The 72,089-nt window shown below is 28.2% G+C and overlaps 5 protein-coding genes and 1 long non-coding RNA gene across 6 annotated transcripts; 4 read left to right on the forward strand and 2 right to left on the reverse strand.

Annotated features, from left to right (window-relative positions):
- Positions 1-12,193: 12,193 nt before the first annotated feature.
- LOC149059955 (uncharacterized) lies at positions 12,194-13,526 on the reverse strand. The gene is made up of 2 exons (XM_089227064.1): positions 13,513-13,526; positions 12,194-12,869 (listed from the first exon to the last, which is right to left on the reverse strand). Exons 1-2 carry the CDS (start codon positions 13,524-13,526, stop codon positions 12,194-12,196), a joined length of 690 nt encoding a protein of 229 aa, XP_089083190.1.
- A 5,412-nt stretch (positions 13,527-18,938) lies between these two features.
- Positions 18,939-19,667, forward strand: LOC149059956 (SCAN domain-containing protein 3-like). The gene has a single exon (XM_089227070.1). It carries the CDS (start codon positions 18,939-18,941, stop codon positions 19,665-19,667), a length of 729 nt encoding a protein of 242 aa, XP_089083196.1.
- Positions 19,668-20,674: 1,007 nt separating this feature from the next.
- LOC149059957 (uncharacterized) lies at positions 20,675-23,809 on the forward strand. The gene is made up of 2 exons (XM_089216133.1): positions 20,675-20,830; positions 22,967-23,809. The coding sequence occupies exons 1-2, from the start codon at positions 20,695-20,697 to the stop codon at positions 23,740-23,742; spliced, it is 912 nt and encodes a 303-aa protein (XP_089072259.1). The 5' UTR covers positions 20,675-20,694; the 3' UTR covers positions 23,743-23,809.
- A 6,879-nt stretch (positions 23,810-30,688) lies between these two features.
- On the forward strand, positions 30,689-32,105 carry LOC149059958 (uncharacterized). Its single transcript, XR_016189393.1, has 2 exons — positions 30,689-31,833; positions 31,895-32,105. It is a non-coding gene; the product is annotated as an uncharacterized LOC149059958 (long non-coding RNA).
- Positions 32,106-36,116: 4,011 nt separating this feature from the next.
- On the forward strand, positions 36,117-38,745 carry LOC149059959 (uncharacterized). The gene is made up of 4 exons (XM_089217949.1): positions 36,117-36,222; positions 36,994-37,203; positions 38,195-38,420; positions 38,493-38,745. The coding sequence occupies exons 2-4, from the start codon at positions 37,152-37,154 to the stop codon at positions 38,623-38,625; spliced, it is 411 nt and encodes a 136-aa protein (XP_089074075.1). The 5' UTR covers positions 36,117-36,222; positions 36,994-37,151; the 3' UTR covers positions 38,626-38,745.
- Positions 38,746-66,878: 28,133 nt separating this feature from the next.
- Positions 66,879-68,156, reverse strand: LOC107170771 (uncharacterized). The gene has a single exon (XM_015520965.2). It carries the CDS (start codon positions 68,154-68,156, stop codon positions 66,879-66,881), a length of 1,278 nt encoding a protein of 425 aa, XP_015376451.2.
- Positions 68,157-72,089: the final 3,933 nt, after the last annotated feature.

The following is a 72,089-nucleotide window of genomic DNA, read 5'->3' on the forward strand; positions in this document are numbered from 1 at the left end:
ATTTATACTCTGAACTTAAACCAACTTTTTGAATTCGTCTCCACCAGGCCTGTGTTAAGTGAAATCGGCATCCTACAATTATGACTTCAAGCCAAACGTTTAGGCAAGCAGAATGAATAGCTTTTTCAAAGTCAATAACTATAGATTTGGGTTTCAACATGTACCCGTTTTCAGTACATTTTTCTTTCAAAGCTTGAAAAAAATGTATATACGTGTTACCTAGTTGATTTATTTTTTAATAAACCAAATACCAATGGTATATAGTGCCCGTTAAAATATCCATGTACACTAAAAAGTTGAAGGAAGTGCTTAGGACAATACTCAAAAGTTCCATCTGCATATAACATTTCTGCCTTACATAATACTTCTAAATTTGATACACAACATATAATTACGAGTTCACTATTTAAATCATTATAGAGAAGCATATCCTCTCCTTTCGAGCTTTTATATTGCATAGAGTGTAAGGCTTCCTGAACAGACTGAGTTGTATTTGGTAATGGAGGTAGTAAATTTCTTCTCGCATTATACATATTTCTTTTAATATATTTAACATCACTAACCTTGATTAGAGTCGTATCTTGAACGGTTGATATTCTATGAAGTATTTTTGCTGGTCTCTCTCAGATATCATCAGTTGCTTTCCGCTTTGCACTAGCGGACACAACTTGTCGTTGTAATTTTTGTAAATCAATTTGATGATTATGATTTACATTTTTTTCAGTAATATTTTTATTTTCTGTCATAGTTTTCAAAAATGCTTTACAGCTTTTCACAGAACATCGCCACTTTGTTTCACCCGAAGACAATTCACGTTTTAATTTTGAAAATTTATAATTGTCGTATATTATAATTTCATTTTCTTTTTGGCTAAATGCAGTTCGTATTTCCATGTTGTCGTGTGGTGCGAAAAACATACTAAAGTATTAGTAGTCGTAACCTGTAGTATACGTAGTCATTTCGATATCGCTAATATCATATACATGTATAATATAATATAATTTAAATATAAATATAATGATTAACATTTGGTTTTTACACCAGTAGATGTACAAAAGTGTTTAAAACGGTTGAATTCAAGGTCACTTAGATTAGATACTATGGGCGCATTTTACTACATAAATATTTATACCTGAAAAATACCGGGCGCAATTTACTATACCCATTTTACAAATCAAAAAATGCTGGGCGCAATTTACTATACTATTTTCACTACCTGCTCACTATGGGCGCAATTTACAATCGCCCGTTTTTTTTTACTAAGTTAATTTCATTGAAATTACTTAGGTACATATAAATATAAAACAAAAGTTGAAATTATTTTTATAAGCATATTATACAATCGGTATTTAACTACAATTTATGACAAAATTAAAAATAATTTTTCAACCTCACAACATTTTCATTATTAGGCAATGTGTAAATATGAATAGGGGGGCTATTGAACTCATTAATATTTTTTAAAATATAATTGGCATTATTAGCAGATGCATTTATTTTGTAAGAAGCAAAATGTCTTCTGTATGATATTATTTCTATATGTGTACACAATAAATAAATAGTTGTATCGTTCACACAAACAATTTGTTTGATAAAAAAAATTTGTGGTATATTAACATCATAGGTTGTTATTAAATTATCAGTTTTATACTCAGTACCACAGAAAGATATTTTATCGAAATATAAAGAATTCTTGAGTAATAATTCATTAGAAAATAAATGTTTAATTTCCTGATAATATTGACATGTAGAAAGTGAATACCCTTTGGATAATGGTTTGTATTTTTTTAAATCCATAACATTGAAGTTGGTTATAAACTCAGTGAAGTTTAAACAGAACTTAATACCTATGGACAGAGGAGTGTTAATTCTTGAGTTAATATTTTTAGTATATGATTTAAGTTCACGATGTTTGGATTCAAAGTTATAAGTCCACAAATATTTTAAAGGACCGCTTTGTCTAATTATATTGCAATAGTGTGTAAGGAAATGATGCTTTGGTTTTAAACAGTCGTTAAATAGTTCTACATATTTAGTATTGTGGTAAGCAATGCACTTTTCGAGTTTAATAATATCTTCATCATCAAAAGCTGGTTGTAAAATAAGATCTGTTATATCAATAAAATGTAATAAAAATAACCACACTTCATTATTTTCAGGTACCATATCACCAATAATTAAAGGAATAAAATGAATGAAAGTTTGCATTTCCCTAGCAGACATTTTAATCAATAACTTTTTTGAATTCAATATTGTAATAGGCCCTGATAAATTACCAATTTCAGAGCTTCCATAATTAAAATGTTGTTTTCTATTATTTAATGTTTCTAAATTAAAAAACTTTAAATTAATTAATTGTAATATAATATGACACATATTATAATTCCCTATGCCTTCATAAATATCATGCATGATATCAACAGAATAGTTTTCAACAACATGGAATAAATTAACTGTGTTAAATATGGATTCTTCATAAATTCCAGTTAATTTACTATTTTTTTTTTGCTACATCTTCAATATAGTTTCTTTTATTTCGTAGAGATTCAATAACTTCATTTGGAAGAATCTGGGTTTTTTTTTATCATTTTGACAAAACCTACAAAAGTGAGTGGCCGAAAATGATTTAGAAAAACCAAGTGTAGTATTTACCCCCAAATTATCACCAACAATTAATCCTAGCTGAAAAAAAATTTGAATGGTTTGAGATGGGAATTCGAGAAGTACACCATTTTTTTGCATATGATTAATATCTTCAATTAATTTTAAAAAAGTTCTATCATTTCCTATTTGTTTAACCTCTCTTATATTAAAAATAGCAGCTATAAAAATGTGTTTTAAATTTGATTTCAAATTATGAGGAGCTGTAGGAAAAGAATAATAGACACCTAATAATGATGACGAATGTGATCCAAGTGGAATTGGGGGAATTGGATACAACAATGATCATTACATAGCCTACGTTAAAAGAGCAAGTGGATGGGAAACCCACAATGATTTAGTAGCCAAGATAAAAATTAATTCATCAACTATAAAAATTCGACCTCATGTATTGATGTATGTTAAGTTATAATCGTACGTCATTGTTATAATTATATTATTAAAGTAGTATAGTATAAGGTATATACTATAAGGTACTATAAGGAAAAAAAATGATATTCTTACTTTATTTTAGTTTAGTTTTAGCATTGATTTTGAAATTTTATATCTGCTGATCAGCAACATTAAATATTGAGTTTATATAGTTGTTTTATATTAAAAATTGTTGATTAGTTATTGAACATTGAATATTGTAATTACGATTTTTATTCTTTTTACTATATAATTTGCTTAATCTATTTAAACATAAAACGAAATTTTGTTACTTATTACATAAATATTTTACATATACCTACTACGTAATATTAAACATATTATTATTCATAACCTTACCGAATGTAACCTAACTGTATTATTCGCAGCATAATTTCAGTGAGTTATTAAGTCGTTTAATTTCTCAATAAATGTATACAGTAGTAGAATATTTTATTTTCCATATGAATACATATTTAAATGTCAAACAAAATTTAATACATTTTGAAAAATTTCATTTATGAGAAATTAAAATATAATATATATATCAAAGGATATGCAATTTTTTAATATTATTTAACATTTTTTTACATAATACTTATAATAAGAAACATCACGTGTATTATTCAGTCTTAATTTCTGTAAAAAACATGAACTAACAAATTTCGAAAACTAGGTTCAAATTAGTTTCAAATTAGTTCCAAATTATTGTTGAAGTTTCGAGGTCGATACGAAAATATGGGGGTCTGCCCCCTCCCAAAAAATAAATATTTCCTGGGGAAAGTTAGAAGTTCCAAATTCCGAAAACTAGGTTTCAACTAGTTCCAAATTAGTTCCAAAATATTGATGAAGGTTCGAGGTCGATACTACAATGTTTGGGGTGCGCCCCCAACTGAAAACAATTTTTCCCGGGAAAAGTATGAGGTTCCAAATTTCGAAAACTAGGTTCCAATTAGTTCCAAATTAGTTCCAAAATATTGGTTAAGGTTCGTTGTTGATACGACAATGTGGGGGGGCCAACTTCACGGACGTGTATTTATTAATATTTTATAGCCGCTTGCCGCTTGCCGCTATAGCACTATAGCAGCACTGGCGCTGGACCTGGTGTGCGGCAACTGACTGTAGAACGTAATTTTTAGTGGAGGGGTGTTGTATCTCACTATCAACTTTTTATCAATAAATAATAATTTAAACCAGGAATTAAGATATCTTAATGTTAAACTTAAAATGTCTATGTTTAAACTATAATGGCAGACAATAATTGTTATGTCTATGTGGTTTACTGGTTTACTCACACTGACACTCTATAGTAAATAGTTAATACTTAATATTATTATATATATTATTTATAAATTTATTAAAAGTTTAATGTGGGTATTTTGTTATTTAATTTATCGTTTGTCAGAATGTCTGATAACCCTCGTCAATCGCGCTTGTCGCATTACTTTGTATTTTGTGTCTACGTAGTACGTATTGTGGTTCATTTTATTCTGTAGGTATGAGTGCGTCCTGGAAGTGTACGGTATACGAATTCAAGATATTAAGATCAGCCTCACACTAAAATTTAAATTGATTTTGTAAGTATGCCTAATAATCCTTATAAAGATTTTAAACACTTAGGTCGAGCTCAACGTTATAGACGATTAAATGGTATAAATCAACTAAACGGCCCTGAAATCATCAAAAGTTCTGCAACTCCAGCACATTTAGTTGAAAATAGTTTAGACGATTTTAACATTACCCCATATGAAAGTGATATTGAAACTACTTCATCTGAAAGTGAAAATGGGTTGGAAAGTGAAATTGAAATGGAGGGTAGTAGTAAAATGTATGAAGAAAATGCTCTTTGTTGTAAACTAGCACATTGGGTTTCAATTAACTGTGTCCCTCTTAATATAGTTACCAAATTACTTAAAATTCTAAATGAATGTAATCTATCTGATGTGATTAAACTTCCTAAAGATGCGAGAACTCTTATGAAAACCCCTAAAATACCACTTGTGACAAGAGTTGTTGGTGACTTTGGAAAGTATATTCATTTTGGCTTGGAGGACGGTTTGTATAAAGCTTGGTTAAAATATAATGAAGGATTGTTAAAAAATGTTAATAATTGCGATGTACTTATTAATTTTGATGGGGTGCCAGTAAATAAGGGAAACTATGGATGTCTTTGGCCAATATCGTGCTGTGTTGTTCAAATAAAATCTGAACCTTTTATGATAGGTGCTTATTATGGTAGTAAAGAACCTAACAGTATTAATAGTTATCTAATGGAATATGTTCAAGAAGTACAAATATTAATACAACGAGGAATTTTGATTAATGGAAATTATAAGCCATTCCGAGTGATTGGTTACATCTGTGATGCCCCGGCTCGAGCTTTAATCAAACAAATTAAAGGACATACGGGTTACTTTTCTTGTGAAAAATATGCGGTTGAAGGTGAATATATAAAAAATAGAATGTGTTTTATTGATTTGAATGCAGCACCACGAAATAATGAAAATTTTGCTGATGGTATTTATAAAGATCACTGTAAAAGTCAATCACCCATGCTTAAAATTCCAGGGATATGTATGATAACAGACTTCCCTTTAGAGTATATGCATTTAGTGTGTTTAGGAGTTGTGAGAAAAGTTCTTAATTTATGGAAATCTGGTCCAACTTCATTAGGCCGCCCTAACACACTAGGAAATATTAATGTTAGATTTTCAAGTATCACAGTTAGAAATGTTTCTAGCAATTTATGTGCAATTTAAGCAATTTAATTCCTTGTGAGTTTTCCAGGAAACCTAGGTCATTACATGAGCTTCCTTATTGGAAAGCAACAGAGTTCAGACTTTTCCTTTTATATCTTATACCAGTTGTTTTGCAAAACGTAGGAATGTCTTTAACTCAAGACATATTTTTACATTTTATGATGTTGCATGTGGCTATGAGAATCCTAGCTTCTTCTTTATACATGCCATCTATGATTAATTATGCTGAAGATTTATTGAAATTGTATGTGGAACAATTCAGTGATTTATACGGAGAGGAACACGTTTCTTACAATGTCCATAGTTTAATACACTTAGTAGATGATTGTCGTGTTTATGGTGTATTAGATAACTTCAGTGCTTTTACTTTTGAAAACAGCTTTCAATCATTTAAACATAAATTAAAAAAAAAAATTTTGTTCTTACTCAACTACATAATCGTGAATTTGAAAATCGTTTAGCAAGTGTTGACTGTTGTGGGTATAAATTTAAACAATAAATGTTATCCTAAGGTTAGCAAAAAAACTAGTGAAATTTTATTGAATAGCATAATATGTGGACAACAGTTTAAAAAAGTAGAAACTGAAAAATTTGTTTTAAAAACAGACCTAGCCAACAGTTGCTGCATAAGCTTTGATGGCTCAGTTTTAGTAATCAAATCAGAAGACAGTACAGAATGACTCAGAAATCAGTTTAATTTGTTATAAATTTGAAACAGTAAATGATTTATATTTAAGTCCCATACCATCTAATAGTATTGGAACTTATTTGTGTAGAAATTTATTAGTTGAACTTAAGGTTATTTCACTTAACTCCATTTCACACAAGGCAATAAAGTTTCCTTTAAATAGTTTAGGCAAATTTGCAGTAACTTCAATTTTACATTGATAAAACTGTATTTTATATTGTGAATTATTAGTATTAATTATTGTTTTTAGGTTTTAGTCATTATGTCAAACGCAAAAGAAAATGTTTTTTTTTTATATTTGTAAGATACAGTTTGATAAAAAAAATACACCCATGATTGCTATTGTGCCTAACATATGGGTACAAAATTGCAGCAACATGTACTTTTGTTTATGGCCGCCACAAAAATTTCAAGTGACAAAAATGATAAAGTGTGCTGTTTTACCAGATGAAGAAACATGGTTACAATATCCTTGTGAGATATTAAAAACATTTGGTTTGTTAATATAAACTACATTTTATTTATCAGTACCTAATATATTTTAATTATAGGAACATATGAAGAAGCTAGAAGTAAACTACCAAAATATGAAAATAATGATGATGCTGAAAGCTCGAATATTGAAGACCGGGATCGTGGAAAATGTAAGAAGAAACCAAACACTTGGAAAATGAATTCAGATTCAGAATCAGATAGCTATTCACCAGCAATGATAACTATGCCAGAACCTCCTACTTGGATAAGATCCTTTGGTATGGATTTTTTTTTGTGCTAGGTTACTTATTACTTGTTTCATTTAACATAAAATATATGTTTTTATTAGATGATTCTTATAATAGAACAAACAAATTAAAACAGTATAATATCATCACAACTCCAGTTTCACAAAATCAAATAAGAGAATCTACAAAATCTACGACTAGTCTTACGACTCCAGTATTCAAAAAAGTCACACCAATTTTTACTACTCCAGTTCCACGGAAATATAATATCGATAATTCAATTTGACACAAATGAATTTACTTGTTCAAGGTAATTAAATAATTTATATTACACAGTTATTGCTTACTGACTTGTCAATTATTAATATCAAATGTATTGTAGATCAGCTACCAACAGAAACAAATTCTGACAATTGTTTATCACCACCAATGTTTGAAAATTATAATGAATTTCATAATGAAGGTAAATATTTTCTTAAATGTCATTCTTATTATAGGTAGGTATGTGTTATATATTTTTATTTTATTTTATAGAAAATCAACAGATCAGCCTTCATCATCCAGATCCGCGGACTTGTCTCATGCTACAATACATTTATTACAACAGCAAATTTTGTTAGTTCAACAAATTGTAAGAGGTCAACAGATAACCAATAAATTACTAACAAAATTAATCATGAGCAATGGAGAATCTAAACCCCAATCAACAAACAGACAAAAATGTTCTGTACATTTCATTCTACCTGCTAAATCTGTAGCTGAAGTTTGTGATATCGAAGAAAAATTGCAATTGTCTCCTTCACGACAACTAATGGTATTAATTAATTTACTCACCCAATTATTATTAAAAACTACCATAATAAAATAGTAATTCAAATTTAATTTTAGATCAGTAGATTACAGCAATGTGGGGGAAGATCGCAAAATGACACTACTACATTGATACTAAGAACATTATTAACAGACCATTGCACATCTAAATACAACTTTGAAGGTCGAAACTCTGGAAAACATGCTTTCAAAGATTTGATAATGTTTGGTATTGTACTTGGTAAGACTATTTTCAACTAAAAAGTGTGTCTTACTCAAATTAAAGTTATCAAATTAATTATACTATTATTTTAACCTTTTAAGATGTAACTATGATGAAACATCCAACAGGATCCGAAGATGTGGTTAGATGCAGAATAAAAAACTGGTTACGCTTAGCACCAACTCGGGACAAATATAAAAACAATAAATAATAATATTAAGTGGTATTGTGGTTGGTGGGTAGAGTATAGTATTATAGTGTATTTTAATTTATAACGGTTTTTTTTTTAATTTGACTAAGTATATATGTAAATTTTATTAAATTTTACTATAAACATCATTAAATTTTGGCTTAACATGTTTTATTGTTATGTTTTATTATAATATCATTTACATATTATATATTGTATTTTATGGAAGTGCGCGCTTTTCCAATTATTTAATTATTGTTTATTTATACATTTAAAATTAATTAATTTTGTGGAGGTATTCATTTTTGTTTTTGAATATATTAATTACATTTAATGCCGATCCAACTGTAAATATTTACATTTACATCTAAATGTATAATAATAAATAAGTGGACTTATTAGTTAATAATGGTTAACTAAAAGATTATAGTTTAAGACAAAGGACTATATTAAATTAAATTATATTAATTAGTCATGTATCTCATATCCTATACAAATAATAGATAGTTAGTTTATTTACATCTAAAATGCTTGTTTGTATACTAATAAAAGACAGTCTTAAATACGTATATTAACAAATAACAATATTCACTTAGACTTTAAATAGTTGTCTCATTTAGACTTATTTTAGAACATAAAAAGGGCATCTATTATACATCAAAAATAGATATTTTGATCTAAATTATTGTATACAATAGATGAAATTTTTAAGTACATACCTATTCTTTATAATATTTTTTATTTTAGTATGATAAATTAATAATAAGGGACTTATTGCTTGTAAAAATTACTGTCAATATTGTCATTAGTATAGTCTAAAATAATATAAATATTATACCTGTTAAAATAGGTTGTAACGGGTGCTCCATTCGAAATTCTGCCAAACACAAGCACTCACGTGTAAACCCCCACCACTACAAAAACCCTACCACCACTACCTTACAACCTACTAACAGCTAATGGCCGTAGATGCCGGGCCACTTAAGGACCAATTAAAAAAATTTAATAAATTAAAGTACCTATTAACCTTTTAGTATTTACATATAAATTATGAACTATATTTTAATGGAAGATAAAACTTTTAAGTTCATACATATTAAACATTCTGTATATACCTACTCACAGTTTTATATTTAAACTTACATGTTGTTTTGTGATACTGCTTTTAAAAGAAGTCAATGTCATTTGTTTATGGGTAACTGTTTCATTATTTTGTTTACTGTTCTTAAACAATCTTTTACTTTCTTGTACTTTGGATAGTATTGATGGATGTTTGAACTATAAATAATAGGTATACAAAATATTAATATTAATAATAATTATAATACCTTTAATATTAAGTAGATGTGTATAGGGTAATTGGGTTAAGGGTATTTATTAAGTATAAAAAAGAAAAAAGAATTTATATAATATTATATATGTAAAATATAAAACATAAAAAATGTCATTATATTTTTCTTTGAAAATCTTCTACACTACCTACTGTTTAATAACTTTAATATGGTTTTGATACTAAATTTAAATTAAAATAAATTCAGCTAAAACCAAAGAAAAAAAAAATTATGATTCAGCTAGCTAATATTTATATTACATAATATTATAATATATAGCTAAGTATGAGTCATATTCACATAGTGAAATGAAATCACTATTTTCATGTAGAATATTTTACCATAATTATTGTTTTAATACAGTTATTATATTATAAAAAACAAATATTTGTATGCATATTTAATGCAACATAAACATTACGTGAAAAGATTAAGTACTTCACTCAAATCGAAATTGGAAACATTACACATATTTACATACATTATTATACATTATTATGCACAATGCAGGTATAAATAATTTCAGATATAAATTAAACATTTTTAAATGAAGTACCTAATTAATCTACACAAAGTAGGTAGTAAGTAGTAACCATCAAGGTATTTGTCTTTAAACATTTAAAAGTTAAAATAATATTTAAAAAACATACCTTAATATGACTTAGAAAATTTCCAGTAGAATTAACCTGGCCTTGTATGGGTTTCAAACAATTAACACATTTCGCAATTAATTTTTTGCCATCTTTGGATATGATACTGTAGAATTCGCCATTAAATAAATAATTTGGGGATACATTTATTTGATTAGCTTCTGTTGGTAAAACTTCATCTTCAACTTCTGAGTCAGGATCGTCAATAGCTTTTTCCACACACAATGTTGAATTATTTTTTGTTTTTTTTTGAAACACTGTTGTCTGTCGAAGACGTAGCCACCAAAAAACGTTTCATATTTTATGAAAGGACCCATAAAAAAAATATAAATTATCAGCTATTATTTTATATTTCACACTTCGCCGTAGGTAATAACTAACTGATAATTAAAAACAAACTATACACTAAATGTCCCGCTTGGAGCAGCATGTGTTGTACACTTGAACCCATGTAATTTACGTAATCCAGGGATTTATTTTCAATGAAATAATTATTTTTAATCATTTATAATTTCTAGGGAGTTTAGACTTCCACGTTTCGACCTGACATCATTTAATTTATTTTAATTACCCACATATCTGCTAGTATTTGAAATTTCGTGGTACGAATGTGTCTTTAAGCAGATAACACACTAGGCGATTCGAACGCGCGTTTCGAACGTCGCGATTTTAAGACGCGAACGCGCGTTCCTTACACATTAGAAGCGTGTCGACGCGTTCGTCAGCGTTTTAAATTCGCGCTGCGCATTCACACTGGATGATTTGTGAGCGTTTTTCAAAAATAAAAAGCGCGCCAAATGTTATTTGAACCATTCAATTACTTGTAGGTACTTAGACAGTATGTAGGCTAGGTTAGTACTGTTGTTACCGTTCACCGTGTATGACTGCAGTTAATTTCGTATTTAACTTTTCATTGAATTTCTTTTAATATGGAAGTGTTAGACGATATAGAAGCTGCATGCGTTATGTTTGCATTATATGAGGAACATGAAAGTAAAAAACAGAAATCAACTAAAATTAAAAGACGACATTGAGTCCATCCACTTAATCTGAAAAGACCAGAAAATGGCCAGTTTTAGGTTACATTTATGACTCTGCGTACCTTTCCAGAAGAGTTCATGAAGTATTATCGTATGTCGATAACCTCGTTTGATGAGTTGGTAAGTATAAATAAATCATTATTAAGTAAAAGCAAAAATAAAATTAATTTAATGTTTTATGATATTATGTTACAAATACTCATTATTAACATTACTTACCACTTTTGAATACCTTGTGTTTCGTCTATCTATAGTAGGCTATAATAATATAATATTTGTTCAAAATGTATACAGTACCTATTACTAAAGTATGATATTAAAAGTGATATATGATGTACAGTGTTTAATAAAAACTAAATATTCTTTAGTTAATTATATATTTACATTTAAGAGGACGCCACACAGATATTGGTTGTCCCCGTCATACAAATGCGTAACATATAGTAAAATGACGGAGACAACAAATATCTGTGTAGCGTCCTCAACAAAATATAATAATAATTAAATTGTTATTTAAGATATTTCTGGTAGGACCGAAACTGTCAAAACAGCATACTGGTTTGCGTGTGCCAATATCACTGGAAGAGCGATTGACCGTGACACTGAGGTACATAATTTTTAAATAAATATTAAGAATGTAGACATAAGTATTTTTCAATTTATTAAATTATGTCTTAAATAGGTACTAGGTACAGGAACACTTTATTTTTAATAATTATGGTAATAGTTTTGTTTTTGAGCAGAATGAATTTCAGTAGGGGGTGACTGTGGAAAATAGTTTGATTCATCATTAACACTTTGTGGAGAAGTAATAGTAGATTTGTTTATCATAGTTGTGGGCACATTTTGGGAAGCATATTGTTGAGGAGTAACATTAAAATGTGGCATGTATGATATTGGTGTTTGATGGGAAATAGATGAAGATACACTTTGAGGATTATGATTTGTGGTGTAATGAAGCTGAGGGAGGAATGGGGAGTAAGGTTGATAATTTGGTGTATTATTAGGATAAGTAGGGGTTACAGAACAGTTTTTTACTCGTTGTATGGCATTTAGTAATTCAACATATAGCCGAGTTTTTTGGTATTTGTCCAACGATTTAATTTGAGGTAGTAATGACATCAAAAAAGATTTTTCCGGATCTTCTGGTACTTTTTGGCTGTTTTCTAAAAATTTTAATAAAGAGGATCCAAAATTTGATGTCGCAATCTTCTTTGGATTTTTTAAAAAATTTTGATTTGGCTGTTTTGGCTCCTCTGCATCGGAGTCGTCCATGATCTCTTCTGCAGTAATATTTTTCCCAACAACTAAATCCACATCTTCAGTCTCCCCGCCTTCACCCACAGATACCTCGTCATCGCTTGACTGTACATTACTTTCAGTCCTATACAAATATAATTTTATAAAATTCATAATTTAGTTAATTAGATTGTGTTTAATACTAATATATATAAATATACAGTGCTATATTTTTTAAACGTCACGTCATGGTGATTTAAATATAAAATAAAAACTCAAAAATATTCCTTTTAATATTAAAAAAAATAAACGTTATATTAAAATTCTGATACTTGTATTATCTTAAGCACATAAAACCACACATTTAGACGTAAATTAAATTTCAAAAATTAAATGTTTAGGGGTTGGTAAATCGATGTGTAAGGCAAGAAACTTTTACACGTATAAGATAGGCAATTACAATGAAATGTGCCCAATGACGCCTCGCGCTCTTGTGTCTTGTTTCAATTACTCATAGTCATAAATTATTATCAATTATCATAAAAAAACCATACATTTAATTTTAATATCTTGTTAAATAAAAAATTATTCTTTGGGTCAAAAAGCTTAAAATTTAATATAAGACTTTTAATTTATTGTTACAACAGTAGCTGAAAAATATTAAAAATACAAACGCACAATTTTTTTTACAAGCATTTAAAGTTTGAATTTTGACAACAATTATCAAATTTAAAATTTAAAAATGATTTGGAGTTAAAAATGTATTTATTTTTTCTGATATTACTTACGTTCGATTTTGCATAGTTGGTCTTAAAAATTCTAGTACACTCTAAAAGAAATTACCGTATATACATTACATTTTAACTGAATATACAAAAGGATTTTCTATACATTAAACATTTTCAAAAAATTTCAAATCTTTTTAAGTTATTTATAGACATTTGAAATTTTCAATCTTTTTTAGTTTTTTTTTTTTTTATAAATGGCAATAAAATCTAAGGTTTAAAAATTCTATACAAGATTCTTCATGAGTTTGTCAATTTTTATAAAAAAAAATTATTTTTATTTATATTATTATTTTTATTAATATTTATATTATTATTAAAAAAAATCCGGAAATTCAAATTAAATTTTTATGAGCATTTGAATTACAATAATAGATACAATTTCTGTTATAGCGATATGCTTGTTTTGTTGTTATATAAAAACGAATAATTGTAGAGATTTGAAATTTACGCCAAATATTTATCCCTATACTTAATAAAATGTTCAAAAATATTTCAACAATTTTTAAGTTATTTATAGACTTTTGAAATTTTACGTTTTTTTAGTTTTTTTATTCGATAAATGTCAATAAAATTTTATTCGTTGGGTCAAAAAACTTGAAAATTTAATACAAGGTTCCTCATAAGTTAATATAATAGCAGGTAGAAAATATTAAAAATACATAGGCACGACTTTTTTTTATAACCATTTAAAGTTCAAATTTTGACAAAACTTGTTAAATTGAAAATTTACAGATTCTTTTTGTTGTTAAAAATTTATTAAATGTTGAACTTTTATAGCTAAGAATTGAAAATTTGAAACAAGGTTCCACGTAAAATAATGAATCTAATTTTATTAGTTTGAAATTTATTTTATAGGTAGTAGGTACCTACATTTTTTTTAAAAGTAATATTATTAATATATTATAAAATATCCTAGACTGAAAACTCGTCACCGATCAGAATAGTTTTTCGTATAAAACGATATTATATCACTGAATTCAAATTTAATACTATACATTACAGTAACCCACTTGTAAACTACTGTCTCCCTCTGCTGACATCCACTTACCAGCTTTTTTAGTTTTTTTTCTATAAATATCAATAAAATTATATTTGTTGGGTTTTTTACCTTGGAATATTCATCTTGGCAGATGGAAAATGTTAAAAATCAGTAGTCGCAATTTTATTTTATAATCATTTAAAGTTAAAATATTGGCAAAATACGTAAAAATTACGAACATTTGCAAATTATTTTAGGTTAGAAATTCATACAAATTTTTCTTTTTAAATCTAAGATCTGAAAATGTAATACATGATCCCTCGTATTATGTTTGTTTACCTAATCAAAAAAATAATATCTACAAGACGATCAAATTAAATTTTTTGAGCATTTGAAGTTCATAATTTTACATCATTGGATATTCATTAGATTTCTCATGTAACGATTTTCTTATTTTGATATAATTCAAAAACGAATAACTGTAAATACATAAAAATTTCACTGACTGTTTATATTCTCATTTTCTATACACCATACAATTTTGAAAATATTTTGATTCGTTTTAAGCTTTTTAGTTTTTACGGATATATTAAAATTTCAATTTTAAAAATTTTTTTTTCTTCACTCAGAATCGTTTTTTGTATACAAATATACAATGATATAATATCATTGAATTCAAATTTAATACTATCCATTACAATGACTCACTCTTGTAATCTACTGTACAGTAGAGCCACATCCACTAGCCCGCCTTTTTATGATTTATAGTTATACAATCATATTTTAATATATAAATGTAGTTAAAAAATAAAAAATGCTCACTTTTACTCATTTTGACGGTTTCTTCATAATCTTCAAAGTCTTTGAAAATTTTTTTTGCCACATTTGTCCAACTTACATGCTTGACATTTTTGTCATGATATAGTTTGCTTCCTGTAAATGTTTTATTTAATAATAATTATAATATTATGTTATTGTGTAATAATTTGATGTATAAATGATTACTTACCTATATTCCATATTGCCTCTTCATTCGACACTTCAACAATAAACTCTTCAGTGTCAAACATTTTTTAGAGATTTTTGTTTAGTTATAATTTGTGCGGCAGTTACTACAAACTACTATGTTGACGGCACTATTAATTATGAATGAACGTGAACATTTTTTATGAATTTCTAGGATAAAATAATTTACGAATTTTCATGATTTTTACGTATGTTGTCAAAATTAAAATTTGAATGCTTGTAAAAAAAAATTGTGGATATATATTTTTAATATTTTTCAACTGCTATTGTAAAAATATGACAGGAGCCTTGTATTAAATTTTCAAATCTTAGATTTAAAAAGAAAAACTTTTATGAATTTCTATCTAAGATAATTTGAACATTGCCGTAATTTTTACGTATTAAGTCAATATTTGAACTTCAAATGCTAACAAAAAAAATTGTGCGTATGTTTTCTTATAATTTTTTAATAACTATAAGAATAACTTATGAGGAACTTTGAATTAAATTTTCAAGTATTTTGATGGGGCCAAAAAAAATTTATCGACACTTCAAAAAAAAATTTTCAGAAAATTGAAAATTTCAGTTGTCTATAAATATCTAAAAAAAGTCAAAATATTTCGAAAACTAAATCGTGTAAAGAAAATGCCAATCTAAATAACTGGTGAAATTTTCGAGTATCTACGACTTATACTTTTTGAATAATAACAAATATTTAAAATCGTTTGAGGATAAATCGTCATCGTTACGCTATTTCGTAAAAATTTTAAATTCAAACGCACTTAAAATTTTTCCTATAATTATGTTTCGGGTTTTCTCTATAGCTACTTGAAGGAAAACTTATGGAAAACTTCGTGTTGTATTTTTAATCCTTAGTTGTAAACACAAACAATTTTATGATTTTTCAACTTCAAAATTACTTGCAAATTTTCGCGTTTTCTACAGATTTCGTAGAAATTTGAACTATAAACGCTTATAAAAAAAACTGTGCTTATGTATTTTTATAACTTTTTAATCACTATAAGAATAACTTATGAGGAACTTTGTATTAAATTTTCAAGTATTTTGATAGTGCCAAAAAAATTTTATGGACATTTCAAAAAGAAATTCTCATAAAAATCAAAAATTTCAGTGGTCTATAAATAACTCAAAACAAGTCAAATATTTTTGAAAATTAAACTGTAAGATAACACTAACACAAGCATTGGGTGAAAACTTTAAGTATTTTCAGTGATTAGTTTTTGAATTACAATCATATAAAAAAATCGATTTGGTCGAAAACTGATTTTGCATAAAAAATTCCGTTTTTCTGTCACTTATAAATTCTGAACGAAGTGATGAATGTATTGATTTTACAATGATGTGTGTTTTTATTTTTATTTTTTTTGTGTGTCTGTGTACAGCATAACTAGTCGAAATAATGCTTCGATTTCAAACTTTGGGGGTGGTTTCCGATGTAATAGTGAAGATCCTTGGTGCATTATAGAGGTCAAAAGTAAACATTTTCCAACATTTTTCAAAAAAATCGAGAAAAACAAAAAAAAAATGACAGAAAAACGGGAATTTTTACGCAAAATCAGTTTTCGACCAAGATTTTTTTATATAGTTGTAATTCAAAAACTAATTACTGTAAATACTTGAAATTTTCACCAAATATTTATGGTAGTGCTATCTATATACAGTTGAATTTTCGAAAATTGTTGACTTTTTTTGAGTTATTTATAGACCACTGAAATTTTCGACTTTTTTGAGAATTTTTTTTTGAAGTGTCGGTAAAAAAATGTTGGACGACCAAACAAACTTGAACATTTAATACAAGGTTCCTTATGAGTTGTTCTTATTGTAGCTAAAAAAAATTAAAAATCGCAAGTCACAATTTTTTTTTAATAAGCGTTTACAGTTCAAAATTTTACGAAATCTGTCGAAAACGCGAAAATTTGCAAGTAATTTTGAAGTTGAAAAATCATAAAATTTTTTGCGTTTATAACTAAGGATTAAAAATACAACACTAAGTTTTCCATAAGTTTTCCTTCATGTATGAATTTATATTTATAAATAAATAAGAATAATAAAGATAAATAATAAGAATATTTATCTTAAAAAATAGCTGGTCTGCCGTCTGCGTTAAGGCGAAATGCCTTTATACCCGCATAATAAAAGTAATAGTAATATGTTTGGGAGAATTTCTTATATAATGATAATATAATAATAATATTTCTTAAATTATAATATAATGTGTTTGAGTGAAACAATATAAAAGATAAAATTATAAAAATTAATAATAAAAAATAATAAAACCTAACTTATGCTTATGGGGGGGGGGGGGGGCAAGGCCCTTCGGGCCCCCCTTAAATCCGCCACTGTTTAACTAACAATTTGTTAGATACCCGTAAATTAAAATTCTGATAATATGGTTATCTAATTTATATTGTATATCAAAAACTTTTTTAAAGTGCCAATAAAATTTTTTTGCCCAGTCAAACTACTTGAAAATTTAATACAAAGTTCCTCATAAGTTATTCTTATAGCGATTAAAAAAATATAAGAATAAATAGGCACAACTTTTTTTATAAGCATTTAAAGTTTGAATTTTGACAAATTACGTAAAAACCACTAAAATTCGCCAATTATTTTAAGTGGATAACACTAGGTGATTCGAACGTCTCCGCGCGTTTCGAACGTCGCGATTAATCGCCCAAAATTAAACATATATACTTTTATATAAGTAATAAATAATAATTCCAGACCTTATCTATATAATTATATATAAATACAATTTATAAATTATATTGTAAACATTTTATTGATTATTTATTATATAATATATCCTATTGTTTCCGTAAGTTCGATTAAATTGAAAATTAATTATTTTTGAATATTGAGCATAATAAGTTTTAACATTATTGATATAAATAAATTTAATGTTCAAATTTTAAAGAATAGGTGGTATTATGTTAATCATAATTAATGTTAAGGAAAATTAAAAATTACACTGACAATTCAAAATCAATTACATAGATTTTAGTGGTAATAAATTGTACTAGAACAACGGTTCTTAACGGGGGCGGTACCGCCCCCTTGGGGGCATTTCGGTCTCTCTGGGGGGCGATAGTTTTGAAGGGGGCGTTGAGGGGGCGGTGATCTTTTTCAAACTCGGAGATGAAAAATAATACAATAATTAAAAGTGAAATCAGAATAGTTGTAATTGCAACAATTGCGTACGCTATCGCAACGGCATACGGCATGTTATCTAATCACATTTTACGTATCGGGAACGTCCTGTTTATAATAGATTTATTTTTACATTCCATAACTGGACTATTGTATACTGTACCTTGGCACCTTGCACTCTTGCAGTACGTGATTGATATCGTTACAGTGAACGTCGCGTTTTCGAATAAACTAGTGCGTTTTTCTGACAACACTAATAAATATTTTTATAATGAGTGATCATAGTGCAAAAAAGAAGTGCCGTCAGTATTTAGTAGAGTACCTAAAGTTTGGTTTTATCGCATCACCGCTTAATGTACAGTTACCGTTGTGCCTTATATGTGAAAAAACATTTTCGAATGAGGCAATGAAGCCATCAAGAATGAAAGATAATTTATCAAAAATTCATTCCGATAAACTGGAGAAACCACTTTCGTTTTTTCAGGCTCTTAAAGCAAAAATTGAAAAACGGTCTACTGTGAATAGTTTATTTAAAAAACAAACATCTGATCTTGAGAAAGGACTTGTCGCTTCGTACAAGGTGTCTTTATTGATATCAAAAAACAGTAAACCTCATTCAATCGGTGAAACTCTTATTTTACCGGCTCTCAAGGAAATAATCGATACTATGCAAGGAGAGGGTACTAGCAATAAGATGATTAAGTCAATTCCTTTGAGCAATGACACTGTCTCCAAGAGAATTGATGAAATGGCAGATGACATCGAAAACAAACTTATAAATTATTTAAGAGAAAATAATTTTGCACTACAGATTGACGAATCAACTGTGACAGATAATAAAGCTATATTACTAGGTTATGTGAGGTTCATTAATGAACGTAAAGAAATCGTCGAGGAATTATTGTTTGCTACAAGTTTGATCACTGATACCATAAGTCATTATAATGTGATGGATGTTATATTCTATTTTTACATTCATAATATAATTTTACCAAATTGATAATACTACTGAATTAATAAAACTGATTAGTGAATATAGGTAAACAGAATAAATAGGTACTTATTGTAATATTGAACTTAATATTTTAGAAACCAAACTTTGAAGGTTTTGGTATTATATTTATTTAGTTTTAACCATAGGTACCTACTACCTATCGTATAATGATCTAATACTATCTTAGCTCTTAGATCAAGATTATTAGGTACCTATATATTATATGAAACTAGTAGGTAACTTCTCTATTGAGGTACTGAAATCCCAGCCATAATATTATGTATTATTGTATTATTGTGTATTATGAATAATAATAATTTAAATAAATAATAATAATTAATAATTTCAATAATAATAATACTGATTAGTGATAACAAAAAATATTTCGCGGCATTTTCAAATCAACCAATCGTAGAGGATGATTTTAATACAGGTGCCGAGCTCATATATGGAATGCTTATATGTCTCCGGGTTTTTGACGACCGTTATTATCGTACCAATACGAACTGATCGTCGCCCGCAGTCGAATTATATAAAGCCGGTATTAGGGTATGGTCAGACTAGACCCGACATCGGCCGAATTAACGTTCTGCCGAATACGGACGAAAACGTCCGAATAAAATAAAAGCATGAAATTAAATTGCACCGGTCACATTATATCCGATAAATACGGCCGTATACTGCCGACGCCGAACGAAAACAAAATATTTTGTTTTTTCCGGCCGAATCGGCCAGAAATAGTTTATTTAATTAAAATGAAAATATATAAATGTAGGTATATTATTTAATTATGGAAGTTTTAAAAATAAAAATAAATTGTATTGGATTTATTTTTATAAAAACATTGAATTATAATTTTTGTCATTTGCCTTTCGACATTTTCCTTGATCAGTAGTACGATTACATATTAATATAATACTATAAACTCAATACTGTCTACTCAACTACCTACGACATTATTAAGTTAAGTAACTTGTCATAGTTTGTTAATACTATTTTGAATTATTTTAAATTTCATTATTCTGCCGTAAATATGGTTGACTGTGAAAAATTAATCAATTTAGTATTTGAAAAAGAGCCTTTGTGGAACATCAAATCAAAATGTTACCACAACAGAGACGTTTGTAGAAAGTTGTGGAATGAAATTTCTGTAGAAATGGGAGTCAAAAGTACGTATTAAATCAATATTTATTTATACAATTACAATTTATATACATGACAAATGTATTTAATTCATAATAATATAATACATTTAATATTATGATTATTAATTATTATACAGTATTTTGTTATACAATTTGTAAAATGTAAATACATAGGTAATTTAGTTAAGGTTTGAATAAGTTGAATGAGTATTGAATAAGTGATAGAATATATAATCTACAAAAATACATAACTAAAATTAACATTTTTTTTTATTTTCTGTAATCCTGAAAACTGACAGCACCAATATCATTAAAATATTCTTTAAATTTATCTCGTATAGTATACGCTTCTTGTTTTGAACGATTGTTACGTCTTGATGTATTATTGTGAACTAAATCTGGATTTGTTAAGTTCTAGTTTATTTTTGAAATTAATGTTTCGTCTACACCTTCTTGGTCTATAATAATATTATGAATCAAACAAATGGTCTTTAAGATTGTGTCAACATGTTTTGGATCAATTTGTATTTCAGTTTTTAAACACCTCCATTTTGATACTAAAATACCAAAAGTACATTCGATCATTCGTCTAGCACGACTTAAGCGGTAGTTGAAAATTTCTTTTGTTTTGTCCAAATTATTATCAAAAGGATAAGGTCTCATTAGGTATTCTTTTAATGGGTATCCTTGATCACCCAATAATACAAATGGCATAAGAAAAGTTGAATGAGGTAGTGTTTTAATATTACATGCTGTGAAAACTCCACTATCGCTTTGTCTTCCGTATGCTCCAACATCTATAGCAATGAATTTATATTTAGCATCGCATATTCCCTGTAGATGGATAGAAAAATAGTGCTTATAATTATAGAACATGGAACCAGTGTTCTTTGGGCATTTTATACGAATATGCTTGCCGTCAATACAGCCCACACAATTAGGAAAGTTCCATAGCATCTCAAAGTCTTGAGCAATTTTGTAAAACATATCTGTAGTGGGGAATGGCATGTGAATGTTAGCAAAAAGTTTCCAAATAATATTGCACGTATCATAAATAATTTCTCCAATTGTATTATGAGCCATACGAAAAGAAAATGCTAAGGACCTATATGACATTCCAGTTGAAAGAAACCTAAAAATAATTGAAAAAGTCCGTAAACAGCAAATGTCAAAATACTTTGAAAATTTGTATTGTGTATAGAAAGTTATAATGTAAATACAGTTAGTGAAAATGTCATGTATCTACAACAGTCATCTGTTAAGAGTTATACCAAAAACTATATAGGAACAAATTTTTTACTTATAAAGTTTAAATGTCGAGAAAATTTGAAAAAAAATTTAATAATAATTTTAATTTATTTATAAATCTCATTATATTAGTATTCTTTAAAAGTTTAAAGTTTCTACGTTTATAACTAGTTAACATACAATTTGCAAAAAAAAAAAAATTATATCTTATCATCTTACGAAAATTCTTAAAAATATCATATATTGACAAAATAATATATCAAAAATTTGAATCTTTGATAAAATTGTAAAACAATAAGTTGTGCTATTTTGTTTTTGATATTCTAGTATATTAATTTAGAATAATGTATATGAGGAACATTGTATTAAATTTCAAAGATTTCTTTACTCTGAAAAAAGTTATTATTGATATTTTTTTTCCACTTAACTTAAACTTAAACTTATTTTGATAGTCTTAAACTCTCTTAACTGTAATCTTTCTTTCCTGTTAATTGATTTTTCATATTTAAAATTGAGATTGTCAAAAGCTAACTCTCTACTTTAACACAAGCTATACAACTTAAAGAAGTAAATATATTATTATATTTAATATATTATAATATTATATTTTTGTACATAATACATATTATACTTAAAAACTTAAGGCTAATAACCTCGTTGTTGATGCCTAAACGATAATAAAAAAAAAATACGTATTATATAAATAAATAAAAAAGCAAAAAAAAATATGTCACTTTTCAAAAAAATAAACAACTTAAAAATTCCAAAAAAATAAACCATTTTTCCTTACTTCTAAATTACAACACGAAAATGTGATGTAGTTATTTTTTTATTATATTTTTAGCATTATTTTTAGGTATTATAATTATTATTATTACTTTTTTTTTGGCATTATCATTATTATAATTTTAGGCGAAACTTTAAAAGCTAAATGGCAAAATTTAAGAGACACTTTTCGAAAAGAGTGCAACAAAGAAAAACGTAATACTGGCGATGGGACACCTGACGTTTTATCATCACAATGGAAATTTTACGAAAATATGACCTTTTTAAAAGACACTATAATGCCCAGAAAAACGGTTTGTAACATTCAAAAAGAAACACACGAAGAAGGGCTATCATCACCTGAAATAAGTTTGTTCAACAATATAGTATCTGAAGAAGAACAGATTGATCAAGATCAAGATCGTCTCGAAGAATCAGTTGTAAATCCCGATCTGTCTTCTGCAGTCTATTCAAATTCACAAACATCAATGAAGAGAAAAAAAATAAAAAATGATCCGATAGCAGATTTAATAGAAATTGAAAAACAAAAACTTAAACGGTTCGATACTATTAAAAATAATTCAAAAAATAGTGATAATTACAAGGACGATGAAGATTTTCATTTTTTAATGAGTTTGTTACCACATCTCAAAGATATACCAAAACAGAGAAAATTATCAGTAAGAATTAAGTTGCAACAAGTACTTATGGAAGAAGAGGAACGCCGTGATATTTATGAAAACTCTACAAGACCATCTACTTGCACGTCAAAGCCATTCAATCCTTATGTTCAAAGTCAGTCTGACACACTAACAAACTTAAATGAAACCTACAACATGCAGTATGTATCTAGCGGACAGCACAGTACGGGCTCACAGACAGCTACTGATCTTAGTTCATTTACACCATGGACACAACAATAAATATATTATTAAAATACATTCAAGATGTACTTATAATGTTTTAGTAGATTTAATTAGTCTAACAAAGTTTCACACCTTATACTAGTTGTAAAATTTCTTTTTTATTATTTCAACATATTTTACTTAAGATTTTTTTTAAAGGATTTTCAATCCATTAACAGTGGAATATTTTTAATGTATTTTAATTTTTTACAAAAAGGTTGATAGCCAGTTTTTTATTTTTTATTAATTTTTCTAAAATACAAAACATACTTAACATATAAGTTTTAATTACATAAACATTAAAAAAAAAAGAATAAAACATATTATTTAATGTATTTAAAGGTTATAATATTTTATTTTATTTGTAGCACTTACCTCAAAGTAACTGTTAATTTTTCCGCAGGTGTAATGCATTTCCTAAAATTTGATTGTTTTTCTAAAAAAGGTTGAATTTTTTCTAAAATATAATAAAAAGTACTAGGAGACATTCGCATGTACTCGAAAAATTTAATCGGTTGAACTAAAAGCTTGGGGAAAAGTGTGTGAAATTCTCCAAATTTTTCCCTCTCTTCAAAAATATCATTAACCCAAAACTGTTTTTCTTTTTTTTTAGTCAATAACAAATACTTTATAACTGGATTAGTGTCTAATAAATACATTTCATCAGTGACGTCCATAGTGACTGAGTGTTGAATTGTAACTAGTTAAATTAGAACTTTAACCATATATTGACTATTTCATAATTCTGGTGAATTCAACCGAAATTCTGTTGTAGTCTGACCATTTTCATCGGACGAATTTTTTCCCCGATAATTCGGCAGATGGTGCCCGAAAAATATTCGGCCGATGTCGGGTCTAGTCTGACCATTGACTTACACTGGATCGACACGTTGATTCGACATCTGCTACCGAATTACGTTCGACTTTCATGTCGATTTGACTTGTCGATCGACAAAAATCCTGATCGACAAAAAGTCGGTAAACATCAAAGGAAACTGAATCGACAACCGCACGGTAGCGCATTGCGTAGGTGGTAAAATTATTATTTAGGTATTATAACTGTTATTTATTATTGGTAAATAAAAAATTTCCGTGGCTAGAATTTCTAACAGGGGGCATCCAAGTGTGTTTTTGAATTTTTGCCCCAATTTTAAATTTGGTTTGTCCTCCCCCCACTTTGGATACGCCGTTAGTAAATAATAAATTGTGTCCAGCTACAATGTGATCGGGCTTTATAAAAAGCTGTTGATGGTTTATTGATTTTTTGGAAAATAGTGCCTTTTGAAATGTATCATTTAATTTTAGATTCTGACTCTAGAGCATACCTACCTACTTTATATTCTAATATTAATAGTTGTCGCTTATGACTTATAATACTTATAAATAACTATGCAAATAGAATAACTACTAATAAATTGTATATACTTACTATGTATGACTGAATGTGTCAGGTATATAATGAATCTGATTTTATTAATTTGGAATTTATTTTTTATCCTACACTGATAAATCGTCTCCACTCAGAATTTTTTTTCGTATACTCGTACAATATTAAATCATTGAATTCAAATTTAATACCATCCATTACAGCAACTGTTATTATTAACCACTTGTAAAGTATACTGTACAGAGTGACATCCACTTGCCCACTTTTTGAATTATAATTTTCTGAACACTATTCAATTTGGTTTTAAAAATTTAAACATAGATACTTAAAATTATTTTACATTCAAATCAAAATCGAGCCGCTTTAATAGTTTAATGCCATTTCTATATTACGTCGACTAATACTTACTAGTCACAATATTTATTAATACCTACATTATATTTACATTTGATAATAACGTAATCCTAAATTTAAATCCTTACCATTATGAACTAGGTAGGTAGTTCTTCCACTTTGCCTTTCACTGTTAATGCTAACTATATTTACAATTATAAACTATATTAGTGTGTAATTTACTCTGCTATTTTGGTTTATCGTAAAAATAAATAGACAAATATCCAAACGGAAATAATATTTTATAAGAATTGTCTGAAGCCAGTTGGTATTGCGCAACAATACAGTCCGTACGTATTGTAGGTACTAGTTTTTGTTTTGACAATTTTACGTATTGTTAAGTTTTTAAATTTTTTTAAATTAAAAATGGCAACATCTGAGTGCAGTGAGAAGTGGAACAATGTAAATACATGTCTTTTTATTGACTTGTACAAAGAAAGGGAGTACCTCTGGAATCCAAAACATTCGGATTATAAAAATAAATTGGTCAGATTTGACGGATTAACTGAAATTGGAAATATAATGAAGATATCAGTCGAAGAATGTGAAAAGAAAATTAAAAATCTTCTGAGTCAATATGCCAGAGAGAAAAAAAAAGATCAAAATAACAAAAAATCTGGCGCTGGTGCTAGTACTGTCAAAAACATTTGGTTTGCTTATGAACAAATGCATCAGTTTCTGCAAGATAGGAATAAACCAATGCACACAAGGGATACAGCAGAAGAAGAAACTACTAGTGCAGTATTAGTAAGTATATTTTAATATTTATACTATATATAAATTTATATTTATGAAAATATTTGTATTATAATTAATACAAATAAAACAAATAATATTTTATATTATTCAAATATAATTTTACTTCCGATACAAATTATAAATTCAATTAGGTATATACTAAAAATATAAATAAAAATTAGTTGCATAAATCTTGCCAATCAACTCGTCCTATGTCTGATACATAATACATTTTAAATTCATCGCGGATTTCTTGTACTTCTAAAGCAGATTTTCGTGGGATTTGGGGCAAACTTTGGAATGATGACATTTCTACTAGCTGTTTTCTCCAAGATCCTGGATTTAAAATTCCTGTGTCCATATCTTCGACATCAAAACTACCACTTGGACAATATACATGTTTTGAGTTCTTGCTACTTCTTAAATAATTATGTAGGTAAATGCATGCCATTGTAGCAGCCTCGGCTTTTTTTGGTTCCAACAACATAGGTTTTCTAAAAATTCTAAACACAGAAGATAGAATACCAAATGCATTTTCAACAACTCGGCGCCCTCTACTTAGTCTGTAATTGTGTATCCTTTCAGGTGATCCTTTCTGGTTAAGCCCAGGATAAGGCTTCATCATATTTTTTCCAAGTGGAAATGCATTATCTGCCAGAAATACAAATGGAATAGGTTTTACTCTTCCGGGTAATGGACGCTCAGAAGGAAGATTTAATAAATTATTAGACATCATGTTATTGAATTTGGTGTCCCCGAAAACACCTCCATCCGAAATTCTTCCCTGAGCCCCAACACTAGCCCAAATAAATTTGTAATTTGCATCTACACATGCCATTAAAACGATACTATGGAATGACTTATAGTTAAAATATTCTGTGCCGGAATTTATAGGTGCTTGGAGAGAAATATGTTTACCGTCCCATGCTCCAATACAATTAGGAACATTCCATTTCAAAAAAAATTGTTCAGCTATATTCAACCATTCATCTGTAGTATTAGGCGTCTAAAAACCAGAGATCAAAAATACATTTGTTATTATTTAAATTGTTTCAATGCACTAAATGATTTACAATATAAATATTCAATATTATAGTTAACATACCTACAGTACATTTTATAAGTTTAATAATAATAATAATAAAAACCCATATACTGACATTTAATTTTATCATTTTACTATCAGACATTAGATAACACAGTAGGATAAAAAACATATTATAAATTTTTAACTATAAACTAATTAAAAAATTTTTGAAAGTTTTAGAAATATTGTCAAAATTTTAATTTTAAATGCTTATAGTTTTTATAAGAATTATTATTATACAAAAATAAGATTACTGATGACAGACACACAAAAAAAAAATTAATAATTAAAAAAAAAACAAATTATTTTAAATAAATACATATTTACTTATAATATATACTAATACATATTGCATCGCTCCGAATCTAAAATTATTATGTATTTATTAATGTAAATTATTATATGTATATGTCTTAATAATATTACAATTTTTTAGATTAAATTATCAACATAGTTTTTCACATTTGTACAATTATAATTTTAAAGTACCTACCTAGTTTAAAATGATTTAACGTAGTTGTTAATGTTTTATTTGTTTGATTTAAGGGCATATTTTTATATTTTTGTTGGAATATTTGCATAAGTTTTTCGAAAAACTTATTGTACCTACAGCACCTATCCACTTGCCCAAATTGTTTATTCTTTTTTTTATTATTGTATGTTATTTTTACACTTTTTTAAGGAAATATCTCAATCTACTATTAAGGTGGTTCTAGTCAGATTGGATTTTTCATGCATTTAGACCAATAAGCTGGCGAAAAATACACATACTTTTAGTAGTCAAATTTTAATTTTGAATACTTATTTGAATTCGTTAGCCTCTTTTCTATGATCTGTAGGAAAAACTTTTTCATCTTTTTGTCTTGTTAGCACTTAAAAGTGCAAGTTAAATTTGAGAAATCAAGCAGTCATTTGAAACCGTAGTATACGTAAATTATCCAAAATATCCAAAATCGGTTTCCTACAAATCATAGAAAAGAGGCTGACGAATTCAAATAATTTTTCAAAATTGAAATTGGACCACTATAAGTATGTGTATTTTTCGCCAGCTTATTAGCATTTTTCACTGTTACGAGTGTACAAAAATATTTTTCCAGAGTGATTACGTTGACTTGTGCATGCGCGTACGTGTGCTATTGAACCGTGTACCCGCAGCTGGGCGATATAAAGTCTATTGTTATAGAGTTCGAATTTCTTCGAAATTAAAATTATATATTTTACTTATTATATTATTATTAATACCATTGATTAAAATACTTTAGTAGTAATGCTAATAGGTACTACTAATAATAATACTATAATATTTATAATCAATGAAAATAGTAAGTTGTTACCGTCAGTTGCCATCACGTGTTTCACTACGTTTAACGTTTGTGTTCATTTTATGCATTTGCAAATAATAATACATTTATAAAAATGAGTGATTGGCGATTCAGTAAAAAAACTCGTCCAAAATTATCTGCACCATGGAAAAAATCAAGGCATAATTTGAAAAATCTGCAATCCAAAATTACTAAAACCTTAGAGAACAACGATATTCAGGTATCTATGTGTTTATTTTGTATAATAAATTAAAATAATACCTTGTAATGTTATAGATATAAATAACTAGAGGCAGGTTTTTTACCGTTATATGGCATAGGCATTTATTACAATTTTCAACATATTTTAAAATACGCATACGCTGTAAAAAATAAGTGTTATAATAAATTTTCCGCCCTAGGTAGTGCCTCCCTACAATGCCTTATGGTAAATCCGTCTCTGATTATATTTTACATTACATAAGTAAATATAATAATAATTATGGTGTATTATTCATTGATGTTTGTGATAGATTTTGGATCATCCTAATAATTCAAATGAAAATAATGACAAAAACATTGATTGGTCTGATAGCAGGTAATTTGTATTTTATTGTTCTATTATTATTATTAATTTTTAATTTTCTATTATTTTTTAAAAGAAATACAAACGATGACACAATGACTCATACTATAAATAATAACATATTTCAACCCACATACAGATTAGTAGTATCAGACAGACATAAAATAAACGCAGAAGTGATTAATGTTTATTAGTATAACTACAATATTATACATTATAGGTGCAATGTGTTTAGTTTTTATAAATTGGTTTCTTTATATTTTTGTTATAATTAAAAAACAAACAACCTCAGAAAATTCAATTTTTATCAAGTGTTTATTTTATCTTTTCGGCCGATCAAATAAAATTGTATTGATATTTATTGAAAAAAAAAACTAAAAATATAAAATGAAATTGTCCATAAACAGCTCAAAATTAGTCAAAATATTTTCAAAATTTTATCGTGTCTAGAAAATGAGAATATCAATATTCAGTGAAATTTTCATGCATTTACAGTCATTTGTTTTTGAATTAAAACAAAATAAGAAAATTGTTACCTGAGAAATTGAGTGAATATCCAATGTTGTAAAAATAAGATCTTCAAACGCTCATAAAAATTTATTTTGAATTGATTTTATACATTTTTTTTTTTTTGATAAAGGTAGACAAACTTATGGTGGTTCTAGCCAGTTGAAAAATTATCGCTTTTAGACCTTTGGCTGTGACAAGATTGTGAGATTATGGTTGGTCCGATTTGATGTATTGATTTTACAATGATGAGTGTTTTTTTATTTTTTATTTTTTTTTGTATCTGTTATCACGTTTTGGGGCAGTAAAAGTGCTCAGATTTTTTCGACCAGCAACTTTTCTGATGGGAAAATGAATCTAGTTGGTACTTTGGGGGGGTCAAAATTAAAAAATTTCGAAAAGTTTTTAAACGCGGCGGGAAAAACAAACAAAAAATCGACAAAAATACGGGAATTTTTACGCAACGCAAAAATCAAGAAAAAAAATTACAAGTTGTGAAATTGTGAATGGGAAGCTTCGATTGAAACGTACGGATACGTTTTATTACCAAGTACAAGGTCAACTTCATATTTCAAAGAGACAATTTTGTTATTTTTGTATTTGGACACCTCGAGGTATGCTGCATGAAAAAATTAAAAGAGACGACAATTTTTGGTCCGAAAAAATGTTACAACAATTAACTAACTTCTACTATCGCTGTTTATTGCCAGAAATGGTTGATTCTCAGTTTGATAGAAATTTACCTATTAGGGATGGACTTGCATCAGAAAATGAAGATAGTTCCTAGTTGGTAAATTATTACATTTATAATTATTATTTCATTTATTTAACTATCATTTAATTTGTATTTTTAATTTTACGTGATGCAACATATTTTATTCAGTTCAAAATAAAATAATGTATATTGTATTTGTAATTTGTATATTATGAACAAAAGGCATATTATATAAATTTTTAATTTTTATTTCAAATTGTAATACACCTAGCTGATATTATAGCTAATTATTGTTTTAATGTATCCAAACTAAGAGGTATAAGAACAATCAAACTGAAAATATGATTTCACGGAAAAACTAAAAAAATCGCTGACGTGAAAATAAGCCAAACGCGTAGTTAGTATGTATAATAAACTAATTAATTGGTGACTTAATAGTGTAGAATGCATAATGTATTATAAAACTACGTAATATAATATATAGACATATAGTCACAAAAAACATCAAATGATGACACAGAATTGAAAAAATAAAAATAAGTAAAAAAATGTATTTTAGGTTGAATTTTAACCATCTACGTAAATATTAACGAAACTGTATGGACTATAATATTCTAATTATTGCTTTTATAAAACTTTTTTCCAAGCCACGGCAACATAGGTAATTCGATGTATTATTAGAGATGACACGTAACTGAAAAACAGAGTGGTCTCCCATCTAAGAACTATAAACAAATCATATTTGCAAAAGCATTTTCCTTGTTATGTGTCACCCGCCAATAAATAATAATAATAAGATCATTGACCCTTCATTGTATATTATATTGATTGTAGTTTATTTTGTTAGATAAGATAAAATTAAAAATAGCAGTCCGTAATGACACGGTACGCGCCACGCGGCTTGACATATATATATAGGGGTACTGATACGGGTCGCGGGCGCGATAAAATATAACGCACACACACTAATGTAATTTTACTTTTCACACACTAACAAGTCATATCGCAAGGGTCTAATGTATTGCCTATACAACATTCCTTAGAATATGACTGACTAGAACCACCTTAACTCTATAGAGCTTAATTCAACAATATCTACAGAACCTGTAGTAAGCAGTGCAATCTCATCTCCGATAGAAACGCCTAGAAATTCTGGGAAAAAAAAAAATAGTTCCGAAAATGAAGTAATGAGGAAAAGAGCTTTTGATATTCTGGAAGATGTATATCAAAATCGTGGAACAAGAGATGAATTTACTCTTCTCGGTGATGAAGTTGCAATGCAGGTCAGAACTCTTACATCATCCTATGCTCGCTCTACTGTTAAGTTCAAAATACAATCACTTCTGTATGAAGCGAGATTGGGGTATTATGATGAACCGCAAGTTAATTATCAAGGTAATCAGTGTTTAATATAAATAAATTTGAATTTTATGAATTACGTAATTATATTTTTTAGGTTTTGAAAATTCAACAACACAACATTTGACACAACACGGTACTCAGGCAGCAACTCAATCATCTCAACCGTACAACCAATAAGCTGGGAACAGGTTTTAGAAGATGGTACTCAAAATGAAGATGCAAGTACAAGCCAAATTACATATCTTTAATCTAAGTTTTCATTTTATTTTCAATTATTATATGATTAATTTTTATAATTTCCTACACATACTACTTTAATTTTCTAAAAATAAAAATGTTCAAATTTTGTTTGTTAATTGTTCAAATTTTTAATAATCTATTAAAAATGTAATAATTAATTATGCACAGCTAAAATTAATAATACTAATAAATAATAATACATTTTGTTTACTTTTAGTATTATTCTATTCAGAATGTAAATAATTTATGATTTACCTTAACGTAATGTTTCAATGATGAAATTAATGCTTCACACACTTCAGGTACTATGAATGAGATGGATGGTTGTGATATTTTAAATAAATAAGATAGGTCCATGAACGAATCGCCCGATGCCAAGAAACGAAGAGTAACTGCCAATCTCTCATTTATGGATATATAGGTACTCGAAAATTTGTGTTCTGGCGTTTTATTTTAGGACCGATTATTTTTAAAATATCTTCAAAATCAGTACATGCCATCCGTAGAAAATTTTGAAACGTGCTACGAATACCTTCTCCTGGACTAAAACCTATTATGTCATCCTGGATGTAGTCTGCAAGCATACGATTTCCATTATATTTGCTTCTATCTAAACTTGCTCTTGTCCAAACTCGGCGTTGGTTCGTCTTCACTAACTAAAATAAAAGCAGCAGCACTACACGACGGACGAAATTCAACTGTGGGTCCGGAAAATAAATAAATTAGTTTTTATAAATGTCGAACGTAAAATGTCGAACGTATTTAATAATAAATCTACAAATCGACATCATGTTCGACACGACGTAGTATATTGTCGATCGACTGGTGTCGATTCAGTGTAATACCGGCTTAATATATCTGTATAATTGTGTGTGTGTGTGTGTGTGTGTGTGTGTGTGTGTGTGTGTGTGTGTGTGTGTGTGTGTGTGTGTGTGTGTGTGTGTGTGTGTGTGTGTGTGTGTGTGTGTGTGTGTGTGTGTGTGTGTGTGTGTGTGTGTGTGTGTGTGTGTGTGTGTGTGTGTGTGTGTGTGTGTGTGTGTGTGTGTGTGTGTGTGTGTGTGTGTGTGTGTGTGTGTGTGTGTGTGTGTGTGTGTGTGTGTGTGTGTGTGTGTGTGTGTGTGTGTGTGTGTGTGTGTGTGTGTGTGTGTGTGTGTGTGTGTGTGTGTGTGTGTGTGTGTGTGTGTGTGTGTGTGTGTGTGTGTGTGTGTGTGTGTGTGTGTGTGTGTGTGTGTGTGTGTGTGTGTGTGTGTGTGTGTGTGTGTGTGTGTGTGTGTGTGTGTGTGTGTGTGTGTGTGTGTGTGTGTGTGTGTGTGTGTGTGTGTGTGTGTGTGTGTGTGTGTGTGTGTGTGTGTGTGTGTGTGTGTGTGTGTGTGTGTGTGTGTGTGTGTGTGTGTGTGTGTGTGTGTGTGTGTGTGTGTGTGTGTGTGTGTGTGTGTGTGTGTGTGTGTGTGTGTGTGTGTGTGTGTGTGTGTGTGTGTGTGTGTGTGTGTGTGTGTGTGTGTGTGTGTGTGTGTGTGTGTGTGTGTGTGTGTGTGTGTGTGTGTGTGTGTGTGTGTGTGTGTGTGTGTGTGTGTGTGTGTGTGTGTGTGTGTGTGTGTGTGTGTGTGTGTGTGTGTGTGTGTGTGTGTGTGTGTGTGTGTGTGTGTGTGTGTGTGTGTGTGTGTGTGTGTGTGTGTGTGTGTGTGTGTGTGTGTGTGTGTGTGTGTGTGTGTGTGTGTGTGTGTGTGTGTGTGTGTGTGTGTGTGTGTGTGTGTGTGTGTGTGTGTGTGTGTGTGTGTGTGTGTGTGTGTGTGTGTGTGTGTGTGTGTGTGTGTGTGTGTGTACGCCGTGCGGTCGAACGCGGAACGATTCGCGAGCGATTATTATGATAATATTATATAATAATACATATCATACATGTATAATATTATAATTAATAATATTATTCCCGTAATAATTATAACATATTTTACTATTTTTACTCTTCTTCTACCTATTTTAGTGTTTTTTATTATATTTTCATAATACAAATCATGTAACAATATAATTATTTTTAAATATTTTGAATACATAATATATTATGTACAGTATAGTTGCTTAATAGTTTAAATAAATAAAGAGTAGCGATGACATTAACATATATTAGTGTGACCAGACGTCCCTCATTAGGGGGGATTGTCCGGTTTTTCAGAGGTGCGTCCCGCATATCTAAATGTCCCACTTTGGTCCCGCATTTATAAAAATTGAAGTGGTACATCATGATTCATGATTCTATTACACTCTACAGGACGTTGTATCAGACTTGCAATCATGAATTGATAATAATAAAAAATTTGTATCCAAGCCCCAAGGATAAGTATTAAAACTGTAATTGTGATTGTAAATTAAAATTTGTTTAAGTAAAAACTTTAACATTTTAAAATATATGAAGTATCTAATTGTTTGTCTGATTTGTTTATCAATAATATTTAAATAAAATGAAATGTAATGTAATTGCTATTATTATGTATTTACATTTTACGTACTTCTTTTTTTAAGTGTCCCCCTTTAGAATAAAATTATTATGGTCACACTAACATATATACAATTTCAACTTTATTATTAGTTATTAATTAGTCTATACAAAGTATTGAAGAAAAGTTAATTAAAATTTTAATTAATTATATATTTGTATTATAATTAAAAAGTAAGAATATGAATGAGTAAAAATTTAAAATTATTGCAATGCAGTTTATTGCAGTGGGGTTACGGACTGTGTACCATAAATTATATCAGTTCCCCCTATATTCACACCCAATGTGCGCCTATAGGGGCAACAGCCCACAGATTAAATTTGCACCGGGGCCCATCTAGTTCTAGCTACTACGGAACTGCAGGAAATACTTTTTATTATTGAAATAAATTACGCGTATTGGTCAATCCCAAACAAAATTCGCTCCACGACTATATATGTTATTGTGTACCTTTGAATGTATTAATGATTTATGAATTGTTTCAGACAATTTTTTTTCAAAATATAAGATTGCTATGAACTACGTAGTATATATAGGTAAACTTTGTTATACAAAAGTACAATTACATTAAATTTTAATAATATATAATCTCACTATCTCATCAGTTTATACTATATAAATTTATCATCTGCGGACTGCAATAGGTATGCACATACGAACTTTTAAATGTCACTTATCACTATATATATATATATATATATATTTATGTAATGTTTATACTATACTATAATTACTAAATATTTATAAACAAATAAATTTTAAATATTTTATTATAATTAATTTTTAAAATTGTATTATCAAGTTTATTTAATATATTTTAATTATAAAATTACAAACATTTAAATTAAGGCTATTGTTAAACTTATAATAAATATTTAACTATGAATATTTAATTTTGAATATATTTTAAATATTTAATAATTATTGTCTTAATTTAACTTAATATCAAATTTTTATTTAAACTATAATAATTATTTTCAAAAAATATTAAATATTGGGTAAATATATTATTATAAATATTTAATTTAAAATTACAACTAAATATTTATCAAATTGTTTTCATTGGAATTTGCTGTGTGGGTCCCTGTATATCGTGTATATTTTAAAATTATTGAAGATAACTTTAAAACAATCATGATTTAAGTAACTGCAAAATATTTGTGTAATTTTCTTTCATAATATATATTATAATATTATAGGACATAACAAATTTTGCACAACATATTATATCGAATTTCAAAAGTTCTTAATTTGAAAAGGTACAAAATAACACGTAACATTAACATTTTAATACATCTAGGTATACGTATTACTTAAAAGTTCCATCTTCCCGAAAACGTAAGAGTATTTTATTTTTTATATTCTTAATAACTTGTAAGAAATTATTTACACATTAAATGTAATTTATTAGTTTGTTACAATACCTCACAAATTGACACCTCTCAGTGTTGGTTAGTTTCAATAATAACATATTTAAAAAGTTAAGTTATATAATATTATAATATGTTTATAACACATTCGTATTCTATAATTATTTAAATAGTTCAATTAGCTACGACGTCGACACAGGCCGCACAACCGGCTGAAAATGTTTTTCGCGGACGCGGGAGGGCACGATGACGGCCTCCGTTGATATGCCATTTGTGCAGGAGGTTTGGCCACTTACGGCGGGACTGTCCTAATAATTATTGTAAGTAGGTACCTACCTAGTGGCTAGATAAATATATCAAAAGAACTTACTTCAATGAATTCACCTTCATTCACAATAATAATATAATATAATAAAAAATTGCTTACGCTCTGCCCTATGCAATATGCAATAAGCACCATATTTACATATAGAATAATATTTAATATAATATTATATTATTATAGGTAGTAGGTACACTATTAAATGTCATACGTTATACAATTTTTGTTTCCACTGAAAATTTGTCATATACGGGATTGTACGATCTGTGTTATTATGTCCCATTGTTATACTTTATAACTAAATATGTATTAAACTAAATTGTACTTGCGCGGGACAACTGTTCTCTCGTAGTATTTGTAGCAGAATTATTAGAATTCCGCACCATAAAGGTAAGAACTTTATCTGTCATAGTGTCGTTATTTTTTAATACCATAAATATAATTAAAGTTATCAGCTTAAGAAAATAGGTACATTTTTACAAAATTATTTTATTTAATTATTAAAAATTTGTGGTTTGTGCCATCGAAAAAAAAACCACGATATGACACAGATAATGTTCTTACCTATGTGTTGTGGAATTCTGATGATTCTAAATTCTAAATACTGAGAGAGAAAATTTGTCCCGTACAAGTACTACAGTTTTTGCTATGTTCTATACGTTTGTAAGACGGAGACAACGCATGCGAGTGTGGAGTCCTCTTAAAAATTAGTATTTAAATATAAAATAACTGATAAACGCTAACAAAATTTATGATAATTTCCACACAGAGTTTGAACGAGTAATTTTTTCTTGCACCCAATTCACGGGAATATAGAAGATTTATGTGAGTCAAAATACACATCATTGCCGCACACCCGGAAAAATCGTTATCATTATCGTTAAGAAATCTGGAAGTGGAGGCATTAAATGGCAGTATTATGAGTCGATGAGAGATGCCCTTTCGCCATTTGCAAGGCAGGCTGTTTCGCCTCCAAAAGGTAAAATTGAATATATTATTGTACATAGGTACTTTTTTTTATATATGCTTGTATCTTATTATTTTATTTTTTGTATGAATTGTTACACTAGGATCTCTGATATTTCTATGTCTTGTATATTGATCATATTTTTAATAGACATATTAATATTTTAAGTGCGAATTCATTTGTAATTAAAACTGATATTACGGTGCAGCTCAGTTTAGTTTGGAAATTTTTATTAAAAAGGATATTATTTATGAAGAAAAAAACAATGAATCTACAATTTGTTAAATAATTTAATTTTCTCTTATGATTGGCAAAATGTACTTATTAATAATGATGTAGACATATTAGTATATAAATTTGACCATAAAATAACTGATCTGATTACTAATTCTAGTAAAGTATCTTCTATTTCCAGTATCAATTATAAGAAAAACAGAAAATTAAAAATCTGGATAACTAACGGTCTTCTTATTTTAATTAATAATAGGCAAAACTTAAAGCGCCTTTTGACTTAAAGCTTAATGAACACTATACTAAACAGAAATCTTTTAAACCTTTTGATAAAAAAAAGCTCTTCATTTATATTATACTAAACTAATTTCTTTATCAAATAATAATATGAAAACCACATGGAGTTTTATACAGTATAAAACAAAAGGAACCACCTATAAATAGTCTGACTAGAAATGATTCCAATTCTCCAATAACTGACAAACATGAAATATTAAACTACTTCTTATTTTATACATAATAATTTGGATAAAATACATTTTTATTATTGTAAATATTTAAATGTGCATTGTAAATGTATGCTCTGTATAAAAAGTATGTACTTAGTGTTCTAACCTATCTGTATTTATGTATACAATAGTCTATACAAAACCTGCAGTAACTAGTACATCAAAGCTTTACCTAATACCTACTTATCCACTTTTTTACTTGTAGATGCCTTTTATATCAACAAATAAATAAATGTTTTTTAATATTTTTCTGTGTTGCGTAGATTTATTACACGAATCTTCTGATGTTCAATTGGCATCCAGTTCTGGTACAACGTTGATTCCTACACCACAAGTTGAAGTTTTAGCTTCTACTTCAATACAAAAACCAACATCATGTATAGATAAAATCACACAGCCAAAAGCACCGGTCTGGTTTCAACAATTTGAAGGTTTAAAAAATAAACAACTTGATGCAATCAATAAAAATGCAACACAACTTAATGATCGGTAAGTGGACTTATAATTTTTGGTATTATTCATGAAATGCAATTTCTTATTCTATCCATACCTCCGAATTAGATTTGACAAATTAGAAAAAAGAGAAGAAGCCATGTTGGTGATACAGGAACAACTTGTAAGCAAGTTGGGTGAAGCCAACAAAATAGAGTTACAAAAGTTGGAACTTTTTAAACAAATGTTTAATTTAGGTTAATGTTGACATCTAGGTATATAATATATTATCATGTTATATTGCTATTACCTATAAACAGTTACTATTATCTTTGTTTTTATTAGTTCTATATGTTTTTTTTTTTTTATTAATTTTGCAATGCTATAGGGTATAGTAAAATAAGTGTTACTGTAATTTTATTTGTTTTTGATTATATTAATAATTATAATTTATTTGAAAGTTAAATAAACTAATATTGTTTTTTTTTATGAAGTTTGTAATACGTTTATGAAAAGAAACTCAGCAATTCAATAACTAAAATCTAGAGTTGCCCAAAAATTAATGTTTTTTTATAAATTTTTAAATTATGATGTAGAACTCCGAAAGGAGCCTTAAAAACATAAATACACACATAATTAGATATAAAGAAACTTATTTTTATATTTATATACATTTAGATAGCTAATAGATGGCATAACATATACCGTTTTTCTAAACCACTTATAGTTTCTTCTTCGTTGGATTCCAGAGAGTCGATTTCTGGTAATATTGCATCACAGTCAAAATTATCCTTCACCGACATACAAACATTATGTAAACAACATGCTGCAGTAACAATTTTACCACACAAATCTTTTTTATATATATCCATATGTCTATAATACAAAATACAATTCTACTTAGTACCTATATCAAATAATATAAAATGAATCTCTGTATATCACACATGTATACATACTTTAATTTCCTGAATCTTTCTATTAATTTCCCAAATGCTTGTTCAATCAATATTCGGCTACTGCTTAATTTTTTGTTAAATATTTTTTGTTCTCTTGTCAAACGTCCATTATCCTTAAAGGGTATCATCAAGCCTTCAGATAATGGATATGCACCATCTCCAATAATATGGCATGATGGTGGCAAAACAGATTCAGGATCATTAATTACTTTTTGGCCAATCTTACTACAACGGTATACTCTTGCATCGTGAGAACGACCAGGCCAACCAGCAAATATATCAATGAACATTAAATTTGCATCAACAATTCCCTAAAACAAGTTGCTGCTTAAGTTATTATAATTATAAAAAATATGACGTTTTCTTAAATACAATGAATGTACATAAAATTAATATAATTCATAAATAGTAAAAGTATATTTAAAACAGTCTTGTAAAGTACTTGAGTAAAATGTTTTTGTACCTTTTATAAGACTGAAATTTTATCCAACCTATAATATTATACTAGGCACTTGCTTCCTATTACAGAACATATTTCTGTCAAGTTTGGGCATCTTAGTTCTTTTTCCCATGGATATAATATATTTACATGACAACCATCAATACATCCAACAACATTTGGAAAAGAATCTTCTCCACGAAGCCTATCGAACTGTTTTACATTATTTAATGCAGCTTGTCCCAAAGGCCATACAATGAGCTTCCCAGCTATTTCATTAAACGCCAGTAGACGGTTTTCTACTATGGCGTGACTAGCATAGGCGCAATTTGGGGGGTGCTTGGGGGTGTTTAGCACCCCCAAATTTCATATTAGCACCCACAAATTTTTAACAGCATTATCGAATATTCGAATGTTTATTGCTTATAACTTATGATATTATGTAGTCCCAATGTTAATTTGTTTTTCCAAATGCCAATAGGTAATTTATTATTTCTATTATGATTAATAAATTATTATGTACTATTAACATAAGAATATTTTATAGAAGGATAGTCGATTTAGACATTTATTTTAGTCGGTAACGATTACGCCGAAACGTCTATCGACTATTCGCGTATGCCGTTGCCGTAACAGCTTTATCAATTTCTTTCGTGAATCCGGTAAATAGAAAAAAAACATTTATAAATAGAACGCGCGTGATCAATTTATTGTCGATCCAAACTCCGAGCGACCATTAATTTGATCATTTCATTTTTTCTGCGAAAACACACAGGTTGTGCTTATGTACACCATTAGTCTATAGTGTCTGTACTCAATTGTCTGAATTAGTTACGAATCCTATACGTGTAACGTGTTTTAGTGTTTAATGTTTATAGTTTATTCTTATTAATTAAATTGAATAATATTATTATTAGTTATTACTCAAGTTGTGATTGCTTTTAAAGTTTATTCATAGGCGTGCGCAGGGGGTATGCAGGGTATGCAGCTGCATACCCTGAAGTTCTGTGAGGGGCGAACATCGACTCTGGAAAATTGAAACATCCAGTTATCAGTTATCAACTACCAAGTATTTGCGAAATTCATACTTCTTGTATTATGTAGTGGTATTTATTACAATATTTTTTTTATTAAACAGCAGGTTTTTTCAATATTTGTGAATTGTGTATACATATTATCATAATTTTACGAGCCTAAAATAACTTTCAGGGCGCGCTATTGTCAGCCTTCTGCATATCCTGAAAAAGAGGCCTGCGCACGCCTATGAGTTTATTATTGCAAATACTCAAAAGATGTTTAGTATTTTCAATATTGTAAAAAAGCCAAAAAATGAAAAACCCCAAGAAGTAAGTCATGATATTTAATAAATAAAGAAAAACCCATCTTTATAATCATCTTAATGTTAATATTGATTATTGTTAAATTTTTACATATTTTAGTTGAATTCTGAGGTTGTTGATGACCCTGAATTGGAAATTGTAGAAAAATATGTTATAGTTAATCAATCTGATGCTAATTGTGTTGAAACATTAGCAAATGAACTCCAACATTCTGATTTGGGAAATCTTACAACTGGGCCATATTGTCCTGTTTTAAATGTAAGTTAACATTTTGTTAAATTTAATAACAATAACAATAATACTAACATTATTAGGTAATTATAAATAATTGAGATTACATTAATTATTCATAGTAGGCAGTAACTAGTATGTATTAATCATATTTGTTTAATATTTAAATACTTTTTCTGTATTTCAAATATATTAAATACAAAATCCTTCCGAACAAGATTTTTAGTTTGGTTTTTCGACTATGAAGAAATTGCTTAATAATAATAAGTTATAAATTATCACTTGAACATAATTAAATTAATTGGTTTTAAGAATTAAGAACCTTGAAACAACAAAGCTAAAAAAATATATATTTAAAAGTATTTGAAATACTTTTTGAATATATTTAAATACTTATTAGCAAAGATATTTGAATAAATATTTTAATACTTTTTAACTGAAGTATTTAAATACCTATACGAATTCTTTTGAAAAGTATTTTAAACCACATTGGTATTAAAATTATTCATTAAATATTTTAATACCTATTTAAAATACTTTTATTTGTATATATTGTATTGTAATCGTTCTATCTTGTAGGTTTATAAGCTAACTAGATTTGGTTCGCAAAACAGATCGTTTAGTAGCGAATGGTATAAACAATATAATTGGTTGGAGTATAGTATAAAAAGCAATGCAGCATTTTGCTATGAACTTATTGATGAAGTTTGGTTTGTCCCAAAGACGTATACCTTTAATATAATATTTAAATAAACATATTTACCTGTTTTTATATACCTTAAATTTGTGTTTTATTTTATTTAAATGGTGTCGTGGTATGGTCATAAGGGGGTGTGGGGGCAAAGCCCCCCACGGGTCACTTTGGTCAACTCAAACCTAGCACCCCCATGCATTTAACCCAAATTGTGCCTATGGTGACTAGTGCTTTCTGCCACATTAAACCTATTTGAAATTTGTCTGAAATGAATTTAAATACATTGCTATTTATATAAAAAAAACATGATATAAAAGTAGGTATACTACCGGTGCGTTTCACAATTTGCCATAAACCAAATGAATAATAACACTTGCTTTTCAACATTAATCTTTACAGATTGTGATGATAAAATAGGACCTATATATGAAATTACTACCTAAAAAAAATTAATAGAGTACCTAAATGACTGTTGTTTTTTTTTAAATACAGCTTTCAGTACTTGACTATTACAAAAACTGTTGATTATTATTAAGTGTTTAAAATAATTAAACGAACCTGAACACTACTTCTATTTAAGCGAAAATGAGATTTGAATTCCTTATCTTCAAATCTGGGTACCATAGTTTCAGCAAAACCTATAATTTTTGTTTTAAATATTTTACTTTTACTCTCTTCGCTAAATAGAAGTACATCATCTTCAAACTCATCAGTATGTCCATCATCAAAATTAAGTGAACGAACTAACACATCTAATAAAATATATACCAATATGTAACAAGACGTAGTACAGCTTTTTTTTATTTAATTTAATAAAAAAGTTCTTACTTTTTCTTGCAGGAAATGTTTGAACTATGAGATTTGGTATATGATTTCTACTGAAGATAAATTCCTTAAACAATTTGATTTTCATATCATCCATTTTAAAACTAATACCTATATTACTTGTTATAATTTCATATAATGGACAACGAACACAACTCACAAGATACAAAATATAATGGATTATTGAAATAAGAATAATTATGTATTTCAAGTATTACTGATTAGCTGATGTGATATTTTTATTTGAATAAATCACTATAATGATATATTATATATAGGTATATCAGCTGACAGCTAGTATAATGGTATTATATTATAATGATTAATGATAATAATATTAGGTAAATGGTTGCTGTAATTGTAATCCCTACAAAAACACTTCGCCAACTCCGTGTAAAAAAACACTCATATCATACACACTCATACCCTTAAAATTATTACTCCCTATAATTTTTTTAATAGGTGATTTTACTCCATGATTACTCGAAAACATAAAAAATGTTTTTGTAAATTTTTCAAAGATCCAAAACATTAAGGATTGGTAATTGTATCACAAAATAATTTAGTTTTTTTTATCATTTTAAAATGCCAATAGTTCAAGATCTCAAATTTCTAGAAATTGTTTAGAGGCTAAATAAATACATCGTGATGGAGAATTAGAAACTGAATATCGTCTTGCAAGTCAGAGAGAATATGCGTGCAAGAGAGCTAAGTATTGAGCGTTCACAAAGGCTTGCTGAACAAAATATTAGAACTGTACAAGATCGCATTTAGGGTATCAAGCTCTGAGCGTTCCGAAAGCTTTCGAAATTAGAAAGAAAGACAACAGATGTTGACGACGGCTGGAGTTCGCAATCGACTTTTAGCTCACAGTAATAACAGATCGGCTTTCAGCTAGATTGATTATGCTCAACAGTGTTCCGTCCGAATCGGATCCATGAATGCTATAAATGTTCTACCAAAAAATGGACAATTAATAATCTAGATATTATCCCTAATAAAGTCACAAAATCTCCTCTTTATAACAACACTACAATAAACAAAAATATCTAAAGATAAAATATAAAATATAATATTACTTCACGGGTGAAGTCGTGACGGGTCGGCTAGTATATTATATTATATTACTGTTTATATTACTCGTACATCTTATTATTATTGCTGTGTCCTGTGTCTGTAACTAAAATATGACTTACCCCCTTTTTTTTTAAATTTAATTTTTATTGTTTTTATAGAATTTAAGCATCATCTACATTCTACTTTAAATTTAGTTTATTTTAATAGGGTCAATATATATTTTACATACGTGCATCGAATAATATAATAATGTAAACAAAATAGATAAGCTAGACTCAAATACCGACTGCACCGATTACCGATAGACGGACCAAGACGATAGTGAACCATGTGTCCATAATGTTAGTGTAATAGTGTGAAGAAAAAAAAATAGTATGTGTTTGAACACACGGAGGAGAAAAATAGTAGGTAGTGAGAGAAATACGCCGCCGTCGCATGAATCCCCGCCACCCGTCTCCGACAAAGTGACGCGTATAATACGGCAGTCGCGAGTCGGCGGCAAAAGTAATAAAAAATGATCATTAAAATATCCACAGTTTTTTGCTCATAACTGAAATATTATTCAACCGATTTCATTGAAAATTGTAAAAGCACGTAGCCTATGATTTTATCGATCGACTGATACCTCATTTTAACGATTGTACCATTTATTAGACCTACAGCTGCCTTTAATAAAGAGTAGCAAAATATTAACACGTATAAAATGGGAATGTTTTGGTTTCAGATAATATACACGGTCGAGTGCTTCGCTTCTTTTTTGTTTTTACTTAGCTCGCGGCACTACCGTGTCGCTGGATAGCTTAGTACCACGAACTACTATAGTACTACGCTATGTATAGTAGTTCGTACTTAGTACCTAGGTGGTGTAGTGATCGCCGTGAAGGACACGTTGAGCACAATACAATTAATTATTTAAACGACGTAGCACGTCTTGATCAGTCTTGAGATGTTGTGGTTGAGAAAGATAGGTAAGAAATAATTGAACACTTTATTATTAAATAAAATACACAATTTATTGTTACACGTTAAACACAAAATAAATTATAAAATAAACTGTCGTAAGCGTGTTAAGCTTTCGAACAGTGTTGACTATCTTCTAAAAATCATAAAGTGCTCTACCCGTATTTATATGGGTGCTCACAATGAGGTACATTCGCGTAGCTACTGTTACTTTTGCGTTTTTAATGAATAGGAAAACGATTTGTTATTTCCACCTTTGATCCAGTTTAGGCTTCCACGTATATGTACGCATTTACATAATTATTTACATAACCTAACCTTTGATCTAAAAACGGCTTACACACACTTATTACTAGTAATTATATTTCCTTTTATTTTTTATACTTATTATGTATGAATCTATAAATATGTACATTATATTTTGATATATCATATATGTATATGAATTATATTCTAAACGTAATAATGTCGGGTTTACTACAGTGGCTAGGTATACACTCTGCATTATTATATGTACATATATAAAACATAAAAATATACAATAATAACGATAGTAATAAGTATAATAAAATTAATGTATTTTATTATGTTTGTATAATATGTTATCCTTATCACTTATCATATTGTATTATATATTATTATTTATATATTATATACGTTCTTAATATATGATGTATAGACGTATAGTTCAAAAATTATTTTTGAACCATTTCACCAACCTCTCACCCGTAATATTGCTATGGACTAGCGTCCCGCATTGTATAGTTCACAGTCAACTAGGTACCAGCCGCACCAGTCTGTGGAAGGGTGCGACGAACTTTGTAAATGTAGGAGAGACAGTATTTCGTGGAAATCATTAATATTAGGGAAACACGAAATCATGTGGTCATACGACTATAAAAGATCATTGATAGGGGCACACAAGGTGTGGGATTATACATCGATACAAAAGTTCCAAGAACCAATGTTATAATGTAATATCATTATATATAGTTTTACATAATAATAATATAAATTATCGAGGTCTGCAGCTGCACGGGATGCACCTTTTGACTTGTATGTGGGCGAGTAACATTTCCCGTCAGTCTAGATAACTATACCACATCCGTGAGAACAGCGACAAGAGAAGTAGACTATGGGGAGTAGAGGGTAGCACTATATAAGGGACCCCGAAACGGCCTGTATTCAGACGCGACTTGACCAGACTAGCCAGAGCACCTTCACGCCAGTCTGTTGTTTAATTTAATTCATTGGACGTAGAAAATTTCTTATAAACAATATTTTGAACTTAGAAAATATTCGAGTCAAACCGAATTTATTCTATCATTCAGAATACTTAACTTACATTCAGTTTTCATGTTATAAATAAATATATGTTTTACCACAATAAATAAACAATTAATCTAATTAAGAAGAATTCTACGTTGTGTAATTAACTCAAGAGTCACCTTCCAAACATCATCCTTGACTACTGATACCTGTAGGCGACGTGATCACTACATCTGGCGCAGTCGAGTACAGAAACCTAAGAAGAACATCAAAAAAAAAATTCAAGAGGAGAAAAAGCAGAATTTTTCGCAAAAAATAAATTTTTTCGAAAATTTTGAAAGATTCCACAACTTCGAGTCAAGAATTTCACGGAGGCAGTTCGACAGAATCACCGTTGGGGAACTGATCACTTTCCAACAACTCCGAGGGTCAAAAGAATCTACGTAGAGGTCAACAGTCGATAGCGCAGGAAAATCAGCTTCAGTCAAGATGAACCAAAATACGAAGACGACAGTATTGTGAGTTATAATTTTGGTGTAGTATTTAAGAGAATGTTTTTGTAAGCTTTGTGGGGTCGCGTCTCCTTTAGATTTTTTAGGATCTATCGTATTAAACACTTTTGGTGTGTGCACCTACACCACCATTAGAACATTAAATTCATAAATATATTATTTTTATATATAAATATAAATTAAATGATAAACTCAGATAATATATATACGTTTAATGAATATTATTGATTAATAATATAATAAAATAAACAGGTACAAACAAAACCTAGGTAAAATAAAATAAAAAGATAACGTTATAACGAGAAATAATTTAATGAGAAATAAATGAGTATTGATAAATGAAAATAAGTGAATTGATAATTTTGAAGAATATTAAAGGATATATATATATAAATAATTGAGATTTTTAGTAAGGCAAGACATAAGACCTTAGATTATAAAGTAATTGGGATATTGATAATTGTGATTTTTTAAGAAGGCAAGAGGTAAGACCTTATGATATATAGTAATTGAAATAAATAATAGTGATTTTTTGGAAGGCAAGAGGTAAGACCTTATATGTTGATAATTGAGAATTAATTTGGAATTTTAGAAAAGGCGAGAAAATAAGTCCTTAGTTTTATGAATAAATATTGAGAATAATTATGAGATTTTGTTGAAAAAGATATATATAATGTGTGCGCGCACAGTTTATTGAGAATAGATATTGAATATATAGTAAAAAGGAAATTATAGAAAAATGATGAATAAATGATAAATGATATATGATAAATGGTAAATGAATAATTGAAGTATAGAGAAAATAATTGAGAATAATAAGAAATAAAATTTTGAAGTGAAAGAAAGTAATATTAGGACCGGTCCAAATTAATTTTAAATAGTATATAATATTAGATAAATATAATAGCATAAATATAGTCCACATTAAGTAAAAATAGTATATAATAAATAAATTAAAGTAGTCTAGAATAAGTTATAATAGTTTAAATAAATTTGAATTAGAATTATTAATTAAGATTTAATTAAATAATAATAAATAAGTTTATAAGTAGTTTTGCGATATATTAAGTTAATAATTTTATTTGGAGTAATTAACCAAAAGATAAATAATTATAACATAGTGGCGTAATATTTAATAGTAGTAATGATATAATTAATGCGTTAGTGTGAGTGCAGTTTATAGTAAAACTGATATAAAATAAATACGTAAAAAAAAAAAAACGAAAACATCGCGGAACACGATTTTTTTTATAATATAATAAATGACGTGTTACGGAATCGAATAAGTTATGTCCTTAAATTTATATCATTTTATTTTAATTTAATAAACAAGTAATAATAACGTTCAACGTTGTGTCATTTATAAACTCTGAAACCTTCTCCTTTGAAGAACAGGATCGTCGTCCAAACGTCATCGAACTCAAATTATAGGCGTTATTGAGTGATCACTACACTATTATCTATTCAAAAAAACAATTTTGAAATATATAGTTAATAGTTGTGATACTTAGTAACTACAATAATTTATTTTATAATAAATGTATTATAATTAGGTACTAATTATAGGTGTAGACAGTAGGTTTTTTGCATTTGGAATTTTTACATGCTAATTCTTTAACTTTCATTGAAATTATAAAAATATAAATCACGATTATAATTATTTTACTGTTAACTAGACAAGGTTAGGTATATCGTATATCAAATCCAATTAATACCTACCTACCTACATTTATGATAACTGATAAATGTGGGTACAATAATTTTAATATAGGTACTACAAAAAAGTATTCGTAATGTATTTTGAGTAGGTTAATTTGTATTTAAATTCAAATGCTTTAGAAAGACAGTATTCAATAACATGTATTTTTATATGACAATTGGTACAAAGTAATTAAATTGGAAAAAAATTATTGATACTTTTATGGCTAAATGTTTGCATACTTTCATCTATACGTATCTACTCAGAAAATAATAGCCAATTATTAAGTATTGTAATTATTGTAGTTAGTATAGGCATGTACTTACCTAGTATCATGGGTGCTAATAGTGCTTGGGAGGGTATAAATTCCTAATACTCGTATATAATAATATTGGATTAAACAAATTAGGAAATTATTGAGAAACAGCTAATATCCTTGGAGATTTTTAGCTTCATATTTAAGCCTAGTGATCAAGTTCATCAAGTGAAAAACATTTTGAAATTTTTCGTTTATACGTTAATATTAATATAAAATAAGAATAATCTATTACTATAATAACACACTCAATTTTGTTTCCTTTCTAGATAAAATAATGTTGTATATTGGTTTATTTCGTTTTATTAGATAGATACAAACACTTTTTTTGTGATTTACATGCTCGTTTAAAAAAATAAATTAACTTTTATTAAACTTAGTTACCAAGTTAATATTTTTTTTCCATATTAACTTTTAACTTATCGAGTATGTTCAACATTTTCTAAAAAATATAACGGGTGAACTTGTTTTTTTTTAAACTTCTGATCTAAAAAAATATACGGTACCTATACTATTATTTCATAATATATATTATCTAAGTTATGTCAAGGGATTTTTGTGGCCTCTCGATAAAAGTAAATATCTGTATTCAATGAATTTAAATATTGTATTCCACAAAATTTCAAACATATAGCTGTGGTGACTACGTAATATAATACTCAAGCAGTCAAGCACCAATTCACGTTAAATGTCAAGCCGTCACTGTATAATATATACATTCCATAATAGTCATAGGCGTACGCAGGACATTTTTGCTGAGGGTGCATAGTACAAACAGATTGAACATTTTAATATGTTACCTAGCCACATAACAAGTCAGGCCAGGATTAATTAAAAAAAAAAAAAATTAATAATATTGTATTTCTCTTAAAAGTCAATGTTAATGTTAATGTTAGTTACCTACGTTAATAATAATTTTAAATTATAATTCGATATGACGCGTGTCTATATAGCTACTACCTATCGACTATCACACTTCTATAACAGAAAACGATTGTCGATTCGTACCTATAAGCACTGGTAGCACTCATCGTGTGACTGCGGGTTTGAAAAAAAGTATTATTTATCCCCCCCCCCTGAGTGCACGCCTATGATAATAGTATAAAAATGAAATTTCACCATCGAATATTATAAATTACAGTATAAATTGAAACTACAAGGTGTACAAATGGGTTCTGTTGTACAGTCGGTATACCTATAACGTAGAGTCAACAAACGGAGTCACCGTAACGGTTATAAAATTTGATCTCAATGATACAAAATCTATACAAAAAATAATTTTAATCGAAAACGGTCTGCCAGCTTAAATATTATTAAGTAGGTATATTCTTGTGATTAATGTTACTTATTTCATATTTGTTTAATCATTAGACTTTGTACTGCAATATAGGTTAAATTAATTATTAACGAATAGTATTTTTAAATATTACAACAAAATGATTAAGCCCGTTATATTTCGTTTAAATGTATAGTTTCATCCAAATTTAAACTAAAATGTCCATAAAATAACTGCGATTGTATATTTTTAGATTTTTTAGATATAGAATGAACTATTTATGCAAGAATCCTTGTTTAAATTTTTTTATCCTTACCTAATACCTATACAAATTGAATATTTCATACATTTTTAACTTCAAAATAATTTCAACTGAAATTTAAAAATTTAATGAAAATATTGAAAATACGTGTCGTGAAATCAATATATATATGTTATGCACGTACATTACTATAGAATATTAGATTACTAGATATTGCTATTTAAATATTTAATCACCATAGGATTAATACTATAATTGACAAAACTTAATACAATTCATTTTTATAAATACCTAAATTGATTAGCTTTTAATTCTACATTCGTGTTTCGTTATAAGAGGTAACTCTAATTTTTAAGCTAACGTCGTTAATAAAATCGTTATTCTACGTTTAAATGTCTAATTTCATTCAACTTTGAACTTAAAATGTCCATAAAAAAATGGTTGTATATATATTTTTTTATATGTTTTGGTTTCAATATGAAATACTCATGAAAAAAAACTTGTTTTAAAATTTTTTAAAGGTTATTGAACAAAAACTGAATTCAAAACAGCTTATGTCAAATTTCACAAGTGTTAAATGGATAATTTGAAATGATTGAAGGGTTTGAAATGGAATATTAATTTTGGAAGATATCGTTTTTTTTTTAGTTTTCACCAATTGCGTCTGTTGAGAGGAGAGAAGTTTTTCTAGGTGATCATTATTTTTTATTTATTAATTATTTAAATAAATACAATTTTTACATAGAGATTTTTCTTCTAATATAAATTCAAAATCAAAAACTTATTCACCAAGTATACGAAGATTTACATCGGAATATTTAAAAACAAATATATAATAACTGTTCAATGATGTTTATTTATTTTTATTTTCTTTTTCATTCTGTAAACACTTTTTCTTCCTCTAAACTTGCTCAAAAGTATAAAGTATAGGATCTTTTCTGAAAGGTAATGTTAATGAGCTGGTACTTTAAACAGGTCATTTTTCAATTTTCGAACGGTACTCGAAATAAAAGCGGTTAAAGGAGAAAAAAAGTATGATTTCACGATTTTATAATATTAAATAATTACGAACGACGTTTTCTACCAGAATAATCGTTTCAAATGAAAAATGACAAGAGATTTTTTTGTTGTAATTTGGATTTTGTTCCTTACGGTTTAAAGTTCGGAAAGTTTTAACCATTTTTGAGCTATTCATAGACACTTTAATTTAGGAGTTTTTTTGTTGTAATTCAGTTAAAAACATTTGTAAAAACTTGAAATTTGGGTTTTGAGCTTTTTCTTTTCTTTTATATATTTTTTCATTTTTATGATATTTTTTAATTATAAATTATAATTATAACTATATAAATTACCTTTTTATATAAATCGTTTTTAAGCTGTTCTTAGAACGCTTTGTATATTACCATAGAAACGGATAAAATTAAATAAAAATATTCCCTCATCCGCTCAGAATCGTTTTTTATCGAATGCAATCATTGCAGCATTCAAATCGAATACAGTAAAATTACACTATCCTTATCCTGTTCGAGGACCGAAAGGACGATGGACAAACATTCACCACCGAATTGCTGACCTACTTTTATTTAATCATATATTAGTACATTAATATCTTTATTTTTTGATGCATATTTTTCAATTTTTTCATATATATTTGGCTGTTTTTTTAGTGCATTACTGCATACATATTGGTCCATTTTTTAGTGCATATACATATATTAGGATATGTTAGGTAAAGACTAGAGTTATATTAGCCATAGAACATTTAGTCCTCGGCATGTTTTGATTATAATATGTAGGATATTTGATTTTCGGGGTTTTTTTAAATAATTAATATTTAGTAATTTCTTCAAAAGTTCAAATTACTAACAATTAATACATATATTTTTTAGATTCTGAACAAAGTGATGAATGTATTGACTTTAAAATGATGTGTGTGTGTGTGTGTTTTTTTTTGTGTCTGTGTACAGCATAATTAGTCGAAATAATGCTTCAATTTCAAACTTTGGGGGTGGTTTCCTATGTAAAAGTGAATATCCTTGGTCGGTACTCGTTCAATATGCTATCCACCGCACGTTTGATGGTTTAGTATGCTATCTACTGTTAATATTTTATATTTTTATCTACCGTCATTTTATGTTGCTGAAGTATGTTATCAACACGTATTTAAATGTAAATTGTCTTACCTTTATAATGCAGAATTTCTTCTTTGGTAATATTGGTAATACACCGCGTATATATATTTAGTCTTATACAATGATACCTATATCATTGCATTCAAATTTAACCTACCCAAGTCAGAGGTCCACCCCACCCCCAATATACAGCAGAGCGATACCCACTTACCCGCTAGAGTTCTGTATGTAGAAGTTAGAAGTTCATAATAATATAATTATCATAGAAAACTTTAAAAATATAATTACTCTAGTTTGTTCAATAAGTCAGTAAAATAACTATTGTAGATTGTATATAAAATATCGTTTTATCTAATAATTGGATATTTATTTCAAAGTGTTATTATAATTAATACAAATTATATAAAAAATAATTACCTATATATAGTAGTAAACGAAAAACCTGTGAGGCGAATATGTTTTATTCGTATAACTACTAAAAGGATTTATTACTACTGTAAAAGTGGGGAATGTGCACATTGCCCCCACTGACTACCTTATTAAATTACATCCAAACTAAATATATAATAAAGGGTCTTACAGTAGGACATTCTACTGAAAAAATATGTTAGAGAACCATTCCCATACAAAGTGTTGATTCTGAGTATGTTTCTTTATTTGTCATGATAATATTGTTTATACTATTAATACCATCAGCATGTTATCCTACTCTTGGATTTATGTTACTATTCAAATGTAATTGGATATAAATGTTATTATGTAAAACTTTGACTTAAAAATAAATATTTTGTGCAGCCACTAAGGTCGTAGAAAAGTAGATTTTTTTTTGATTTATTTAACAATACTTTAATTTTCAATATACTACCTATATTATTGACTATAGGTAAGTATGGTTAATAAATATTTTACGTGCACTATACAACCAAACAGGTTTATTGTGATCTGAAATTCTTAATTTAAATATATTATAGGTAATCTAAATTATAATAGCCAATAGGTATCAAAAGTTATCAAGATAAATGTATTCAATAAAATGTTTTTACACTTACCTACTATTTCCATAAATCTATACACTTACTAAACACATATAGTTATGTATTTTTTTCGTATTTTTGTGCATACCTATATAGTAGAAATATGGATTGTTTAATTACGAAAATAAATAAATTTATAAACATTTTTTATAGTACGAAAAAAATTTTAAAATTATAAGTGTGTGTAAGGGTGTGTGTTTCAATTGGACAATTACAAATGACGATGAAATAACTACCGTTTTAAAATTTGGAGCTCGTGGGCATAAAAGTGATACAGAATTTATTTAAGCAGAGAGACTAAAGAGACCTAAATATATAATGAAGAACACAGCAAAAGAAAATTATTATTTACCATCTCAAATTTTGCATGAAATGTGGTTAATTTATCAGGCGAAAGCAAACAATTTATGTAAATGAAAATTCGATAAAAAAGTGTTTTCAGCGTATTTACAGCAGTACCTATATCTATCTAAAAATTCCATAAATATATGATATTCAACTACAGGGGTCACCAATAAATAATTTCCGTGGGCCACATTAAGAATTTGGAAAATTCTCACGGGCTATAAAAATGCAAAGTACATTATGTACTGTACATAATATTTATTATATAATATGTCGATTGGCCAAAACTATTTTATTCTTAAATAAAAAAGATACGATAAGATATGCTTCAAAGCTAGTAAAATATTTGTTGCAGTTGAAAAAACCAAATAATGTATGCATAAAAACAAGAAATTATCAGCTTCTTCTCTCCTTGGCTGCGGGCCAGTTAAAATTCATCCGCGAGCTAGATGTGGCCCGCTGGCCGCCATTTGGTGACTCCTGTTCTACAAGAAGGAACACATTGGAGTATGACTGGTAAGTTATATAATTATCGCTTTTTTAATTAATTTTTTATATATGTATATATTGTATATAAATAAAATTGTTCATTAAAAATAAATGGTTTAGATTATTAAAGTACTTTTCTGTTCGACGAACGCCAGTTCGCCGTCCGTTGTTGTATTAATCATTCATTTTAAATTAATTATGTATCTTTGTAGTTTAACGAATAGTGAAAAAAATGACCTTGATTTTTTTCTAGAGAAGGGTTTACCTTCGAGACACCGTGAATGCAAACACGGCCATAAAACAACTTTATATGTATATATAAATATATATATATATAATATATAATATGTTGATGATTTTAAGAGAATTTTTAATCTGATGTTTTATATTATAATTTTATATTTAATATAAAGACTCTCCACTACTGTGATACCTATTAGGTGTGATATCTGATAGTATACATTATGCTAATTGCTAGTATACATTTTTATATAAATGGAAATTCACGTGTATTATGTACAGTGTCGCACTGGCTCGAAAAGGCCTAGTCCGTGATTTGGAAAAAAGGGCCCCCAACAGTAGCCCGGAAAAAAAGCTCGCAGTACAATTTTCATGCCCTTAATAAATTTTTTTTTAAATACAATTGCCATCTTACATATTTATCATATAGGCAAAAATATTTAAATACTTACCTAAGTAAAATTCAATCATTCGATATATTTACTGATTTTACTCTATTTTCAATAGTTTTTCACAAATTCTAATACAAATGTAATTAAAAATACGTTTCCTGATTTGAAAGAAAAAAATGTTTATTTATATTTACTCTAAATTAATAATAATAATATTAATAGGTACAAAATCAGGGGCCCCCAATTACCATAATTAAGCCGGGGCCCGTCCGCAATTACGGACTAGCAGTCTGACTTTGATTATGTATTAAAAGACGGAACTATGTACTATGTAGTCTGGCAGTCTGGCTGGTAGTATCGAGGATAGTAATTAGATAGGGTTTTTATAATAATCGAGCCGAGATAACAGAATTTAATATCCGCGGTAGTAGTGATAACAGAAAAGTACCGTGGGCCATGGCGGCTCTACTAGTCTTATTCAGTCGAAATCTTTCGCCGGCAACTGCTCAACTGGTTTAAGCAAGCACAACGTATCTCGGTTAGTTACACAGTTTTTTAACTCGTCGTTTCGAAATTTTATCGTTTATGGCATCGCATCGTGATGACGTGACGACGCTTCTCCACAAACATCTCGATATTCGATAAAATTCGTATTAGTGCTTAGTCGCTTAGTGTCGTACGGATATCGTTAGGGTACGATCGGTACGTTTTGCGTGATCAGTAAAATGAGAATCACTGAACATTGGACCGCATGAACGTTCGGATACAACGAGTTCATGGTTAACGTGATTATGTGATATATACATATTCTACATTATGCGCTGACGCAGTGACGTGGCAACACCGCACCAGGTCAAACATCTAGGCCGCCGTTTCCCCTTCACATATGGCTCGGAATGCCGTTTAATAAATTGTGCATACTTTCTACTGCCGTCTGCCCGCTGCCGCAGTCGTAGTGAGTAGTGACGTAGTGTAGCAGTGTACTATTCTCAAACGTTGTTGTGTACGATTGTATTTTGTACGGCACGAATCGTACCGGTCGGCCATTTAGTTCTGAACTTTACCTCTTCCTTGCCGGTGCTGCACTACTCATCACCTTCAAACCATCCGTAATCGTTTTTCGTTCGGTACGTCATCGACCGACATTACATTAATGGGTGATAATATTACAATTAATAATACAACGCGTTATGCCTATATATGTCCATCGGCGGCATGTCGATTTCACTTATCCCAAAAACACACGTTTGTGTGTATTATATTTATTTTATCTGTCGTTTATGTTAGGTCAGAACTCATTTCGACGGCGAGAACGTGTTTATTTGGCGATTGCGGTCTATCAGCCTCGCCATGAAAGCCAGAGCTGGGGATACTGACCAGATGCAGGGCAGGGCAATAGCTGTCCGTCGTGCAGAGTATCCGGATCCGTCACTTTCTTACTAGTTGCTGCTTATTTCTACTTCGGATGCAAACACTTGAAACCCGTGTGTTACTTTGGGACTCCTAGTATGTATAACACATTTCATCAAATTGCGGACGTTTTGTTCCCCGTTATTGAAAAAGCTATTTTTTTTTCAACTTAAATTTAAAATTATTTTTGTCAAACCTAAAACTTCAGTAACTACTTATAAATTATGTAAATTAAATTTAAAATATATTGGCCATTGGGTAGGTACAATACAATTTTCATCTGTCAAATTTTAGTTTTTAAATGATATACCTAAGTAAATTATATAATAATATAACAGTGTTACAACTCGTCCATTTAAGGTTGAAGAGTTAATTGTTTTAAGAAAGAGTTAGTTAAATTATAAACTATACTTCAAACTCTTTACACAAAAATCTGTTTATCTATAAAAATGTATTACTTAGATTGATTATAAAGAATAATTTAAACACAGTATTGCATGAATAGGTTACTAGAACTGACTACTGCTTATTTCGTATATTCTTGTCTTGGTGACGCGATTGCTTACAAAAATAAAAAAAGTTAAAAATATGGGTTATAGTCTAGGTTAGGTTAAAAAATGATTATTGTTATTAAAAAGTTACCTATTATAAAATGATAATTAATATTAATACATCAATGAGTTAATATTAATATCAATGAGTTGATATTAATATCAATGAGTTGATATTAATATCAATGAGTTCATGTTGAGGTTCAGATACATTAACATCTAAGTTTAAAAACATAAAAATAAAAATGTTTCCCCTCTACTGCTACCATTTAATGTACATCTTATTATCTATACTACTTTCATATAAATATCTTTATATAACATATGATTTTAACAGTCAACATAAAATTATCCAACTTTATTTTTCAATTAATACTAAATACTTCTCAATTATAAAAAAACTGTTATAATATTGAAGAAACAAAAAAAAAAAAACAACTTTTATTTAGGCATTACTGTGTTATGATTTTTTTTTTGTATAGATATGAATTAATTGTAAAAAGAAATTAACATTATTATTACGGTTCCAGCCCCGTAGAGTTAAGGTGGTTGGTAGCGCTTTTAGTTTTTTAAGAATATTAAAAGCGGTACTACCTTCTCACAAGATTATCCAGTTACACATGTCTATTTGCTGTTTAATAAATTGGTATTGATGGGTTAAAAATATTATGTTGGTGCTGTTGTCCTATTATTGTATTAAGCTCCCTCATGAAAGTTTGCTGTTTCATGCTAAAAATAAAAGAATGAAAAAAATAATAGAATACAGGGACTAAGAAAGTTAAATAAAATAAATTTATAAAATAGTTGTGTGTTGCCATTGAGATGGAGAATACACTGGAGTGCGCGTTCGTATACCCGCATACATAAATAATACAAGGCGTCGTTTTAAACGCTATCCCCACCACTGGCACCACCGTATAACAAGAAAAATATTATTACGTATACCCTACACAGGAAACATTCAAAGAATTCACTTTTTTGTTGTTGCTATCAATGCAATTTTAACCTAATACTTAATGGACATTACCTACTAAATCGAGATTTAAATAATAAAAAAATAATTCATATATTTATAATATTTATTTATTAAGATAAATTAAAAACAACAAAGTACATCACAGAAATATGTCCACTTCTTATTTTGTTTAGATTATTAAAACATTGTTATGTATACTATGAACCATTAAAAAAAAAAATTTATTGTATACAAATTGTATAATAGATAACAATAATTTTATTCTTATACATTTTTAAACAAAATAACTTTTGTAAATTTATGTCTGAGAGAAGAATGATTTTTGAAAACTTCACACATTATAAATTGCTTTTCATAATGTTTCATTCTAATGTTAATAAATTGTTAACAAATTAATGTAAATAATAAATATTCATGACTAGGGTAAAGGCACCAGTGAATGCCAGTTTAAACAGTATGCAACTTTCTAAAATGTAATAAAAATGCAAAAATGATGTTACAATCTTGACTATGAGATAAAATTAAAGGCGGTTATCTTATGTATCTAAATTGATGAAGGATATGGCTTACTTAATGGATTGTATGATAACATTTTTGATAACAAAAAAATAAATAAAAATAATGACCAGCATATGCCACAAAAATCTAGTGTACGACATACAAATTACCAATTAATGTCACTTAAATGACATTGTATTTTTTTAATATAATTTTAACAAAACAACCACCTAGGTAAGAAAAATCATGATATTAATTTTTTATTTGATATAACAAAGTAATAACATCCTAGTTACACTTAAAAAATAATACAAATGTAATTTAATTTAACAAATTAATAACAATACAAAACAAAACAATATTTAAAACTTTTTGATGTAAAAAATAAATATCAAATTAAATTGTGTTACATGGGTTACCTACCTAGTTACACTTCAAAAATAATTTAGAAACTTCAATAGCTATAGTTTATCACATATTATCATTTTAATTTTCCTCCGTTTTAGTATCACTGTCATTAGTGTCAATAATGCCATCATCAGATGTCACACAAAACTGACAAATAAATTCTGTTTCTTCATTACTCTCACACTCCTCATTAAGTTCAGAACCGAATTCTAATAAGTGTTTTTTCGGAACACAATCAATATGGAATTGACACTTGCAGCCATCACACTCTATTCACTTTCTGCTTATACCTCTAATGTTTTTTGACGAATACCAAGCAAATTTTACACGTCCAATCTTCTTCTTCATCATTGATTTCCTAATTTTTTTATCATTTTTATTCCATGTTGGTTTCTTCCTTTTAGAGACTTAGTTATTTTTTTCTAATTGTTTTTCCTCTCTTTTATTTTCTCTCTCTTCTTTTTGTTGTTCAATCAATTTTATTTTATTCATTTTATGTTCTTCGTACTCCTGAAATTCTTTTGACGTCACTACTGCTGGTAAATTGAGACATCGACGACATTTCCCAATTTTTTTTGGGGATTTTGACCATAGCAAATTCCTTTTGAAAGGAAATGGCACACTTGTACCTTGATTTGATGGTGATATAGCTTTTGCTAACTCATCTTGCCTTTTTTCTGTAGATGTTGGTAATGGAATAGCATTAATACTTTCATTATTTACTAAAATGACTTCATTGATTGTTTCTTCCTTATCCACAGGGGAGGATAGGACTATTTTGTGTTACCAGGAAACGAATTCCAGGGCCCCCAAAATTGTATGGTCGCTTTGTTCGCAGTGCAAAATTGATGTATATTCTCATATCATTTTATTGAAATATAAAAGTAGGTACTAAAGTTATAAGTTATAACAAACAAATACAAAAAAATAATAAAAACAAATAGTATGCAGGCATTCAGGCATTCTGGTAACATTTTTTAATAAATAATAGGTAGAAATTAATATATTAATTTTTTTTTTAATGTTTAACTATGTGCAGCCACCTTATCAATAATATCGTTAGGGTTAATTTTAGTTAATATTTCTTTTTCAATACTCATTAACATAAAGCTTTCTAAATTATCTTGTGTCATTGAACTTCTTAAATAATTCTTAACATACTTAAGTTTTTAAAAGCTGCGTTCACATCCTACTTGAGTGATTGAAAACGTAAGTAACATTTTATACGCAAAATAAAGACCAGGGTAAGCATTGCTAAATAAATTATAATTAACTATTACGCTAAAACAATAAACAACGCAGCACTTTTCCTTTGTTTCCTCAGCATTATGGAAACATCTTTCATTATCTATATAATTTTGTTTTGCAAAAAATAAAAATATTGTAGGTTAACTGAAGACATGACTAATAAATTAATAAATTAATTATACAAACCATTATTTTCTTCATCTGAAATTACTTCAATATCTTCCTTATATTGATCATTTATGCAATTTCTTTTTAATTTTGGCCATTTGGAAACAAAGTCATTATACTCTTGAAAAAGCTGTCCATGCGACAAATCTGGCATAAATGGTACAATCTTTAAATGGATACTTTTTAGTGAATCTTCTTATATAGGTTTGTCAATACAAAAATTATTTGGATTTAAACAATTGAAATCAGCATATAAATGTTTGTATTTTTTAAAACATACTACAATACTTTGAATAATACAGTCAAATATTATATTATGCACATTTATTTTATAAGAATGCAATGGATCATTGATTGGGTCATCATTTGATTCATATGTAAATTGCTTAGATTTTTTTCATAATCTTAATCTTGGTTTTAAACTGTCTTGTATTTGAATTGAGGTGTGTTTTACTTTTTCTAATTTATTGTTTGCCCATGTCAAAAATTTATCAGCAGCTTGCTTGACACTTCAAAAATCACGATCAATTTTTTTTAAATCATTAAGCGTTTGAGTTACAATTTGGTGGGCAGAAACTAAATTGACACCATAACCTTGAAGGTATTTAGATAAAGGTGTGGTTTTATTAAAAATTCTTAAATATATTTGTGATGTCAAAATTGTTTCATATTTGACGTGCTTTTGGTTTAATATTTGTATTTTCACGGATTTCTTCTAATGAAGTTATTAATTCAACAAACAAACAGTATCGGGATTATTAAAGTAACTAAAAACTTAAGTTAATGCTGAATCCTTTGAACACCATCTCGTTTCTCCTATTGTACATATTTTTTTTTTAAACTTTTTGAATGCCATAGATAAGATTAAATAAGATAATAATATGATCTAATTCATATTTTTTTTTTATCTTCAACCCATTTGATAATTTTATACTCACTGAATCAATTAGTTCCATAAAAAATAAATAAAAAATATTCACCAATTAATTACTAAGTAATTAGCTAATATATGTTGATGAGTCAGGGTTTCCTAAAATGTACAGATTATTGTTATACGGTAATCAATTTCCTAAATAAATATCAAATCGTTAATATATTACTGAAATTTATTATTATTTTTACAAAATTTTATAAAATTTTACAAAAATATATAAAATTTTACAAAATTATAAGTGCAACATGATATAAACAATGAATACAAGAAATTAAATTTATATATAATAATAAATGGAATAAACAAGTGTAAAAGTAACATTTTATTTACATTTTTTTATGGTAAATTTCAAAGCATGGTACAGCACACAGTCCTACTCCGCATTCCTTGCACAAATATTTTGTATCTTTTCTTTTTTGGTTTTTACTACATAAGGCACATCTTCTCTTGGCAGATTTTCCTTGTTCAGTGGTTGGAACTTCAGATATAAAATGCATTTTTTGAGTTTGTAATAGCTCATCTATTTTTATTGGATAAAATTTTGGACTTTTTACTTTGGACCTGTACCTATCTATAGTTTGGCTGGCAGAAAGCTCTAACACACCAAGTGTTACACTCTCAAGAGCAACTTTGTTTAAACTTAAAAAATGTACCATCATGCTCAAAAAACTTCTTGTATTAAGTATGTCTGTCCAAATATCCGACGTTAAAGTTAAATGCTCTACAAGACTCAGCTTAGATTTAACTAATGCGGATAAAACCTCGTATTTACTTTTGATCAGCTTTGTTATAGTTTGCCTGGATGGAACTTTGTACATAGACACTGTTTTCTGCATGAAGAACAGGAATCCTGGTTTTTTTGTTATAGATAACGGCAGATTGTCTTTCGCTACCATGTACACCAGCGCATCCATGATAGCTCGTGTCTTATAAAATAAGAATCGTATTCTTTGCAGAATCGATTTTTTTAGCACATCATTAAATAGAACTGCGTGAGCAGTAATGCCCGATTTCGTTGGTTTTGTAAATTACTGCTATAGCAGTAATTGATCGCGAACGTGTTAAACCGTTCCATTCCATTGTTGCTCATAATAATATACTTTATAATGTAATACAATAAGATAAATTTTAAATCTTTTTAATATTTACGTTTTTGTTGATGATTGTCATAAAAAGTCTCAACTATTGCACACGTTCAGTTCTTATTATGTTACATTTTTATATTTATTATATATAAAAAAGATTACCAAAAATAATAATTGTATAATTTTCCATTGTTTTTGGTATTAGCCTGATTATTTCCCTTGTAGAAAATTTGTGCAAATCAACAGTGTGATAAACCTCCACTATATGCACACAGGAAATATATTAGGTGAACATTTATACAAAACTGACATAAGAGGTTCATTGTTTTGAAAGTTTCTGTGATAACATTTAACTTGAAATTTTTACCACTTGATGGCTTATTTCTATTTCAGATATTAAAAAGTATTTTTTTTATCACTCAATATGCAGCTTAATGTTTAATTTAATACTTTTGATGAAAATAAAATTCGAATAACTTCATTTTGACGAGAAATTCATTATAGTTATGGAAAAATTAAATAATAGAAAATATTCGAATTCCTTTGATATAAAAAAAAATATCATTATTTATAGGTAGGTAGGTATATTCAAAAAACCAAAAATTTATTTTAAAAATTGATTAGTAAATTTACCCGTTTAAACGAATTAAATGGTATAAACCATTTACATAAGCAATCATTGTATATACTTAAAAAAAATTACTTAGCCCGTATTTTGACTGTTGCTTAACATGCACGATTTCGTACGTAATGCTCACGCGTCACGCTGAAAACATTCAGCGTAAACTGGTCCTTTGCCTGTGCGTGCGGTTAGGTTAGGAAAATAATATTTTCACCTCAGCATATTTTGATTCATTGGCCTGATCTTTCTTAACATTAAAATATTCTCACCTGTTCTATATATACATTAAAGATTATATTTATAATAACAGCTTACAGTATACGACAATATATATAAAAAACAAATTTAAAATAATATGCTTGTCTAATGGAAATTAAGAAAATTACCTTTCTCCAACATGAAAATAATAAATACATTTTTACAGAAAATTGAGTTATAAAATTTACTTGATTATACATTATCCTTTTAGTCACATATTATACCCCATATCTTCATTTGGAAAGTTCACAGCTAACATTTACTGGTCATCCTAGCACATTGTCGTACATTTAATAACATATTTTTTTTGTTATTGTAATGCAATTTATAGATCATCTATACAATTACAACTTGTAATGACTGGTCATCTTCAGATACTTATAATGGAAGTGATAATTTAATTTTTTTTTTAAATGCATTTTTACATTTTAAGTCATGAAAACTTGTGTTTAATTTAAGAATAATTTAAATCATTATATAAAATAAAAATAATTTTATGCTTGTTGATGATTATTTCATCAGTTAAGTGTATAGTGTAATAGTAACATGTTTTTTTGATTGAAAATAATCAATGTATGGTATAATTTGGTGTTCTGAATTAGAATTAAAGATTTTATCCGTCTTTATATGTATTAAATTACAATTAAAGTCGGCAAGTATTTACAAAAAAAAAAAAAAAATTGAAATTTTATTTTATTGTTTTATTGTAACTAGACTATAAATTGTGTTACATTCTATAAAAGCTACTAGTTCTTATCCACCACATTTGCATTATCATTAATACATATTTGTTTTGAATTAAAACAAATGTAAAATAAAAAAAGCTTTATATTGTTTATATCTTTGTGCATAATAATTGTGAAATGATCATTCAACTGTTGGTGTACTATCAAGTTAGCTATAATTTTGTATATTATTCAATTAATATATGTATGAGCCTCTGGCGCGGTCTGATGATCCGTAAGCTCTAATATATAATTATTTTGAATGAACATGTTAAATTACAACCCATAATCTCAAACAGCAATGTTTGGTTGTACATGTCAGCTAATTTGTTTATGTGGTAAAAACACATGTTATTTATACACAACAGATATTATATATGTCTACATAATACAATACAGGAAACAAGTTATATTTACAGTTAAATAGTTCATAATGCAATGTGTAGTAAAGAATGTTTCAAAGTTAGTTGTTTATATAGTGTGCATAATTTATTTAATTTTTTTCCTGTACTTTGAATAAATTTTATAAGTTTTACATAATTAATTGGTGATTTAGTTCCTCCTTAAAATATTTTATCATACATTTTTTGTTTTTATATTATATGAAAGAATATACTTTCGAAGAGTTTAAATTAAAGTTGACTCTTTATAAAAAAGTAACAAGCATAAAATATATTTTTGTTCAAATAATATTATGTTAAAAAACTTGGTTTTGTTTTATTTTTATTTAAATGTTAAATTATCAACAAAAAATAGTGAATTTTTACAATGTATTTGACATTTGTGCTAAGGTTGTATCATCATAATTCTAAGTTATATTTTGTTTTAAATCCGTCCAGAACTTTTTTGTGGATGGGCCACAAAAGTAAAGTTCATAATGGTTTTACCCCCTCCCTCCTCATATGATGTAATTTAGGTACTTTGTTTCTTAGATCAACTATAGACTAATAATAATTGTATTAGAAAACGTTATGGAAACAAAAACAATAATTAGATCAGAATTTAATATCCTGTATAAAAAAAACCACAACTTATCTTTAAATATTCAAATCTTTTGAAAAACACAAATTAAAATTTATACTTTTATTTATATGTTTTATTAAATACATATTAAAATATACACATTTTACAAATTAAAAATCAAATAATTGTTTTTAATGTAGGTATGGTATAAAGAAAAAGATAATCTTCTGTTTTTGCTTGTGACAAATTAATCAATGGCTGATGTTGTATCTTGTGTTAACTGTCCACTCAGTTCCCTTTCTATTGATAAAATTGCAGAATTATGAAATCTTTCACTTGTCATTGTAGATCTTAAATATGTCATGATTCTGCGCATCACAGAGAAGCTCCTCTCAGCAGTCACACTAGTCACAGGTATCACTAAAACTCTAGTAATTATTTCATTAATTTCTTGAAAAGCAGGTTTTATAATTGTTAATTCTTTGTGAAGCTCTACAATATTTGGAGTATTTTCAAACATATTTTTTACTAAAATTGATTGAGAAGCAATAGTTTCTGTATTACACACATTGTCTTGTCCATAAATATTTACTAAGTATTTAAATTTTTCTGTGTCCATAAAATTACTGGAATTTGAATCACATGCATCAACAGCAGTTAATATATCTATATTTTCATCAAATCTATAATTTATTTCTTGTAAAATTGTGTCTATAATTTCAAAGTATTGATGTCAAACTTCATCTTTTTCATTTACAGTCTTGAGTTTGAAAGAATTACTTTTACCAACCGTAGAATAAACAAAACTATTGTTCAATTTTGATGATAAATTCATTTTTCTATTTTGCATAGAAATTGAGGTAGTAGTAGTTTGGTTACATGGTATTGTTATATTTAACTCTTGAGCAGCAATCACAGATTCATCAAAAAATTTATTAAATTTGTATTCATTTCTCATATTTTGTAATAAAATTTTTGTTGAATTTACTAATTTCAGACACTTGATAATATCTAGAGAAGATTTTTGCAAATAAATTGATAAGTTGTTAATGAGACCTAAAATTCATCCAAGTAAAATAGAGTTAAAATTACATGAAATGAAGTAAATTGATGTAGAAGACCACGAGCCTCAGCGGCTTCTTTTTTTTTTGAACTTTTAGAACATTCTGTTAATGCAGCAATTACACATTTAAATTTACTTTTGAAAAAATTGACACCTTTATACTTAGAGACCCACCTAGTTTCACAATGTTGAGGGACTTCAATAATGTTTCCACAACCTTTTTGAGCTTGTATAAAAGCATTATGTCTTATCATAGAAGAGCTTTGATAAGCATAAATTGCTTCTAACAATCCTATTATTTCATCAAGTGCTTCAACTTTTTTAGTTGTGTCTACCAAAACTAAATTGAGTCTATGAGCGTAACAGTGCACATATGGACATACATTTTTTGACAATTCACGAATTTTGGATTGCACTCCATTATTACAACCTGACATCACAGATGCACCATCGTAAGACTGTGCAACACATTTTGTTATATCTAAGTTTATATTAACTAAAAACTTATCGATTCAGTAATAAAATCGCCCTAGTGAATCGATTCAAAAAATCGAAAAATCGACTACAAAAAATCGATTTTTTAAAACATCGATTTAAATCGCCCATCACTAGTATCGACAGCTCAAATGAACACTTAATTAGAAATGTATTGTGTGGTACGTGGCTGCAGTTTTATATGTGGCCGGTATCCCAATACGCGTCGTATATTACGCGCTCGGGTATAAATTAAAGATTAGTAATTTATTAATTACTATAACAGTTTACAAACATTTTTGTTATTATGTTGATTTTTTTTACACATATTGCGAATGTACTCTTTATAGTTTTAATTATGATTATTTAAAATTATTTCGTAACGTAACATTATGCTGGTGTAAATGAAAAAATATATGACACAGATGATTTTTATCAACATTTTTTATATTAACATTTTTTTTATCAAATATTAATAAGACTTTTTTTATAATAATCGTCAAAATATTTACATATAGGTATTAAAAAAAAATTAAAACTATTTAATAAAAAAACATCATGCATTTTTTTTATGACAATCGTAAAGGAAAAAAAATATTACAGGATTTATTATAATATATTATTTATACAATAACAAAAAATTATTCAGAATCATCAACGGAAGAATTCTCATCGTTTATAGTTAGGACACAGGGTTCTAAGTTATCTATAATATCGTCCATGATGGTGTCCACTTGCCAAATTGAGTCTTCCTGTGTGATGACATGACGAATAAAATTTTTCCAATGTTCATCGGTAACTCTTTCAATTCCGGTGTTAAGAAGAGCCCGAACGTCATCTATTTTAAATGTCGTATTATTACTCTTGACGTATCCTTTAACCATCGCCCATGCGAGTTCAATTGGGTTGAACTCGCAGTGATACGGTGGGAGTCGAAGTACTGTGTGCCCGGCGTCTTTGACCATATTATCAATAACGTAAGAATTGTATTTCGATTTTATTTGACGTACTTTTTGGAGCAGCTGGGGTTTTATCATTGGCCTGTCGAGTTGTACTCCTTTCGATGATGACCACGTCAAAATTTCTTCTTTCTTCGATTGGCTTGTTGGTATTTTTTCGGATTTCACAGAATGATACGGCGCATTGTCCATGACAATCACCGAGTTTGACTCCAGACGAGGAATGATGGACTCAAACCATTCACGGAAATTGTCACCGTTCATCTCATCATGATAATCTGAACTATTTTTTTTTGAATTGAAGCATAAAAGTCCACCTTCCAAAAATCCTTTTTCAGACCCAATATGTAAAATAATTAACCTTTTACCTTTACCTGTCGGGTTCTTCGCTCCCGTTGTAAGACCTTTGTTGAAGGCGTCGTGTTTTGATAAAACTGATTTATCAACCCACACTTTATTGGTACAGTCACCGGCGTTCAACCAGGTCTCGTCAAGATAATAAATGCTCCGACCTTCTTTTCGATATTTCCTAATATCATATAAGTAGTTGTGGCGCCAAGCGAGTAGGTCTTCCCTTTCAGTCAATACACTACATCGTTTGCGTTTGGTAAATACGAAGTCTAGTTTTTTAATTGTTTCATATAATACCGTACGCTTAAAATTTGGAAGTGCTGGATCGTCGTTTACAGCTTGCAGAATCTTGTCTATTGTTGGTATCTCACTTTTCAGCCAAAAAGAATGTATTTTTTGCCGCAGCGCATTCCTATCTAATTCGTCGATATTATCAAACAGACATTTTCTATTGCGAGTCTTATTAGGGGACGAAACAGTTCCACATTTTTTATACTCGGAAATAATTGATATTACCGAATTACGACCAATACCCGATATACGTGATATTTCGGCAATCATTTCTTTGTAAGGCATATTAGGAGACTTAACTTTGATCTCCTTGTACATATTCACAATAATGACCTTTTGACGACTTTGTATACACTAAAAAAAAAATTAACATACATATATAATATATATATTGTATAGGTAGGTACAAATATATAATATAAATATACAGTAAATATGTCGTTTTATACTGATTATATAAATATAAGATACGTATTTATAAGGTTAGGTTAGGAGTAAAGATTAAAAGTTTTAATAAAATAATAAAATAGGTACTTACATAGTTAGTATTGAAGTATTCTTTTCTAAGTCTGACTGATGACTGTTTTCTGAGTCTGGCTGGCAGTTGCTATTCACTGTTGTTGAAGATGTTTTTGCGTTTTTGATGGTTGGCAACTGTTTTCTAAGTATTCTGAATGACTAGAAGAAATTCGGTTTGACTCGAATATTTTCTAAGTTCAGAATATTATTTTACGAGAATTTTCTTAAGTCCAGTTTAATTAATTAAAGAACAGACTCTCGTGAAGGTGCTCTGGCTAGTCTGGTCAAGTCGCGTCTGAATACAGGCCGTTTCGGGGTCTCTTATATAGTACTACCCTCTACTCCCCATAGTCTACTTGCTCTTGTCGCTGTTCTCACGGATGTGGTATAATCATCTAAACTGACAGAAATGCCACTCGCCCACATACGAGGAAAATGCGCATCCTGTGCAGCTGCAAACCTCGATAATTATATTATTATTATGTAAAAATATATATTATGATATTACCTTCGGCCATTGGTTCTTGGAACTTTTGTACTGATGCATAATCCCACGTCCTGTACACACCTATTGATGATCTTTTATAGTTGAATGCCCAGATGATTTTGTATTTCCCTAATGTTACCTTATTGCCCTACCCTAGCTTGGTTCAGCTGATACCTAGTTAACCGTGAACTAGACAATGGCGGGACGCTTGTCCTCTAAATTTTTGTTTTTAAAGACAGAAATCAATCAATTTGTGTACAATATAGTTATGTTACATTAATATTTTCACAAGTTCAAACAACTTGTTTAGAATACAATTTTCTATAATTTCATATTTTATGTTTTACATTCATTGTTACATATTCATGATGCATTGACAATTATAAATTATTACATTTCATGTTTGTCATTTTTTATTACAATAGTAGTTTCCATTAGTACAATAATAAAATATATACTTGCGTAGTACATATCATAGTATACAATCATAAATCTATGATTTTATTTATTACATTAAAATATGTGGTTAGTATTACAATATATATATATATTTCCTTTAATATGTTTGGTTAGTGATAGTTTTTATATTAAGTGTTACTTACTGTTTTATATAATATTAATTCCCATATTATTACATTAAAATATATCATTCCCTTATGTTTACTTATTTCTGTGTGAATATAAAGTTATTAAATAATACATTTTTTTTTTGTTTTAATAATTAACATGATTAATATAATATGAATATCTTATGTCTAATATCATCCCTCACCATTCTATTATGTATATGTTATTTACTTAAAAGAACATTTAATTTTTTATCATTATCATTATTAAATGTATTCTCAAATTCCTTATATATAATATATATATATTATTGTCCTTTATTTTCTTTGTCATTTTATTTTATTATTATTTATTTTAGTGGATTACTATCCATTCAATCTTTAATATGATTGTATAATAATACTTATGAAAAAGTGTAAAACTGATTGTAGTAGTAACCGAATTATATATACAGGGTGATTCTTTTATCAAACAACACTTATATGGTGTTTGTGTGTAAATACCACCTAACATACACCTATAACACACAAACACCACCCAAAACCATCCAACTTTGGGAGGCTATATCTTGTAAACGGATTAACGAAAAATGAAAATTTAAACGTGAAAATTCTTTGTAAAAATAGACTTTTTAGTTTATGAAATTTTAAGTATAGGTTGTCATTTGAAAATCAAAAGTTTATAATGGTTAACCTGATAAATATAAGGGTGAATATATTTAAAAAAATATATAGTTCTAGAACAAGATGGTTTTAAAATTTTGAAAAAAAAAAAATTTGAAAAAAGTCAATAGCTTTTGAAATAATGAGTGTTATTTGATAAAAGAATCACCCTGTATATATATATTCATGATTAAAATTAATCTAACTAAAACTTATGTTTAAATATATTATTTTTGTAGTGGTTTTTACTTTACATTGAATTCCTCCGTATTTGTTAAAAAGTGTCTTATTAGATTATCGTACTTCACTTTCCTCACCATAAAATCAAAGATACATTTCGTCAACTTTACATCATTTCTTGGATCGTGAGCATACGTTAATCAATGTTTCTTATTACATACCATCCCGTGTGTTTCCTCTAAATTCAATAGTCTTCCTGTTTTTTTTGAATGTACCAATTTCGTACTCGAAGATCGTCATTTTTGTGTATACATTTTCTAACAGTATGCTAAAATTGCCATTGAATTTAGTGTCATAACACGTTATGTTTAATATTGTGAACCTATTTATGTCCAATCTTTTTAAAAGTTTAAATCTCAACTTCCGTTCCAAAGTACTACTACATTAGTTGTGTCTCCTTTCGAGATATAATTTTCAATGAATGACGGACTTAGTTGTTTAAAGTTGATTTCAAACTTTTGTCTAGTTGTTCTAGACAAGCGTTTTGCAGAACCACTTTGCACTTAAATATTCTTTTTATCTCCTTCATGGCCAACAGTAATTCATGATTTTTCATTGGTCGTACCACGTCATGAAGTGGCAAGAGGAGTGGTCTCCCTTCTAGTTTTCGTACCTTACACTTGTCCAAACTATTTGATATTGCCCCTGATATTAACACCATACTCGTCCTATTCACCATTGAAAACTCTAAGTCTATTATCACGAAATTGTGTGACCTTTTTCTGTTACAATAATATTTTCTTTGTATAATTTATATTTATATTTTGGTTTTATTTATATATATAATTCTAAATTTATTATTATTATTTTTACTCAGTTATTATTTATTATTCTATTATTTAACATTTTATCATCGGTGGATCATTTTTTACTTTTTTATTTTCCATAAGTGGACTCACATTTGTATGTTCTTTTATCTCTGCACATGGGGTTTCCATATAGAATTTACTTATATTTCTTGGTTTCTCTTTGTTCCGTAACGTGATTGTCTATATGATTCCCAATTACCCTGTAGTGATCCCTCACTAACGCCTATATTTGAGTTCAACGACGTTTCAAAAACTAATTCTCCATAAACTAAAAACCCGTTCAACACCATGCACGGTGCCTGATCAGCCCTACATCTTAACGCTGAGTAGTGTGTAACTACATAATGTGTTTCTAATTAGTATAAGCTGAGGGTCCGTATATGGGCTCCTTAGCTTTTCATTTGTTGCCCTTAAATGATACCTTAAACATGGTGGGTTGGCATACTGTTCTGGGCTCATCGTGTTCTCATGCAAGTGCTCTTGCATGATTTCTGTCAGAGTGGTTAAGAATTGGCGGATGTTTTCTGGATTGACTGGTCGGCTCATACTTTATTTGTTTTATATATATTTTTTTTTTTCTATAAATTCGTAACTTGAACCCTAGGGATCACTACACTATGATTGCCATATTTTTTTTTTATTTTATAGATATTTATTAATTGGTAAATTATGATTGTCCCTAATATTATACTTAATACTATTATTATTTTAGAATGCATACCACTCGTGTTTTGTAGCGAAGTTCTATCTTTTTCCTCCTGGATTGCAGTTTCTAATTTCTCGATAGTCTTGGAAAAGTCACTAATGTCGTTCAACTTTATTATGGGATTTTGGTGATTTAATAAACTATTGATCTTAGCATTGTTTACTACTGGGACTTTAAAGGTGGAAGATATGTCGACCGGTGGAATGAAGTCTAGATTTAAAACCTGATTTGACTTCAAGTGTCTACTTGGTGTTAGCACCA

The sequence above is a fragment of the Diuraphis noxia genome, unplaced genomic scaffold (genome assembly GCF_037042655.1).
Source record: "Diuraphis noxia isolate RWA-SAM2 unplaced genomic scaffold, SU_Dnox_SAM2 contig0001, whole genome shotgun sequence".
NCBI lineage: Eukaryota > Metazoa > Arthropoda > Insecta > Hemiptera > Aphididae > Diuraphis > Diuraphis noxia.

What these genes read in the sequence shown, in the direction of transcription:
- LOC107170771 (XM_015520965.2), bottom strand. Translation starts at nt 68,156, where the DNA reads ATGTACAAGGAGATCAAAGTTAAGTCTCCTAATATGCCTTACAAAGAA.
- LOC149059956 (XM_089227070.1), top strand. Translation starts at nt 18,939, where the DNA reads ATGAGTGATCATAGTGCAAAAAAGAAGTGCCGTCAGTATTTAGTAGAG.
- LOC149059959 (XM_089217949.1), top strand. Translation starts at nt 37,152, where the DNA reads ATGAGAGATGCCCTTTCGCCATTTGCAAGGCAGGCTGTTTCGCCTCCA. An exon ending in GGCTGTTTCGCCTCCAAAAG is followed by an intron (nt 37,204 to 38,194) that starts GTAAAATTGAAT and finishes TGTGTTGCGTAG; the next exon opens with ATTTATTACACGAATCTTCT. An exon ending in GCAACACAACTTAATGATCG is followed by an intron (nt 38,421 to 38,492) that starts GTAAGTGGACTT and finishes CCTCCGAATTAG; the next exon opens with ATTTGACAAATTAGAAAAAA.
- LOC149059957 (XM_089216133.1), top strand. Translation starts at nt 20,695, where the DNA reads ATGGTTGACTGTGAAAAATTAATCAATTTAGTATTTGAAAAAGAGCCT. An exon ending in TGTAGAAATGGGAGTCAAAA is followed by an intron (nt 20,831 to 22,966) that starts GTACGTATTAAA and finishes TTATAATTTTAG; the next exon opens with GCGAAACTTTAAAAGCTAAA.